At 44.2% G+C, this 72089-nt stretch overlaps 3 protein-coding genes across 3 annotated transcripts in view; 2 read left to right on the top strand and 1 right to left on the bottom strand.

Moving 5' to 3' along the window:
- grpr (gastrin-releasing peptide receptor) overlaps nt 1-5945 on the bottom strand; it is a 15651-nt gene extending 9706 nt beyond the window's left edge. Inside the window, exon 1 of the mRNA XM_014174216.2 lies at nt 5374-5945. Coding sequence (XP_014029691.1) covers nt 5374-5777 — 404 coding nt within the window. The 5' untranslated portion in view covers nt 5778-5945. The remainder of the gene's footprint in view (nt 1-5373) is intronic.
- Nucleotides 5946-26751: 20806 nt separating this feature from the next.
- Nucleotides 26752-37560, top strand: LOC106586670 (lanC-like protein 3). Its single transcript, XM_014174187.1, is given in 6 exon segments — nt 26752-27285; nt 27467-27590; nt 29166-29321; nt 29324-29362; nt 32359-32566; nt 37401-37560. Coding segments are annotated over 6 exon segments (1221 nt in total).
- A 4764-nt stretch (nt 37561-42324) lies between these two features.
- xk (X-linked Kx blood group antigen, Kell and VPS13A binding protein) lies at nt 42325-71602 on the top strand. The gene is made up of 3 exons (XM_045707498.2): nt 42325-42861; nt 55520-55782; nt 64036-71602. The coding sequence occupies exons 1-3, from the start codon at nt 42617-42619 to the stop codon at nt 64959-64961; spliced, it is 1434 nt and encodes a 477-aa protein (XP_045563454.1). The 5' UTR covers nt 42325-42616; the 3' UTR covers nt 64962-71602.
- The last annotated feature ends 487 nt before the right edge of the window (nt 71603-72089 follow it).

The following is a 72089-nucleotide window of genomic DNA, read 5'->3' as shown; positions in this document are numbered from 1 at the left end:
TCTCTGTGTCACGGAGGCTCTCCGCACTGCTAAAGCTAACTCTCTCTCCTCTGCTCTCATCCTTCTAGACCTATCTGCTGCCTTTGATACCGTGAACCATCAGATCCTCCTCTCCACCCTCTCCGAGCTGGGCATCTCTGGCACCGCGCACGCTTGGATTGCGTCCTACCTGACAGGTCGCTCCTACCAGGTGGCGTGGCGAGAATCTGTCTCCGCACCACGTGCTCTCACCACTGGTGTCCCCCAGGGCTCTGTTCTTGGCCCACTCCTATTCTCGCTATACACCAAGTCACTTGGCTCTGTCATATCCTCACATGGTCTCTCATATCATTGCTATGCAGATGACACACAATTAATCTTCTCCTTTCCCCCTTCTGACAACCAGGTGGCGAATCGCATCTCTGCATGTCTGGCAGACATATCAGTGTGGATGACGGATCACCACCTCAAGCTGAACCTCGGCAAGACGGAGCTGCTCTTCCTCCCGGGGAAGGACTGCCCGTTCCATGATCTCGCCATCACGGTTGACAACTCCCTTGTGTCCTCCTCCCAGAGTGCTAAGAGCCTTGGCGTGACCCTGGACAACACCCTGTCGTTCTCCACCAACATCAAGGCGGTGACCCGATCCTGTAGGTTCATGCTCTACAACATTCGCAGAGTACGACCCTGCCTCACACAGGAAGCGGCGCAGGTCCTAATCCAGGCACTTGTCATCTCCCGTCTGGATTACTGCAACTCGCTGTTGGCTGGGCTCCCTGCCTGTGCCATTAAACCCCTACAACTCATCCAGAACGCCGCAGCCCGTCTGGTGTTCAACCTTCCCAAGCTCTCTCACGTCACCCCGCTCCTCCGCTCTCTCCACTGGCTTCCAGTCGAAGCTCGCATCCGCTACAAGACCATGGTGCTTGCCTACGGAGCTGTGAGGGGAACGGCACCTCCGTACCTTCAGGCTCTGATCAGGCCCTACACCCAAACAAGGGCACTCCGTTCATCCACCTCTGGCCTGCTCGCCTCCCTACCTCTGAGGAAGCACAGTTCCCGCTCAGCCCAGTCAAAACTGTTCGCTGCTCTGGCACCCCAATGGTGGAACAAGCTCCCTCACGACGCCAGGACAGCGGAGTCAATCACCACCTTCCGGAGACACTTGAAACCCCACCTCTTCAAGGAATACCTGGGATAGGATAAGGTAATCCTTCTAACCCCCCCCCCCCTTAAAAGATTTAGATGCACTATTGTAAAGTGGTTGTTCCACTGGATATTATAGGTGAATGCACCAATTTGTAAGTCGCTCTGGATAAGAGCGTCTGCTAAATGACTAAAATGTAAATGTAAATGATGGACTGTTGTTTCTCTTTGCTTATATGAGCTGTTCTTGCCATAATATGGACTTCTTCTATATACCACCCCTACCTTGTCACAACACAATTGATTGGCTCAAATGAATTAAGAAGGAAAGAAATTCCACAAATTAACTTTTATCAAGGCCACACCTGTTCATTGAAATGCATTCCAGGTGACTACCTCATGAAGCTGGTTGAGCGAATGCCAAGAATGTGCAAAGCTGTCATCAAGGCAAAGGGTGGCTACTTTGAAGAATCTGAAATATAAAATATATTTTGATTTGTTTAACACTTTTTAGGTTACTACATGATTCCATATGTGTTATTTCATAGTTTTGATATCTTCACTATTATTCTACAATGTAGAACATAGTAAAAATAAAGACAAACCTTTGAGGTGTGTCCAAACTTTGACTGGGACTGTATATATTCACCTGTAATAACGGGTGACGTGTGAGGAATGTAAAAGTAATCCCTATTTATTTGCCTAGATTGGTTACATTATTGATATTTTCCTTAAATTCTGCTGTTTTAAAAGCATGCGTAGGGCAGAGAACTGCAGTGACAGGTAGGGTGTTAATGCATCAGTTTGAATGTGTATGGTATTGAGTGGGTCGTCTGGGCTAGAGGTCGACCGATTAATCGAAATGGCCGATTAATTAGGGCCGATTTCAAGTTTTCATAACAATCTGTAATCGGTATTTTTGGCCACCGATTTGCCTATTTAAAAAAAACAAATGTACACCTTTATTTAACTAGGCAAGTCAGTTAAGAACACATTCTTATTTTCAATGACGACCTAGAAACGGGGGTTAACTGCCTTGTTCAGGGGGGATTCGGGGATTAGTTTTTTCAACCTTCCGGTTACTAGTCCAACGCTCTGACCACCTGCCTTACATTGCACTCCACGAGGAGTGACAACCTGTTATGCGAGGGCAGCAAGAAGCCAAGGTAAGTTGCTAGCTAGCATTAAACTTATCTTATAAAGAACGATCAATCTTAACATAATCACTCGTTAACTACACATGGTTGATGATATTACTAGTTTATCTAATGTGTCCTGCGTTGCATATAATCGATGCGGTGCCTGTTAATTTATCATTGAATCATAGCCTACTTCGCCAAACGGGTGTTGATTTAACAAGCGCATTTGCGAAAAAAGCACTGTCGTTGCACCATTGTACCTAACCATAAATATCAATGCCTTTCTTTAAAATCAATACACAAGAATATATTTTTAAACCTGCATATTTAGTTAATATTGCCTGCTAACATGAAATTGTGTCACATCTCTAGCGTTCATATGCAACAGTTTAGGCCGCCTGGCTCGTTGCAAACTAATTTGCCAGAATTTTATGTAATTATGACATAACATTGAAGGTTGGGCAATGTAACAGTAATATTTTGACTTAGGGATGTCACCCGTTAGATAAAATACGGAACGGTTCCGTATTTCACTGACAGGAAAAACGTTTTGTTTTGATAGTTTCCGGATTCGACCATATTAATGACCTAAGGCTCGTATTTCTGTGTGTTATTATGTTATAATTAAGTCTATGATTTGATAGAGCAGTCTGACTGAGTGATGGTAGGCAGCAGCAGGCTCGTAAGCATTCATTCAAAACAGCACTTTCGTGCGTTTTGCCAGCAGCCCTTCGCAATGCATTGCGCTCTTTATGACTTCAAGCCTGTCAACTCCCAAGATTAGGCTGGTGTAACCGATGTGAAATGGCTAGCTAGTTAGCGGGGTGCGCGCTAATAGCGTTTCAAACGTCACTCGCTCTGAGACTTGGAGTGGTTGTTCCCCTTGCTCTGCATGGGTAACGCTGCTTCGAGGGTGGCTGTTGTCAATGTGTTCCTGGTTCAAGCCCAGGTAGGAGCGAGGAGAAGGACGGAAGCTATACTGTTACACTGGCAATACTAAAGTGCCTATAAGAACATCCAATAGTCAAAGGTATATGAAATACAAATCGTATAGAGAGAAATAGTCCTATAATTCCTATAATAACTACAACCTAAAACTTCTTACCTGGGAATATTGAAGACTCATGTTAAAAGGAACCACCAGCTTTTCATATGTTCTCATGTTCTGAGCAAGGAAATGAAACGTTAGCTTTTTTACATGGCACATATTGCACTTTTACTTTCTTCTCCAACATTTTGTTTTTGCATTATTTAAACCAAATTGATCATGTTTCATTATTTATTTGAGGCTAAATAGATTTTATTGATGATGTATTATATTAAGTTAAAATAAGTGTTCATTCAGTATTGTTGCAATTGTCATTATTACAAATAAATAAATAAATAAAATCGGCCGGCTTGTTTGGTCCTCCAATAATCGGTATCGGCGTTGGAAAATCATAATTGGTCGACCTCTAGTCTGGGCCAGTAAGAAATTAAGACTGAGTGGACAGCTCTCTGGTTGCTCACTAACTGAGATAGGCCAGTCTGCCTGTCTTCACCTCACTAAAGGAACATTCACTCTCTCTTTCAGCTCTGACTAATAGCCTTCTAAGAACTTTTTGAACTCCAGGTTCCAATGATGAAAGAACTTTGATGGACAAAGAACTCTGCACAGTAAGAACAGAGGAGCTGAGAACATAGTGGGATAGAATAATAGAACAGAATAGAACACAGCTCAGGAGCCTGCTGAGCAGTCACGCCTTTCCTGTTCACTTTTCAATATTTGGTATTCAGTTGTGTAAAGCGCTCTGCAGATGTGGCTACCTTGCGCGCTCTGAATAAATATCATTCAAATGCTGAAAACCCTCCCACTTGCTGGCCAAGAGAGAATGGTTCAGAATATTAAGGATCAATGAAAGAACAAAATCTAAATATATGCCTATTGTCTCTGTTTCAGCACTAATTGGTAGATTTTAAAATACTCTGACCATGTAGATTATTTAGGTTTAGGAAAGTATTTATAATTTCCTGCACTAACCATGGAATTGTTTGATAACACAGCCAAGTTTTGCTCCATATGTCAGGTTCAAACTGTTACCGCTTGGTCAGCGCTAACAATTTAATTAGCCTACATGTCTTTTCCTTATATTATCAACTGTTACTAATGATCCTCAGTAACAACCACACAGACTTGACGGCGTTTACAGAGGAAGCAAATGAAGGTAAACGAAACAATGAAATGAAATGGAATGATAAGGTATACCAACTGAAGGGAACTAACAGTAAATTGGCAGTTGAATATGTGTGGTTATTAGGCCTACTGATGGTCGATACTGATAGTGGCTAATATTTAACATGATAGAAATAGGAAACAGAGAAGGTCGGGGTAGCCTATAATTTAGACATTCCAGAGTGCCCATCCCTGGAAATGTATGCACGTCTAAATCGGGTCGGAATCGGCCCCTTGGTGTACTGTCAAATGCAACAGTTTTCTTTGCATCACGAGGGCAATTCTAAAGCCATTATCAACATGTTGAAAATGGCTTTTATGGTGTCTCTGTGTGTCCTGACAAGTGATTTAATGTCCATGGGACTTCAGCACTGTGCCAGTTATACACTCTCACTAAAAGCCAAAAGCGGCCATTTAAGGACAAATTCTGCCATTATTTCTAAAAGTGGCGCCACAAATGCCACAAGGGGTGCCATATCTCTTTTTTTCTATTGATTGAAATAACAGAGTTTTGAGGAGTGAATTGATGAATAGGACAAAATAAAAGATTGGACTTGAATTACATTAGGCCTACACAGAATGAACATGTCATGAATAAACAAGATCCCTCTTTATAGTATGCGAGCTAATCCCCACCAGTTCACTCTCTCTTCTGTCTGCAGTGAACAACATCTGCAACCAGGCTGAAAGTGTAGGCTAGTGTAATAATGTGTCACCTAATTACACGACCTGCCTGTTCGTGCTACCATACCTGCCTGTTCATATTACAATGCCAAAGAATGGTTGGAAAACTTCAATGAAGGCTGTTCTTTTGTTTTTACTTTTACTTGAAAAAGTTAATTTAACTTCCCGTCGGAGGGATTGAGAAAACAACACATTTGATTCTAAAAGCCTTACCTATCTGCAGAGAGCGCAGTGAGTGTGAAAACGGAGACGCCGACGGAGGTTAGTTGGATGAACGGGATGAGTTTGCATCCCACCCGGCCGAAGAGCCATTTGTCCGCGAGGTACCGGCTGGCGTCCACCGGAGCGCACGTGACTAGAAGCAGCAGGTCCCCGAGCGCGAGGCTGGACATGAACAGGTTGGGCACCGTCCGCATGGATTTAACTGTGATAAACGTCCTCATTAGCGTGACGTTACCAATAAATCCAATAATAATTATTAATCCGTAGACGGTGGCGATAGCAATACCGGGCAGCCAAATGTAGTGCGTCTGAACCTCTGTGTTGATACTGGACACCTGCGATACGTTAAAAATCATGTTCTCTGGGTTTAAAATGAACGAGTCCTCCAAAGACATAGTTGGTGTCTTCTTTCTTGAAAGTTTGTAAAAAATATATTCATAAAGTTAAATGAAATGTTGTGACTCATAACTCATAACTCCCAAAACCAATTAAAAATAGTGTAATGAAACAGCAGGCAGGGAGCAGGTCTCGAACCCTCGACCTTCAAGCCCGAAGTCCGGCGCGCTATCGACTGTGCTGCAAAAGCATGCTCAAGCGTCAGAGTCGATTTCCGCGCATATAAACCCAGGGTCGTTACAGTAGCCTAATAGCATCATAAAAAGCTGAAACTAAACCTTTAAATATCTGGGCTCATCTGTAAAAGAGACCTTGGTCTCAGTAAAAATTACATAAAAATATAATAATTTGAATGATGCAAAGAATGTCAAACTATCATATAATATATATATATATATATATATATATGTATATGTAGGGTTCTCTCATCAACCCTCATCGTATATTGAGTCGGCATCTGTGTGGGGGTTATAAACTCACTGACGGCGTACGTCACTCGCGCCCTGCCCTATTCGGTGGAAAAGTTGCGACAAGTGGATGGATGGACTTAACTCAGGAGATCCGGTCCATCACGCAACCAATGTACACTACTGGGATGTTTGTTTGGTGCATAGACGTAGGTTTGGTGCGCCTTATTCACCTTCATATTCCCTTTGCATTAACTCAGTCCCAATCCAGCCTGTGCTCTGTCTGTCTGACCATTAGAAACACCGTTGTCATGTATAACTGTAATTTGCTTGGGTAAAAAATACCCCAAATAACGGTGATTTAAAAAAAACACAACATTCTATCTACTGTCTCAAAAATTCAACTACATCACATTGTCCTCGTTTATTTTGAGCCTGTGGTAAGTGTTAATTCTCTGATAATAACCCAGCCCACTGTAAATTGGTTTTGTCAAGATCCTCACCAGGAGGCCAATAATTGAGCTGGGATAATGATGGAATTGACTGAATATTCATCACACATGGAATGACTAAGACGTTTTCGTGATGGACACACATGAATTTCCCCTTTCACGTTTCTCATTAAATGATAAACACTAAACGTCCAGTGTCCAGTCTGTTATGTGTATACATAACAGTGAAATTAACTATTTTCTGTGATTCACTGACTGATATTACAGCTCAAAAAATGGGTTATATTGTCACATACACCAGATAGGTGCAGTGAAATGAGTTTTTTTACAGGGTTAGTTATAGTAGTACGGCACCCCTATTGAAAATGTAGGTTAAGTGCCTTGCTCGACGTCAAAACGACAGATGTTTAACCTTTTCGGATCGGATATTCAAAACAGCGACCTTTTGATTACTGGCCCAAGGCGCTAACTGCTAGGCTACCTACCGTGACCGGTCTTTTGTTGAAATACACTGCACTCTATGCCACAAAGACAAGGGGACCGTTGAATTATAGACACACAGGATCTGAATAAAAATTCACCTATGGAAATCAAATCAAATCAAATGAGCAGTAGACAACAATTGTGCAAATCAAATATGCTGATTTCTCAAGAGGTCTGCTGAGAAAATGAAGCCTTTAATGGGCAGCTACTTATTTCAATCCTTACATCATCATTCCCTAATGAATCTTTGTTCTTCTCAATTAGATGATTCATGTTATTCCCTGATTAGAAAGTTATTGTTATTCCCTGATTAGAAAGTTATTGTTGTTAAACCAGCTCTGTTCAATGCTCAGGCTGTGCTGACAAAATGAAGCTTTTAATGGGCAGCTACTTACTTCAACCCTTACATCATCATCCCCTAATGAGTATATTAGATCTATGTGTGGCTGCATACCTGAAGGCTGCCCTAACCCATATCAGTGGAGATACTGCATGCCAACCTCGGTAGTCCCCAGTGTTCCTCCCAAGGATTGGAATATCTCTATTGCTTCTGTCTGGTTGTTTGATATTTATTGAGCACCACAATCAACTCATAGCCAAAGGAGGGTCTGTAATAATGAATTACATCATGAATTATCCAACACCCTCAAGAGTCCACTTGCAACTTTGCATGAATATTTGTTCAGAATTCACAGCATTCAAGGATAAAGTTGACATCAGCAGTTGATGTTAGCATTCCAAGGGTACAACTTTGCTCTCAGGAAATTAAGCTGTTAGTTTATATATGTTTATATATGTACATGTAAAATGTAATATATGTACATAGTTTCATATTTCTACCTCATCACTAGTAGCAGCAGTAGTAGTATGATTATTACAGTGTCTAGTATTATTAGGGTCTAGTATGAGAAACAGACGCCTCACAAGTCCTCAACTGGCAGCTTCATTAAATAGTACACGCAAAACACCAGTCTCAACGTCAACAGTGAAGAGGCAACTCCGGGATGCTGGCCTTCTAGGCAGAATTCCTCTTTCCAGTGTCTGTGTTCTTTTGCCCATCTTAATCTTTTCTTTTTATTGGCCAGTCTGAGATATGGCTTTTTCTTTGCAACTCTGCCTAGAAGGCCAGCATCCCCAGGGGCCTCTTCACTGTTGACGTTGAGACTGGTGTTTTGCGGGTACTATTTAATGAAGCTGCCAGTTGAGGACTTGTGAGGTGTTTGTTTCTCAAACTAGACACTCTAATGTACTTGTCCTCTTGTTCAGTTGTGCACCGGGGCCTCCCGCTCCTCTTTCTATTCTGGTTAAAGACAGTTTGCGCTGTTCTGTGAAGGGAGTAGTACACAGCGTTGTACGAGATCTTCAGTTTCTTGGCAATTTCTCACATGGAATATCCTTCATTTCTCAGAACAAGAATAGACTGATGAGTTTCAGAAGAAAGTTATTTGCTTCTGGCCATTTTGAGCCTGTAATTGAAAACACAAATGCTGCTGCTCCAGATACTCAACTAGTCTAAAGAAGGCCAGTTTTATTGCTTCTTTAATCAGGACAACAGTTTTCAGCTGTGTTAACATAATTGCTAAAGGGTTTTCTAATGATCAATTAGCCTTTCAAAATGTAAACTTGGATTAGCTAACTCATCATGCCATTGGAACACATTAGTGATGGTTGCTGTGATGGTCGCTGATAATGGGCCTCTGTACGCCTTTATTTCTGTATTTCTGATCAATTTGATGTTATTTTAGTGGACAATTATTTTTAGCTTTTCTTTCAAAACAAGGACATTTCTAAGTGACCCCAAACTTTTGAACGGTAGTGTATCTCTTGTCCCCCTATTTTAGGTTGGTATAAAATGCTACCATCTGGCTCGTCACATGCATTGTAGTCCACAGGCAGCTCCTGACAACTTATCCTGAATTTAATTCCGCTGCTCTATCGACCGCTACATACGTTCAGTCTGAATTTGCAAGTTGTTTGTGTGACTTCAAAATGAGGGGTGTTGTATAAAACAAATGATTGGATAATGTCTAGCAAATCTGACCAATCAGAGTATCAAAGTTGACAAAAGTCATCATGTAGGCTGGCTCTGGCCCAACACATCGGTTTCTGAGACCAATCAGAAGTCAGAATGTGTTCCTATTCTAGAAATCATAGGAGAGGGAGGCAAATCTAGAGTCATCGTGGAGAAGAAACCTCAGTTTGGCCGTAGCGATGTGGATGGGTAGCCAGGCTTATACAGCTTATTAAAGAGCCTGATAAAGTGAGTCTACCCAGATGCTGGTAAATGTCACACTGCAGATGATAACCTTTTTTACATGTTGTAATTGTATTTCATGTAAGCAATGTTTTGTATTGCTTTCATGATTAGGGAAAACATTTGAAAACAGTACAACTCAAAGGGGAGCAGTGTGACAGTGAGTCCTGTTTTGTTGCTGGTGATTGTGGCTTGATGTTTTTGGGGTTGGGGCGAAGAGGTGACCAGTAGGGGGTGACCAGTTTAGCCACTTCATTGCTCTCAGTCACGACTCCTTAGAAACTGTAAAATAATAACACGTGAACCGAATGACATTCATCCACTCCATAACAGCACACTAATGGTTTCCCCACGGAGAGTGTTATCCACTGATTGAAGGAGGCACAATAGCCCCTCATACTTGATAAATAGATCTCCAAAGGTCCTCATCATTGCTCGGTACCTCGGACTAAAAGCAGCAGATGATGTCTCATGCCGTGCACCACTTCAGAGAGAGCACACTAGTATCTCACTAAAATAGGTGCAATTTTCACAACTAGGCTGTGTTGGAAGATCCAGTACAGTCATGTGTACCAGTCTAGTTTGTAGTATACTTTGGTGTGAAATAGTCTAATATGCTGCAAAGTCCATATTTTATACCTTAACTGGTCGAATATAGGAATATTCTAAAAACTTTAGGTCACAATCTCAAAACATTTAGGATCCAGCATCCCAGAACATCCTCCTATACCCAGCAGGGTATAAACATATTATAGGAGTAGACATGGCACAAAGCATCTGCGCCTGTCCACGGTTCTGCATTGGCTCTCCCGCATGCCACAGAACTGTGTTAGCCTGCTGAAATAACACCTAGATATTAGAATTTGATTAATCAATCACATGGGTTCTAACGTTTAGTAGTTTGATATTACAGGAGTAAAATCGATTGTCTGTTTTTTCAGAGTGCTCTGTGATATCTGATTACCACTGAGATCTTGCTCAAGCATTGCCAGGCTGGAAGTTATTATTATTAATTTTAGATAAGGAAAGGGCACAGGTTTCAGAGCATTGATGGCATTTTATTTTTCTAACTCAATCACAAATGACATTCAGCCTCTCTCCCTGTCTTCACTTCAATGAAAGGGGACAGAATTTACATCATAGTTCAGATTATTATCTGGATTTCCCAGGCAACCAACGCTCCCCTCTATCGCATAGAGAACTGATTATTTGTGTCTAAAATGAACTCCTCTCTATTGTTCAGTTCATTTGTCTGAAATAGACTGTGGATATCCCAGAGAGAAATCAGTTATTTCTAAAAGCCATAGTTTGAATGACTCATTCAAGACTCCTTATGCAATTACTACCTCCCATAGGGTTAGAACCAGCAGGAAACAATTACTACCTCCCATAGGGTTAGAACCAGCAGGAAACAATTACCACCTCCCATAGGGTTAGAACGCAGCAGGAAACAATTACCACCTCCCATAGGGTTAGAACCGCAGCAGGAAACAATTACCACCTCCCATAGGGTTAGAACCAGCAGGAAACAATTACCACCTCCCATAGGGTTAGAACCAGCAGGAAACAATTACCACCTCCCATAGGGTTAGAACCAGCAGGAAACAATTACCACCTCCCATAGGGTTAGAACCAGCAGGAAACAATTACCACCTCCCATAGGGTTAGAACCAGCAGGAAACAATTACTACCTCCCATAGGGTTAGAACCAGCAGGAAACAATTACCACCTCCCATAGGGTTAGAACCAGCAGGAAACAATTACCACCTCCCATAGGGTTAGAACCAGCAGGAAACAATTACCACCTCCCATAGGGTTAGAACCAGCAGGAAACAATTACCACCTCCCATAGGGTTAGAACCAGCAGGAAACAATTACCACCTCCCATAGGGTTAGAACCAGCAGGAAACAATTACCACCTCCCATAGGGTTAGAACCAGCAGGAAACAATTACTACCTCCCATAGGGTTAGAACCAGCAGGAAACAATTACCACCTCCCATAGGGTTAGAACCAGCAGGAAACAATTACCACCTCCCATAGGGTTAGAACCAGCAGGAAACAATTACGACCTCCCATAGGGTTAGAACCAGCAGGAAACAATTACCACCTCCCATAGGGTTAGAACCAGCAGGAAACAATTACGACCTCCCATAGGGTTAGAACCAGCAGGAAACAATTACGACCTCCCATAGGGTTAGAACCAGCAGGAAACAATTACCACCTCCCATAGGGTTAGAACCAGCAGGAAACAATTACCACCTCCCATAGTGTTAGAACCAGCTGGAAACAATTACCACCTCCCATAGGGTTAGAACCAGCAGGAAACAATTACCACCTCCCATAGGGTTAGAACCGCAGCAGGAAACAATTACCACCTCCCATAGGGTTAGAACCAGCAGGAAACAATTACCACCTCCCATAGGGTTAGAACCAGCAGGAAACAATTACTACCTCCCATAGGGTTAGAACCAGCAGGAAACAATTACCACCTCCCATAGGGTTAGAACCAGCAGGAAACAATTACCACCTCCAATAGGGTTAGAACCAGCAGGAAACAATTACTACCTCCCATAGGGTTAGAACCAGCAGGAAACAATTACCTACCTCCCATAGGGTTAGAACCAGCAGGAAACAATTACCACCTCCCATAGGGTTAGAACCAGCAGGAAACAATTACCACCTGCCATAGGGTTAGAACCAGCAGGAAACAATTACCACCTCCCATAGGGTTAGAACCAGTAGGAAACAATTACCACCTCCCATAGGGTTAGAACCAGCAGGAAACAATTACTACCTCCCATAGGGTTAGAACCAGCAGGAAACAATTACCACCTCCCATAGGGTTAGAACCAGCAGGAAACAATTACTACCTCCCATAGGGTTAGAACCAGCAGGAAACAATTACCACCTCCCATATGGTTAGAACCAGCAGGAAACAATTACTACCTCCCATAGGGTTAGAACCAGCATGAAACAATTACCACCTCCCATAGGGTTAGAACCAACAGGAAACAATTACTACCTCCCATAGGGTTAGAACCAGCAGGAAAAAATTACCATCTCCCATAGGGTTAGAACCAGCAGGAAACAATTACCACCTCCCATAGGGTTAGAACCAGAAGGAAACAATTACCACCTCCCATAGTGTTAGAACCGCAGCAGGAAACAATTACCACCTCCCATAGGGTTAGAACCAGCAGGAAACAATTACCACCTCACATAGGGTTAGAACCAGCAGGAAACAATTACCACCTCCCATAGGGTTAGAACCAGAAGGAAACAATTACCACCTCCCATAGTGTTAGAACCGCAGCAGGAAACAATTACCACCTCCCATAGGCTTAGAACCAGCAGGAAACAATTACCACCTCCCATAGGGTTAGAACCACAGCAGGAAACAATTACCACCTCCCATAGGGTTAGAACCAGCAGGAAACAATTACCACCTCCCATAGGGTTAGAACCAGCAGGAAACAATTACTACCTCCCATAGTGTTAGAACCAGCAGGAAACAATTACCACCTCCCATAGGGTTAGAACCGCAGCAGGAAACAATTACCACCTCCAATAGGGTTAGAACCAGCAGGAAACAATTACCACCTCCCATAGGGTTAGAACCAGCAGGAAACAATTACCACCTCCCATAGGGTTAGAACCAACAGGAAACAATTACTACCTCCCATAGGGTTAGAACCAGCAGGAAACAATTACCATCTCCCATAGGGTTAGAACCAGCAGGAAACAATTACCACCTCCCATAGGGTTAGAACCAGCAGGAAACAATTACCACCTCCCATAGTGTTAGAACCGCAGCAGGAAACAATTACCACCTCCCATAGGCTTAGAACCAGCAGGAAAAAATTACCACCTCCCATAGGGTTAGAACCAGCAGGAAACAATTACCACCTCACATAGGGTTAGAACCAGCAGGAAACAATTACCACCTCCCATAGGGTTAGAACCAGAAGGAAACAATTACCACCTCCCATAGTGTTAGAACCGCAGCAGGAAACAATTACCACCTCCCATAGGCTTAGAACCAGCAGGAAACAATTACCACCTCCCATAGGGTTAGAACCACAGCAGGAAACAATTACCACCTCCCATAGGGTTAGAACCAGCAGGAAACAATTACCACCTCCCATAGGGTTAGAACCAGCAGGAAACAATTACTACCTCCCATAGTGTTAGAACCAGCAGGAAACAATTACCACCTCCCATAGGGTTAGAACCGCAGCAGGAAACAATTACCACCTCCAATAGGGTTAGAACCAGCAGGAAACAATTACCACCTCCCATAGGGTTAGAACCAGCAGGAAACAATTACCACCTCCCATAGGGTTAGAACCAGCAGGAAACAATTACCACCTCCCATAGGGTTAGAACCAGCAGGAAACAATTACTACCTCCCATAGGGTTAGAACCAGCAGGAAACAATTACCACCTCCCATAGGGTTAGAACCAGCAGGAAACAATTACCACCTCCCATAGGGTTAGAACCAGCAGGAAACAATTACCCTCTCCCATAGGGTTAGAACCAACAGGAAACAATTACTACCTCCCATAGGGTTAGAACCAGCAGGAAACAATTACCACCTCCCATAGGGTTAGAACCGCAGCAGGAAACAATTACCACCTCTAATAGGGTTAGAACCGCAGCAGGAAACAATTACCACCTCCCATAGGGTTAGAACCAGCAGGAAACAATTGGCACCTCCCATAGGGTTAGAACCGCAGCAGGAAACAATTGCCACCTCCCATAGGGTTAGAACCGCAGCAGGAAACAATTACCACCTCCCATAGGGTTAGAACCGCAGCAGGAAACAATTACCACCTCCCATAGGGTTAGAACCAGCAGGAAACAATTCCACCTCCCATAGGGTTAGAACCGCAGCAGGAAACAATTACCACCTCCCATAGTGTTAGAACCAGCAGGAAACAATTACCACCTCCCATAGGGTTAGAACCAGCAGGAAACAATTACTACCTCCCATAGTGTTAGAACCAGCAGGAAACAATTACCACCTCCCATAGTGTTAGAACCAGCAGGAAACAATTACCACCTCCCATAGTGTTAGAACCAGCAGGAAACAATTACCACCTCCCATAGTGTTAGAACCAGCAGGAAACAATTACCACCTCCCATAGGGTTAGAACCAGCAGGAAACAATTACTACCTCCCATAGGGTTAGAACCAGCATGAAACAATTACCACCTCCCATAGGGTTAGAACCAACAGGAAACAATTACTACCTCCCATAGGGTTAGAACCAGCAGGAAACAATTACCACCTCCCATAGGGTTAGAACCAGAAGGAAACAATTACCACCTCCCATAGGGTTAGAACCGCAGCAGGAAACAATTACCACCTCCCATAGGCTTAGAACCAGCAGGAAACAATTACCACCTCCCATAGGGTTAGAACTGCAGCAGGAAACAATTACCACCTCCCATAGGGTTAGAACCAGCAGGAAACAATTACCACCTCCCATAGGGTTAGAACCAGCAGGAAACAATTACTACCTCCCATAGTGTTAGAACCAGCAGGAAACAATTACCACCTCCCATAGGGTTAGAACCGCAGCAGGAAACAATTACCACCTCCAATAGGGTTAGAACCAGCAGGAAACAATTACCACCTCCCATAGGGTTAGAACCAGCAGGAAACAATTACCACCTCCCATAGGGTTAGAACCAGCAGGAAACAATTACCACCTCCCATAGGGTTAGAACCAGCAGGAAACAATTACTACCTCCCATAGGGTTAGAACCAGCAGGAAACAATTACCACCTCCCATAGGGTTAGAACCAGCAGGAAACAATTACTACCTCCCATAGTGTTAGAACCAGCAGGAAACAATTACCACCTCCCATAGGGTTAGAACCGCAGCAGGAAAAAATTACCACCTCCCATAGGGTTAGAACCGCAGCAGGAAACAATTACCACCTGCCATATGGTTAGAACCAGCAGGAAACAATTGCCACCTCCCATAGGGTTAGAACCGCAGCAGGAAACAATTACCACCTCCCATAGGGTTAGAACCGCAGCAGGAAACAATTACAACCTCCCATAGGGTTAGAACCGCAGCAGGAAACAATTACCACCTCCCATAGGGTTAGAACCAGCAGGAAACAATTACCACCTCCCATAGGGTTAGAACCAGCAGGAAACAATTACCACCTCCCATAGGGTTAGAACCAGCAGGAAACAATTACCACCTCCCATAGGGTTAGAACCAGCAGGAAACAATTACCACCTCCCATAGGGTTAGAACCAGCAGGAAACAATTACCACCTCCCATAGGGTTAGAACCAGCAGGAAACAATTACCACCTCCCATAGGGTTAGAACCAGCAGGAAACAATTACCACCTCCCATAGGGTTAGAACCAGCAGGAAACAATTACCACCTCCCATAGGGTTAGAACCGCAGCAGGAAACAATTACCACCTCTAATAGGGTTAGAACCGCAGCAGGAAACAATTACCCCCTCCCATAGGGTTAGAACCAGCAGGAAACAATTGCCACCTCCCATAGGGTTAGAACCGCAGCAGGAAACAATTACCACCTCCAATAGGGTTAGAACCGCAGCAGGAAACAATTACCACCTCCCATAGGGTTAGAACCGCAGCAGGAAACAATTACTACCTCCCATAGGGTTAGAACCAGCAGGAAACAATTACCACCTCCTATAGGGTTAGAACCGCAGCAGGAAACAATTACCACCTCCCATAGGGTTAGAACCAGCAGGAAACAATTACCACCTCCCATAGGGTTAGAACCAGCAGGAAACAATTACCACCTCCCATAGGGTTAGAACCAGCAGGAAACAATTACCACCTCCCATAGGGTTAGAACCAGCAGGAAACAATTACCACCTCCCATAGGGTTAGAACCAGCAGGAAACAATTACCACCTCCCATAGGGTTAGAACCAGCAGGAAACAATTACCACCTCCCATAGTGTTAGAACCAGCAGGAAACAATTACCACCTCCCATAGGGTTAGAACCGCAGGAGGAAACAATTACCACCTCCCATAGGGTTAGAACCGCAGCAGGAAACAATTACCACCTCCCATAGGGTTAGAACCAGCAGGAAACAATTACCACCTCCCATAGGGTTAGAACCAGCAGGAAACAATTACCACCTCCCATAGGGTTAGAACCAGCAGGAAACAATTACCACCTCCCATAGGGTTAGAACCAGCAGGAAACAATTACCACCTCCCATAGGGTTAGAACCAGCAGGAAACAATTACCACCTCCCATAGGGTTAGAACCAGCAGGAAACAATTACTACCTCCCATAGGGTTAGAACCAGAAGGAAACAATTGCCACCTCCCATAGGGTTAGAACCAGCAGGAAACAATTACTACCTCCCATAGGGTTAGAACCAGCAGGAAACAATTACCACCTCCCATAGGGTTAGAACCAGCAGGAAACAATTACTACCTCCCATAGGGTTAGAACCAGCAGGAAACAATTACCACCTCCCATAGGGTTAGAACCAGCAGGAAACAATTACCACCTCCCATAGTGTTAGAACCAGCAGGAAACAATTACCACCTCCCATAGGGTTACAACCAGCAGGAAACAATTACCACCTCCCATAGGGTTAGAACCAGCAGGAAACAATTACCACCTCCCATAGGGTTAGAACCAGCAGGAAACAATTACCACCTCCCATAGGGTTAGAACCAACAGGAAACAATTACTACCTCCCATAGGGTTAGAACCAGCAGGAAACAATTACTACCTCCCATAGTGTTAGAACCGCAGCAGGAAACAATTACCACCTCCCATAGGGTTAGAACCAGCAGGAAAGAATTACCACCTCCCATAGGGTTAGAACCAGCAGGAAACAATTACCACCTCCCATAGGGTTAGAACCAGCAGGAAACAATTACCACCTCCCATAGTGTTAGAACCAGCAGGAAACAATTACCACCTCCCATAGGGTTAGAACCAGCAGGAAACAATTACCACCTCCCATAGGGTTAGAACCAGCAGGAAACAATTACCACCTCCCATAGGGTTAGAACCAGCAGGAAACAATTACCACCTCCCATAGGGTTAGAACCAACAGGAAACAATTACTACCTCCCATAGGGTTAGAACCAGCAGGAAACAATTACCACCTCCCATAGGGTTAGAACCGCAGCAGGAAACAATTACCACCTCTAATAGGGTTAGAACCGCAGCAGGAAACAATTACCCCCTCCCATAGGGTTAGAACCAGCAGGAAACAATTGCCACCTCCCATAGGGTTAGAACCGCAGCAGGAAACAATTACCACCTCCAATAGGGTTAGAACCGCAGCAGGAAACAATTACCACCTCCCATAGGGTTAGAACCGCAGCAGGAAACAATTACTACCTCCCATAGGGTTAGAACCAGCAGGAAACAATTACCACCTCCCATAGGGTTAGAACCAGCAGGAAACAATTACCACCTCCCATAGTGTTAGAACCGCAGCAGGAAACAATTACTACCTCCCATAGTGTTAGAACCAGCAGGAAACAATTACCACCTCTCATAGTGTTAGAACCGCAGCAGGAAACAATTACCACCTCCCATAGTGTTAGAACCTGCAGGAAACAATTACCACCTCCCATAGGGTTAGAACCGCAGCAGGAAACAATTACCACCTCCCATAGGCTTAGAACCAGCAGGAAACAATTACTACCTCCCATAGGGTTAGAACCAGCAGGAAACAATTACTACCTCCCATAGGGTTAGAACCGCAACAGGAAACAATTACCACCTCACATAGGGTTAGAACCAGCAGGAAACAGTTACCACCTCCCATAGGGTTAGAACCAGCAGGAAACAATTACCACCTCCCATAGTGTTAGAACCAGCAGGAAACAATTACCACCTCCCATAGGGTTAGAACCAGCAGGAAACAATTACCACCTCCCATAGTGTTAGAACCGCAGCAGGAAACAATTACCACCTCCCATAGTGTTAGAACCAGCAGGAAACAATTACCACCTCCCATAGTGTTAGAACCAGCAGTAAACAATTACCACCTCCCATAGGGTTAGAACCAGCAGGAAACAATTACAACCTCCCATAGGGTTAGAACCGCAGCAGGAAACAATTACCACCTCCCATAGGCTTAGAACCAGCAGGAAACAATTACTACCTCCCATAGGGTTAGAACCGCAGCAGGAAACAATTACCACCTCCCATAGGGTTAGAACCAGCAGGAAACAGTTACCACCTCCCATAGGGTTAGAACCAGCAGGAAACAATTACCACCTCCCATAGGGTTAGAACCAGCAGGAAACAATTACTACCTCCCATAGGGTTAGAACCAGCAGGAAACAATTTCCACCTCCCATAGTGTTAGAACCAGCAGAAAACAATTACCACCTCCCATAGTGTTAGAACCAGCAGGAAACAATTACCACCTCCCATAGGGTTAGAACCAGCAGGAAACAATTACCACCTCCCATAGGGTTAGAACCAGCAGGAAACAATTACCACCTCCCATAGGGTTAGAACCAGCAGGAAACAATTACCACCTCCCATAGGGTTAGAACCAGCAGGAAACAATTACCACCTCCCATAGGGTTAGAACCAGCAGGAAACCATTACTACCTCCCATAGGGTTAGAACCAGCAGGAAACAATTACTACCTCCCATAGGGTTAGAACCAGAAGGAAACAATTACCACCTCCCATAGGGTTAGAACCAGCAGAAAACAATTACCACCTCCCATAGTGTTAGAACCAGCAGGAAACAATTACCACCTCCCATAGGGTTAGAACCAGCAGGAAACAATTACCACCTGCCATAGGGTTAGAACCGCAGCAGGAAACAATTACCACCTCCCATAGGGTTAGAACCAGCAGGAAACAATTATCACCTCCCATAGTGTTAGAACCAGCAGGGAACAATTACCACCTCCCATAGTGTTAGAACCAGCAGGAAACAATTACCACCTCCCATAGGGTTAGAACCGCAGCAGGAAACAATTACCACCTCCCATAGGGTTAGAACCAGCAGGAAACAATTACCACCTCCCATAGGGTTAGAACCAGCAGGAAACAATTACCACCTCCCATAGGGTTAGAACCAGCAGGAAACAATTACCACCTCCCATAGGGTTAGAACCAGCAGGAAACAATTACCACCTTCCATAGGGTTAGAACCAGCAGGAAACAATTACCACCTCCCATAGGGTTAGAACCAGCAGGAAACAATTACCACCTTCCATAGGGTTAGAACCAGCAGGAAACAATTACCACCTCCCATAGGGTTAGAACCAGCAGGAAACAATTACCACCTCCCATAGGGTTAGAACCAGCAGGAAACAATTACTACCTCCCATAGGGTTAGAACCGCAGGAAACAATTACTACCTCCCATAGGGTTAGAACCAGCAGGAAACAATTACAACCTCCCATAGGGTTAGAACCAGCAGGAAACAATTACCACCTCCCATAGGGTTAGAACCAGCAGGAAACAATTACCACCTCCCATAGGGTTAGAACCAGCAGGAAACAATTACCACCTCCCATAGTGTTAGAACCAGCAGGAAACAATTACCACCTCCCATAGGGTTAGAACCAGCAGGAAACAATTACCACCTGCCATAGGGTTAGAACCGCAGCAGGAAACAATTACCACCTCCCATAGGGTTAGAACCAGCAGGAAACAATTATCACCTCCCATAGGGTTAGAACCAGCAGGAAACAATTACTACCTCCCATAGGGTTAGAACCAGCAGGAAACAATTACCACCTCCCATAGTGTTAGAACCAGCAGGAAACAATTACTACCTCCCATAGTGTTAGAACCAGCAGGAAACAATTACCACCTCTCATAGTGTTAGAACCAGCAGGAAACAATTACCACCTCCCATAGGGTTAGAACCAGCAGGGAACAATTACCACCTCCCATAGTGTTAGAACCAGCAGGGAACAATTACCACCTCCCATAGTGTTAGAACCAGCAGGAAACAATTATCACCTCCCATAGGGTTAGAACCGCAGCAGGAAACAATTACCACCTCCCATAGGGTTAGAACCAGCAGGAAACAATTACCACCTCCCATAGGGTTAGAACCAGCAGGAAACAATTACCACCTCCCATAGGGTTAGAACCAGCAGGAAACAATTACCACCTCCCATAGGGTTAGAACCAGCAGGAAACAATTACAACCTCCCATAGGGTTAGAACCAGCAGGAAACAATTACCACCTCCCATAGGGTTAGAACCAGCAGGAAACAATTACCACCTTCCATAGTGTTAGAACCAGCAGGAAACAATTACTACCTCCCATAGGGTTAGAACCAGCAGGAAACAATTACCATCTCCCATAGGGTTAGAACCAGCAGGAAACAATTACCATCTCCCATAGGGTTAGAACCAGCAGGAAACAATTACCATCTCCCATAGGGTTAGAACCAGCAGGAAACAATTACCATCTCCCATAGGGTTAGAACCAGCAGGAAACAATTACCACCTCCCATAGGGTTAGAACCAGCAGGAAACAATTACCACCTCCCATAGGGTTAGAACCGCAGGAAACAATTACTACCTCCCATAGGGTTAGAACCAGCAGGAAACAATTACAACCTCCCATAGGGTTAGAACCAGCAGGAAACAATTACTACCTCCCATAGGGTTAGAACCAGCAGGAAACAATTACCACCTCCCATAGGGTTAGAACCAGCAGGAAACAATTACCACCTCCCATAGGGTTAGAACCGCAGCAGGAAACAATTACCACCTCCCATAGTGTTAGAACCAGCAGGAAACAATTACCACCTCCCATAGTGTTAGAACCAGCAGTAAACAATTACCACCTCCCATAGGGTTAGAACCAGCAGGAAACAATTACCACCTCCCATAGGGTTAGAACCAACAGGAAACAATTACCACCTCCCATAGGGTTAGAACCAGCAGGGAACAATTACCACCTCCCATAGTGTTAGAACCAGCAGGGAACAATTACCACCTCCCATAGGGTTAGAACCGCAGCAGGAAACAATTACCACCTCCCATAGGCTTAGAACCAGCAGGAAACAATTACTACCTCCCATAGGGTTAGAACCGCAGCAGGAAACAATTACCACCTCCCATAGTGTTAGAACCAGCAGGAAACAATTACCACCTCCCATAGGGTTAGAACCAGCAGGAAACAATTACCACCTCCCATATGGTTAGAACCAGCAGGAAACAATTACCACCTCCCATAGGGTTAGAACCAGCAGGAAACAATTACCACCTCCCATAGGGTTAGAACCAGCAGGAAACAATTACCACCTTCCATAGGGTTAGAACCAGCAGGAAACAATTACCACCTCCCATAGGGTTAGAACCAGCAGGAAACAATTACCACCTTCCATAGGGTTAGAACCAGCAGGAAACAATTACCACCTCCCATAGGGTTAGAACCAGCAGGAAACAATTACCACCTCCCATAGGGTTAGAACCAGCAGGAAACAATTACCACCTCCCATAGGGTTAGAACCGCAGGAAACAATTACTACCTCCCATAGGGTTAGAACCAGCAGGAAACAATTACAACCTCCCATAGGGTTAGAACCAGCAGGAAACAATTACCACCTCCCATAGGGTTAGAACCAGCAGGAAACAATTACCCCCTCCCATAGGGTTAGAACCAGCAGGAAACAATTACCACCTCCCATAGTGTTAGAACCAGCAGGAAACAATTACCACCTCCCATAGGGTTAGAACCAGCAGGAAACAATTACCACCTGCCATAGGGTTAGAACCGCAGCAGGAAACAATTACCACCTCCCATAGGGTTAGAACCAGCAGGAAACAATTATCACCTCCCATAGGGTTAGAACCAGCAGGAAACAATTACTACCTCCCATAGGGTTAGAACCAGCAGGAAACAATTACCACCTCCCATAGTGTTAGAACCAGCAGGAAACAATTACTACCTCCCATAGTGTTAGAACCAGCAGGAAACAATTACCACCTCTCATAGTGTTAGAACCAGCAGGAAACAATTACCACCTCCCATAGGGTTAGAACCAGCAGGGAACAATTACCACCTCCCATAGTGTTAGAACCAGCAGGGAACAATTACCACCTCCCATAGTGTTAGAACCAGCAGGAAACAATTATCACCTCCCATAGGGTTAGAACCGCAGCAGGAAACAATTACCACCTCCCATAGGGTTAGAACCAGCAGGAAACAATTACCACCTCCCATAGGGTTAGAACCAGCAGGAAACAATTACCACCTCCCATAGGGTTAGAACCAGCAGGAAACAATTACCACCTCCCATAGGGTTAGAACCAGCAGGAAACAATTACAACCTCCCATAGGGTTAGAACCAGCAGGAAACAATTACCACCTCCCATAGGGTTAGAACCGCAGGAAACAATTACTACCTCCCATAGGGTTAGAACCAGCAGGAAACAATTACCACCTCCCATAGGGTTAGAACCAGCAGGAAACAATTACCACCTCCCATAGGGTTAGAACCGCAGGAAACAATTACTACCTCCCATAGGGTTAGAACCAGCAGGAAACAATTACAACCTCCCATAGGGTTAGAACCAGCAGGAAACAATTACCACCTCCCATAGGGTTAGAACCAGCAGGAAACAATTACCACCTCCCATAGGGTTAGAACCAGCAGGAAACAATTACTACCTCCCATAGGGTTAGAACCAGCAGGAAACAATTACTACCTCCCATAGGGTTAGAACCAGCAGGAAACAATTACCACCTCCCATAGGGTTAGAACCAGCAGGAAACAATTACCACCTCCCATAGGGTTAGAACCGCAGCAGGAAACAATTACCACCTCCCATAGTGTTAGAACCAGCAGGAAACAATTACCACCTCCCATAGTGTTAGAACCAGCAGTAAACAATTACCACCTCCCATAGGGTTAGAACCAGCAGGAAACAATTACCACCTCCCATAGGGTTAGAACCAACAGGAAACAATTACCACCTCCCATAGGGTTAGAACCAGCAGGGAACAATTACCACCTCCCATAGTGTTAGAACCAGCAGGGAACAATTACCACCTCCCATAGGGTTAGAACCGCAGCAGGAAACAATTACCACCTCCCATAGGCTTAGAACCAGCAGGAAACAATTACTACCTCCCATAGGGTTAGAACCGCAGCAGGAAACAATTACCACCTCCCATAGTGTTAGAACCAGCAGGAAACAATTACCACCTCCCATAGGGTTAGAACCAACAGGAAACAATTACCACCTCCCATAGGGTTAGAACCAGCAGGAAACAATTACTACCTCCCATAGTGTTAGAACCAGCAGGAAACAATTACCACCTCTCATAGTGTTAGAACCAGCAGGAAACAATTACCACCTCCCATAGGGTTAGAACCAGCAGGAAACAATTACTACCTCCCATAGGGTTAGAACCAGCAGGAAACAATTACCACCTCCCATAGGGTTAGAACCAGCAGGAAACAATTACCACCTCCCATAGGGTTAGAACCAGCAGGAAACAATTACTACCTCCCATAGGGTTAGAACCAGAAGGAAACAATTACCACCTCCCATAGGGTTAGAACCAGCAGGAAACAATTACCACCTCCCATAGTGTTAGAACCAGCAGGAAACAATTACCACCTCCCATAGGTTTAGAACCAGCAGGAAACAATTACCACCTGCCATAGGGTTAGAACCGCAGCAGGAAACAATTACCACCTCCCATAGTGTTAGAACCAGCAGGAAACAATTACCACCTCCCATAGGGTTAGAACCAGCAGGGAACAATTACCACCTCCCATAGTGTTAGAACCAGCAGGGAACAATTACCACCTCCCATAGTGTTAGAACCAGCAGGAAACAATTACCACCTCCCATAGGGTTAGAACCGCAGCAGGAAACAATTACCACCTCCCATAGGGTTAGAACCAGCAGGAAACAATTACCACCTCCCATAGGGTTAGAACCAGCAGGAAACAATTACCACCTCCCATAGGGTTAGAACCAGCAGGAAACCATTACTACCTCCCATAGGGTTAGAACCAGCAGGGAACAATTACCACCTCCCATAGGGTTAGAACCAGCAGGAAACAATTACCACCTCCCATAGTGTTAGAACCAGCAGGAAACAATTACTACCTCCCATAGGGTTAGAACCAGCAGGAAACAATTCCCACCTCCCATAGGGTTAGAACCAGCAGGAAACAATTACCACCTCCCATAGGGTTAGAACCAGCAGGAAACAATTACCACCTCCCATAGGGTTAGAACCAGCAGGAAACAATTACCACCTCCAATAGGGTTAGAACCAGCAGGAAACAATTACCACCTCCCATAGGGTTAGAACCGCAGCAGGAAACAATTACCACCTCCCATAGTGTTAGAACCAGCAGGAAACAATTACCACCTCCCATAGTGTTAGAACCAGCAGTAAACAATTACCACCTCCCATAGGGTTAGAACCAGCAGGAAACAATTACTACCTCCCATAGGGTTAGAACCGCAGCAGGAAACAATTACCACCTCCCATAGGCTTAGAACCAGCAGGAAACAATTACTAACTCCCATAGGGTTAGAACCGCAGCAGGAAACAATTACCTCCTCCCATAGGGTTAGAACCAGCAGGAAACAATTACCACCTCCCATAGGGTTAGAACCAGCAGGAAACAATTACCACCTCCCATAGGGTTAGAACCAGCAGGAAACAATTACCACCTCCCATAGGGTTAGAACCAGCAGGAAACAATTACCACCTCCCATAGGGTTAGAACCAGCAGGAAACAATTACCACCTCCCATAGGGTTAGAACCAGCAGGAAACAATTACACCTCCCATAGGGTTAGAACCAGCAGGAAACAATTACCACCTCCCATAGGGTTAGAACCAGCAGGAAACAATTACCACCTCCCATAGGGTTAGAACCAGCAGGAAACAATTACCACCTCCCATAGGGTTAGAACCAGCAGGAAACAATTACCACCTCCCATAGGGTTAGAACCAGCAGGAAACAATTACTACCTCCCATAGGGTTAGAACCAGCAGGAAACAATTACCACCTCCCATAGGGTTAGAACCAGCAGGAAACAATTACCACCTCCCATAGGGTTAGAACCAGCAGGAAACAATTACCACCTCCCATAGGGTTAGAACCAGCAGGAAACAATTACCACCTCCCATAGGGTTAGAACCAGCAGGAAACAATTACCACCTCCCATAGGGTTAGAACCAGCAGGAAACAATTACTACCTCCCATAGTGTTAGAACCAGCAGGAAACAATTACCACCTCCCATAGGGTTAGAACCAGCAGGAAACAATTACCACCTCCCATAGGGTTAGAACCAGCAGTAAACAATTACCACCTCCAATAGGGTTAGAACCAGCAGGAAACAATTACCTCCTTCCATAGGGTTAGAACCAGCAGGAAACAATTACCACCTCCCATAGGGTTAGAACCGCAGCAGGAAACAATAGGAATAAAAGTAATCATAAGACATATCATTTGAATAATAAATAATCTATTAAAAGCACTTTCCTGAACGTTGTGAACTCTCTGAACTATATTACCATTATTGATATAATGTTGTCTTTGTGCCGCTCATTGTGCCGCTCATTGTGCCGCAATGAGTTTTAGCACCACGGACAGCAACTGGTCCGACGGTCTAGCCGGAACCGCGAGAACATCTGTGCATTCCGCCCTCATCCTCTCCCGTTTGAAAAATATTTCTCAACGGGGGGCTCCGGCCAGCTAAGGCACTCTTGCTTTGATCTGCAACGCAAAAAAACGTGACTACCTTCTGTTTATGGACATCGTGCATCATATATAGCTGAGTCCTGTCTACTCGCATTGCATTCAGTGATCAGAGGGGAATAGAATGTTCCCATAGTCCTTTTTGGTCTATAGGCCTACTAACTATGTCCAACTTTGTTTGGTTTTAAACTAAATGAAAAAAAAGTATACTTTACATTTGACCGTTCATTGCATGATAAACAAACCGTGTGTAAACTTGTGCATATACTACCATCTACTGGTAACACGTCTGTACTTGGAAGGCATGTATGGCTATGAGATAAGACTTTGACTGATTGCTGGTCTGTGATTTTTCTGATCAAAAGTGGTTGGAATAATTTGCTTTAATCGATTGATTAACAAAAATAATTGTCTTCAAACACTAGGCACATGTGATGTTGGAATAATAATAACACATCGGCACTGATTGAGGGGGATAGAGAATGCGGTGTTGAGAATACAAGTCCCATAAATCTTAGGTAGTTTATGGTTGGTAGAATAAGACATTTCCGGGTTCCATGAAGACGCCCGATCATCACCAATATTAGGCTACTAGACATTTTATCCAAGGCGTTTAACAGTCAGTGGTTGGCTATTGGCCAGTGCATTGCTTCTTTCCATTGGTGATGGAAAACACCTGTTGCTTTGCCAACCGTTTCGCCAACTACAAAGGTGCGTTTCTCGTAGGTCAAGGCGTGGAATCGGTGGTACCCACGGTCAATGCCTTTATAGAGAAGATTCTAAACAAGGTGCCACTCGGATCTACCGACTGCGATGGTGGGCTATACGACGGTCCCGCTGGGGTGGCATACATGCTGTACCATGTCTCCGAATGTGCTTTGTTTTCCGACCACAGGGATACTTCTCTCAAAACCTCAAAGCAGATCATTGACGTGTCTGTGGGGTACGTGGATGGGGAGAAGGACACAAACATGCAGGCCTCCTTTCTCCTCGGCGGGGCGGGCATCTATGCCGTCGCCGCGATGGTGTATAAAGCCCTGGGCTTGGCGGACTTTGTCAAGCCGCTTACCAAATTTCGGAACCTGTGGAAGATATGCTCACCCATCAATTTCTTGGAGTGCGGCTCTGACGAGCTGTTCGTGGGGCGGGCAGTGTACCTGTGCGCTGCCCTGGTGCAGAAACAGAAACTGGGGATAGAGGTGAGAGCCTGAGGGAACAGGGAAACTACCAATTACTAAAATCAAAGAATGATTAGGCCTACTGAACAGGAGAAATATGACCTGATAAAATAATGTATCTCTACTGGCTCTCTTGGCTCCATATTCCCTGATCTCAAACATTACTTTAATGAAATAACACTTCTCAAATCTAATTTCACAGATTCTTAGCAAGGATCAGATCCAGGCCATTTGCCAGGCTATCATAGAGTCTGGTAAACAGTATGCCACGCGGAAGAGAAAACCCTTTCCTCTCATGTACTCCTACTATGGGACTGAGTATTTGGGTAAGTAGGCCTACATGGTTGAGTGGCAGGAGGCGGGATGCTAATGAGTTTATATTGTCATGAGGGCCTTAAATGACCTCTTTGTCATTTGTGTGACGCCTTCGCTCTTATCTGAAAGGACTAGATAGGTGAAAGCCCAGTAGCAGCCACAATACCCAGACCCAGACCCACCGCCTTAACAGAACACAGTACCCAGACCCACCGCCTCAATGGAACACAGTACCCAGACCCACCGCCTCAACAGAACACAGTACCCAGACCCACCGCCTCAACAGAACACAGTACCCAGACCCACCGCCTCAACAGAGCACAGCACCCAGACCCACCGCCTCAACAGAGCACAGCACCCAGACCCACTGCCTCAACAGAGCACAGCACCCAGACCCACTGCCTTAACAGAACACAGCACCCAGACCCACTGCCTCAACAGAGCACAGCACCCAGACCCACTGCCTTAACAGAACACAGTACCCAGACCCACCGCCTTAACAGAACACAGTACCCAGACCCACCGCCTTAACAGAACACAGTACCCAGACCCACCGCATCAACAGAACACAGTACCCAGACCCACTGCCTCAACAGAGCACAGCACCCAGACCCACCGCCTCAACAGAACACAGTACCCAGACCCACCGCCTCAACAGAACACAGTACCCAGACCCACCGCCTCAACAGAACACAGTACCCAGTACCACCGCCTCAACAGAACACAGTACCCAGACCCACCGCCTTAACAGAACACAGTACCCAGACCTAGAGCCACTGCCTCAACAGAGCACAGCACCCAGACCCACCACCTCAACAGAGCACAGCACCCAGACCCAGACCCACTGCCTCAACAGAACACAGTACCCAGACCCACCGCCTCAACAGAACACAGTACCCAGACCCACCGCCTCAACAGAACACAGTACCCAGACCCACCGCCTCAACAGAGCACAGCACCCAGACCCACTGTGAACAGAACACAGTACCCAGAACCACTGTCAACAGAACACAGTACCCAGACCCACCGCCTCAACGGAACACAGTACCCAGACCCACCACCTCAACAGAACACAGTACCCAGTCCCACCGCCTCAACGGAACACAGTACCCAGAACCACTGCCTCAACAGAACACAGTACCCAGACCCACCGCCTCAACAGAGCAAGGCACCCAGACCCACCGCCTCAACAGAACACAGTACCCAGACCTAGACCCACCGCCTCAACAGAACACAGTACCCAGACCTAGACCCACCGCCTCAACAGAACACAGTACCCAGAACCACTGCCTCAACAGTACACAGTATCCAGACCCACCGCCTCAACAGAACACAGTTCCCAGAACCACTGCCTCAACAGAACACAGCACCCAGACCCACCGCCTCAACAGAACACAGTACCCAGACCTGGACCTACCACCTTAATAGAACACACGTGTTTCATGTGTCCAGCATTTGACTGCAAGAGTCACATGGAATCAGAGAGGCTGTCTTTTTGAATGGATGCTGGCTATTGAATCGTGCTTTATGTTGGTATGTGCTGCTTGTGTGTGTGTGTGTGTGTGCACCTGTGTTTCTCTCCCCAGGTGCGGCCCATGGCCTGTCGTCGGTGCTGCAGATGCTGCTGTGTTACCAGGAGGTACTGAGTGGAGGTGACAGGGATCTGGTCTGGCAGAGTGTGGACTTCCTCATGAACAAGGAGCAGAACTGTAACTGGCTGGCCGAGCTCGGAGCCATGACAGAGGGGAGAATGAGCTGGTGCACTGGTGCCATGAAGCCCCAGGTACACTTTCAATCTGGCTCTTAAAACCTGTTAGGGACAGACGCCTCACCAATATCCAATGGTATAGAGTGGCGCGATTTACAAATACCTCAAAAATGCAAAAACTTCAATTTCTCAAACATATGACTATTTTACACCATTTTAAAGACAGGACTCTCCTTTATCTAACCACATTGTCCGATTTCAAAAAGGCTTTACAACGAAAGCAAAACATTAGATTATGTCAGGAGAGTACCCTCCCAAAAATAATCACACAGCCATTTTCAAAGCAAGCATATATGTCACAAAAACCAAAACTACAGCTAAATGCAGCACTAACCTTTGATGATCTTCATCAGATGACACTCCTAGGACATTATGTTATACAATACATGCATGTTTTGTTCAATCAAGTTCATATTTATATCAAAAACCAGCTTTTTACATTAGCATGTGTTGTTCAGAACTAGCATACCCACCGCAAACTTCCGGTGAATTTACTAAATTACTCACGATAAACATTCACAAAAAACATAACAATTATTTTAAGAATTATAGATACAGAACTCCTTTATGCAATCGCGGTGTCAGATTTTAAAATAGCTTTTCAGTGAAAGCACATTTTGCAATATTCTGAGTAGATAGCCCGGCCATCACGGCTAGCTAATTTGACACCCACCAAGTTTGGCACTCACCAAACTCAGATTTACTATAAGAAAAATTGGATTACCTTTGCTGTTCTTCGTCAGAATGCACTCCCAGGACTTCTACTTCAACAACAAATGTTGTTTTGGTTCGAAATAATCCATAGTTATATCCAAATAGCTCCGTTTTGTTTGTGCATTCAAGTCACAATCCGAAGGGTGACGCGCCGGCGCATTTCGTGACAAAAAATGTCTAAATATCCCATTACCGTACTTCGAAGCATGTCAAATGCTGTTTAAAATACATTTTTATGCGATTTCTCGTAAAATAGCGATAATATTCCGACCGGGCGACGTTGTATTCGTTCAAACACTGAAAGTAAAACATGGAGTCGTCTTGTGCACGCGCGCTCCAGTGTCATTGTTCTCAGAAGGACCACTCACAAAAACCCCTGCTGTTTTTCGCCCAGAGACTGGAGAGCTATCATTACACTTTCTGGCGCTTTCCTAGAGCCAATGGAAGCCTTAGAAAATGTCACGTTACAGCAGAGATGCTGTATTTTTGATAGAGATGCCCTAGTAGGAGAACAAATTGTCAGACAGGGCACTTCCTGTATAGAATCTTCTCAGGTTTTGGCCTGCCATATGAGTTCTGTTATACTCACAGACACCATTCAAACAGTTTTTTTGAAACTTTAGAGTGTTTTTTATCCAAATCTACTAATTATATGCATATTCTAGTTTCTGGGCAGGAGTAGTAACCAGATTAAATCGGGTACGTTTTTTATCCGGCCGTGAAAATACTGCCCCCTATCCCTAACAGGTTAAAACCTGTTATGGCTAGGGGTTCCGCCTCGACAATATCCGGTGAAATGGCAGAGCGCGAAATAAAAAAGAAATAATTTGAAATATTTAACTTTCATACATGCACAAGTGCAATACACCAAATTAAAGCTTAACTTCTAGTTAATCCAACCACAGTGTCCGATTTCAAAAAGGCTTTACGGTGAAAGCATACCTTGTGATTATGTTAGGTCAGCGCCTAGTCACAAAAAAACATACAGCCATTTTCCAGCCAAAGAGAGGAGTCACAAAAAGCAGAAATAGAGATAAAATTAATCACTAACCTTTGATGATCTTCATCAGATAGCACTCATAGGACTTCATGTTACGCAATACATGTATGTTTTGTTCGATAAAGTTCATATTTATATCCAAAAATCTCAGTTTACATTGGCGCGTTATGTTCAATAATGTTTTGCCTACAAAACAGCCGGTGATTTTGCAAAGAGCCACATCAATATACAGAAATACTCATCATAAACGTTGATGAAAGATACAAGTGTTATGCATAGAATTAAAGATAAACTTCTCCTTAATGCAACCGCTGTGTCAGATTTCAAAAAGCTTTACGGCGAAAGCACACCTTGCAATAATCTGAGTACAGCGCTCAGCCACCAAAACAAGCCATTCAGATACCCTCCATGTTGTGGAGTCAACAAAAGTCAGAAATAGTATTATAAATATTCACTTACCTTTGATGATCTTCATCGGAATGCACTCCCAGGAATCCCAGTTCCACAATAAATGTTATTTTTGTTTCAATAAAGTCCATATTTATGTCCAAATACCTCCTTTTTGTTAGTGCATTCAGTTCACTAATCCAAATGCACAATGCGCGAGCACTAAGTTCAGACAAAAAGTCAAAAAAGTTCCATTACAGTTCATAGAAACATGTCAAACGATGTATAGAATCAATCTTTAGGATGTTTTTATCATAAATCTTCAATAATATTCCAACCAGACAATTCCTTTGTCTTTAGAAAGGAAAGGGAACGCAGCTCGCGCTCACGGCTGCGCACGAGACTTAGCTCATGGCATTCTGCCAGACCCTTGATTCAAACAGCTCTTATTCTCTCCCCTTTCAAAGTAGAAGCCTGAAACAACGTTCTAAAGACTGTTGACATCTAGTGGAAGCCTTAGGACGTGCAAAATGACCCCATAGACACTGTAAATTGGATAGGCAATAACTTGAAAAACTACAAACCTCAGATTTCCCACTTCCTGGTTGGATTTTTCTCAGGTTTTCGCCTGCCATATGAGTTCTGTTATACTCACAGACATCAATCAAACAGTTTTAGAAACTCCAGAGTGTTTTCTATCCAAATCTACTAATAATATGCATATCTTAGCTTCTGGGCCTGAGTAGCAGGCAGTTTACTCTGGGCACGCTTTTCATCCGAACATGAAAATACTGCCCCCTATCCCAAACAGGCTAATTGATTGATGTACTGATTTAGATAATATAGATACGATAAGAGGTAAGTGGTTTCCCAGGTTTCCAATGTAATTGATGCTCATGCCTCTTCCCAGGTGTAGCCTACCTCTTTGCCAAAGCCTATCTGATCAATAGGAAGCCCCAGTACCTGGACACATGCATCCGCAGTGGGGAGCAGGTGTGGCAGAAGGGCCTGCTGAAGAAAGGTCCAGGGATCTGCCATGGGGTGGCAGGCAGCGCCGACGTCTTCAAGTTACTGTATCGCCTCACAGGGAACTTCAAATACATCTACCGTGCTCAGAGGCATGGAGGCTCAGTTGGACAAATCACTGCTGTTCTCTGTTTCCCTCTCTCTCTTTCTCTGTCTGCCGTACTCTTCAAATCAAATCAAATCAAATGTATTTATATAGCCCTTCTTACATCAGCTGATATCTCAAAGTGCTGTACAGAAACCCAGCCTAAAACCACAAACAGCAAGCAATGCAGGTGTAGAAGCACGGTGACTAGGAAAAACTCCCTAGAAAGGCCAAAACCTAGGAAGAAACCTAGAGAGGAACCAGGCTATGAGGGGTGGCCAGTCCTCTTCTGGCTGTGCCGGTGGAGATTATAACAGAACATGGCCAAGATGTTCAAATGTTCATAAATGACCGGCATGGTCAAATAATAATAATCACAGTAGTTGTCGAGAGCGCAACAGGTCAGCACCTCAAGAGTAAATGCCAGTTAGCTTTTCATAGCCGATCATTGAGAGTATCTCTACCGCTCCTGCTGTCTCTAGAGAGTTGAAAACAGCAGGTCTGGGACAGGTAGCACGTCCGGTGAACAGGTCAGGGTTCCATAGCCGCAGGCAGAACAGTTGAAACTGGAGCAGCAGCACGGCCAGGTGGACTGGGGACAGCAAGGAGTCATCATGCCAGGTAGTCCTGAGGCATGGTCCTAGGGCTCAGGTCCTCCGAGAGAGAGAAAGAAATAAAGAGAGAATTAGAGAGAGCATACTTAAATTCACACAGGACACCGGATAAGACAGGAGAAATACTCCAGATATAACAGACTGACCCTAGCCCCGCGACACATAAACTACTGCAGCATAAATACTGGAGGCTGAGACAGGGGGGGTCAGGAGACACTGTGGCCCCATTCGATGATACCCCCGGACAGGGCCAAACAGGCAGGATATAACCCCACCCGCTTTGCCAAAGCACAGCCCCCACACCACTAGAGGGATTACTTCAACCACCAACTTACTATCCTGAGACAAGGCCGAGTATAGCCCACAAAGATCTCCGCCACGGCACAACCCAAGGGGGGGCGCCAACCCCGACAGGAAGACCACGTCAGTGACTCAACCCACTCAAGTGACGCACCCCTCCTAGGAACGGCATGTAAGAACACCAATAAGCCAGTGACTCAGCCCCTGTAATAGGGTTAGAGGCAGAGAATCCCAGTGGAGAGAGGGGAACCGGCCAGGCAGAGACAGGAAGGGCGGTTCGTTGCTCCAGAGCCTTTCCATTCACCTTCACACTCCTGGGCCAGACTACACTCAATCATAGGACATACTGAAGAGATGAGTCTTCAGTAAAGACTTAAAGGTTGAGACCGAGTCTGCGTCTCTCACATGGGTAGGCAGACCATTCCATAAAAATGGAGCTCTATAGGAGAAAGCCCTGCCTCCAGCTGTTTGCTTAGAAATTCTAGGGACAATTAGGAGGCCTGCGTCTTGTGACTGTAGCATACGTGTAGGTATGTACGGCAGGACCAAATCGTAAAGATAGGTAGGAGCAAGCCCATGTAATGCTTTGTAGGTTAGCAGTAAAACCTTGAAATCAGCCCTTGCCTTAACAGGAAGCCAGTGTAGTGAGGCTAGCACTGGAGTAATATGATCAAATTTTTTGGTTCTAGTCAGGATTTTAGCAGCCGCATTTAGCACTAACTGAAGTTTATTTAGTGCTTTATCCGGGTAGCCGGAAAGTAGAGCATTGCAGTAGTCCAACCTATAAGTAACAAAAGCATGGATAAATTTTTCTGCATCATTTTTGGACAGAAAGTTTCTGATTTTTGCAATGTTACAGAGATGGAAAAAAGCTGTCCTTGAAACAGTCTTGATATGTTCTTCAAAAGAGAGATCAGGGTCCAGAGTAACGCCGAGGTCCTTCACAGTTTTATTTGAGACGACTGTACAACCATCGAGATTAATTGTCAGATTCAACAGAAGATCTCTTTGTTTCTTGGGACCTAGGACAAGCATCTCTGTTTTGTCCGAGTTTAAAAGTAGAAAGTTTGTAGCCATCCACTTCCTTATGGCTGAAACACAGGCTTCTGGCGAGGGCAATTTTGGGGCTTCACCATGTTTAATTGAAATGTACAGCTGTGTGTCATCCGCATAGCAGGGAAATTTAACATTATGTTTTCGAATGACATCCCCAAGAGGTAAAATATATAGTGAAAACAATAGTGGTCCTAAAATGGAACCTTGAGGAACACCGAAATTTACAGTTGATTTGTCAGAGGACAAACCATTCACAGAGACAAACTGATATCTTTCCGACATATAAGATCTAAACCAGGCCAGAACTTGTCCGTGTAGACCAATTTGGGTTTCCAATCTCTCCAAAAGAATGTGGTGATCGATAGTATCAAAAGCTGCACTAAGATCTAGGAGCACGAGGACAGATGCAGAGCCTCGGTCTGATGCCATTAAAAGGTAATTTACGACCTTCACAAGTGCAGTCTCAGTGCTATGTTTGGGTCTTAAACCAGACTGAAGCGTTTCGTATACATTGTTTGTCTTCAGGAAGGCAGTGAGTTGCTGTGCAAGAGGAATGGAAGATTCGATATAGGCCGATAGTTTTTTATATTTTCTGGGTTAAGATTTGGCTTTTTCAAGATAGGCTTTATTACTGCCACTTTTAGTGAGTTTGGTACACATCCGGTGGATAGAGAGCCGTTTATTATGTTCAACATAGGAGGGCCAAGCACAGTAAGCAGCTCTTTCAGTAGTTTAGTTGGAATAGGGTCCAGTATGCAGCTTGAAGGTTTAGAGGCCATGATTATTTTCATCATTGTGTCAAGAGATATAGTACTAAAACACTTTAGTGTCTCCCTTGATCCTAGGTCCTGGCAGAGTTGTGCAGACTCAGGACAACGGAGCTTTGGAGGAATACGCAGATTTAAAGAGGAGTCTGTAATTTGCTTTCTAATGATCATGATCTTTTCCTCAAAGAAGTTCATGAATTTATCACTGCTGAAGTGAAAGCCATTCTCTCTTGGGGAATACTGCTTTTTAGTTAGCTTTGCGACAGTATCAAAAATAAATTTCGGATTGTTCTTATTTTCCTCAATGAAGTTGGAAAAATAGGATGATCGAGCAGCAGTAAGGGCTCTTTGATACTGCACGGTACTGTCTTCCCAAGCTAGTCGGAAGACTTCCAGTTTGGTGTGGCGCCATTTCCGTTCCAATTTTCTGGAAGCTTGCTTAAGAGCTCGTGTATTTTATGTATACCAGGGAGCTAGTTTCTTATGACAAATGTTTTTAGTTTTTAGGGGTGCAACTGCATCTAGGGTATTGCGCAAGGTTAAATTGAGTTCCTCGGTTAGCTGGTTAACTGATTTTTGTCCTCTGATGTCCTTGGGTAGGCGGAGGGAGTCTGGAAGGGCATCGAATCTTTGGGTTGTCTGAGAATTTATAGCACGACTTTGATGTTCCTTGGTTGGGGTCTGAGAAGATTATTTGTTGCGATTGCAAACGTAATAAAATAGTGGTCCGATAGTCCAGGATTATGAGGAAAAACATTAAGATCCACAACATTTATTCCACGGGACAAAACTAGGTCCAGAGTATGACTGTGGCAGTGAGTAGGTCCAGAGACATGTTGGACAAAACCCACTGAGTCGATGATGGCTCCGAAAGCCTTTTGGAGTGGGTCTGTGGACTTTTCCATGTGAATATTAAAGTCACCAAAAATGTGAATATTATCTGCCATGACTACAGGGTCCGATAGGAATTCAGGGAACTCAGTGAGGAACACTGTATATGGCCCAGGAGGCCTGTAAACAGTAGCTATAAAAAGTGATTGAGTAGGCTGCATAGATTTCATGACTAGAAGCTCAATAGACGAAAACGTCATTGTTTTGTTTTTGTAAATTGAAATTTGCTATCGTAAATGTTAGCAACACCTCCTCCTTTGAGGGATGCACGGGGGATATGGTCACTAGTGTAACCAGGAGGTGAGGCCTCATTTAACACAGTAAATTCATCAGGCTTAAGCCATGTTTCAGTCAGGCCAATCACATCAAGATTATGATCCGTGATTAGTTCATTGACTATAACTGCCTTTGAAGTGAGGGATCTAACATTAAGTAGCCCTATTTTGAGATGTGAGGTATCACGATCTCTTTCAATAATGGTAGGAATGGAGGAGGTCTTTATTCTAGTGAGATTGCTAAGGCGAACACCGCCATGTTTAGTATTGCCCAACCTAGGTCGAGGCACAGACACGGTCTCAATGGGGATAGCTGAGCTGACTACAATGACTGTGCTAGTGGCAGACTCCACTAAGCTGGCAGCCTGGCCTGCACCCTATTTCATTGTGGGGCTAGGGGAGTTAGAGCCCTGTCTATGTTCTTAGATAAGATGAGAGCACCCCTCCAGCTTCTAATATCTCCTTTCTTCGTTTATCTCACCCTTGATCAAAGTCCATAGCTTCAAGTGGCTTCCTCTCCTTGGTCTGCACTGATCTGAAAACACAGGCTGGGTTAAAGCAACGTAGTGGATTCCTTGCAGCGTTGTGCTTTCACCTGACATGCTCTTTCACATCAGCGCATATGTGGCGATAGGACATGAGAAGAGGAAGCAACTTTTGACTATTGAGATGCAACCCCCTGTCCTGCCCCACCCTCACCAAAGATACTGTATATAATGACGAAATGGTTTTGTCTCCACCCTAACAATGGGAGTCGTTGTCCCAAAGGTGGGAAGACAGGCGATATTCTTATCAGTCTGCTTATTAAGCCCAATGAGCCCATAGAAACACATTGAATAACACTGCGTGGACAGAGGTTGAAGGTAGTGGACCCATCAAGCTTCGCCTCTTCCTCTTCCGCTCTGCCCTGACCCAAGTCTCCTCTTTTCTCCCCACAGGTTTGCAGAGTTCCTGTTTACGGAAGAGTTCAAGGTGGGCTCCTGCTCAGTCACCAGTGTTTATAGTCTGTTTGAGGGCCTGTCTGGAACCGTTTGCTTCCTGGTTGACCTCCTTCAGCCCGACCAATCAGAGTTCCCACTCTTCAGTGTGTTTGTGTGATTAAGGCTACGGTTGAACAATGCATCCTTCCTTCCCAGGGGCGGAAATCCCGGGGGGGAAGGGGGGGACACGACCCCCCCATCCTGGGAAAAATATGATTTGTCCCCCTCAATATATCACTGAAACATAACTATGTAATTTAAATAATATTAATAATATGCAATGAAAGCAATTGTGCTGATTATAGACACTTAATAGCGCGTTTTTAAGTTTCAAAAGATTGCAACCCCCCCCACCCTTTGCCTCACAATGGTTTGATCCACTGCCAGTTCCTTAGCTTGCTAGGTAACAGAGAGGTCGTATCTACTGTCTGAAAGGCACTCAATGCACGTAACTGACGTGAGGTTAATCCAGTCAATCGCGCACACACTAGCTGAATATGCAGAGCTAGCGCGCAAATATGAACTATTAAGCTAGCTAGTACCTATTCCATTTATGTGGCGTCGTCAAAGATGAAATCAGCATGCAGATGATGTAAGTTAGTGCTTCAAAGTCCCTGTGATAAGGTTAGCGATAAACTGAAATCCAAACTGAACAGAACTACACTCTCTTCTACCATTGTCTTAAATATATTTAATGGTCTCGTTGCAAAAGCTAAATTGTCGCAAGTGAACTTTTATTTATTTATTTTATTTCACCTTTATTTAACCCGGGTAGCAAAGATTATAGCAAACACCACTGAAACTGAATTGGTGCTCGCTAGCTTTGCAAATTCAGCTATTGTTGGAAGCCAGCCAATATGAAACAAACTATTAAAATTACAAAAGGTTGCAGCATATGTTGTGTAAATGGTGAACTCATACAGCTGTCAACTCTTGTCATTTTAATCCGTTTCACATTTGCTAGCTACCTTTTAGATCGAAGCCCAAATAGAATGATTGAAGATGATAGAAGCCCATCTCCTACTGTACACTGTGTGTGTAGCCAGCCAGCCAGGTAGAAAAATGGCAGAAAAATAAAAGACGGACATCAGAGTATTTTTCAATACACCAAAACGCATAGTAAGAACCCTAGTAGCCTAATATCTCAAAGACTAGTTGATAAAATGTTCATAAGAAAGAAATGAAATTCTAATGGAAATGTTTCACAATGATGTCATTAGGCAGAGCAGGCAACAGATGGCACACAGACAGCAGAGTTGGGGACAGATATGCAGGGACAGACTGGCAGAGACAGGGCGTCTCAGGTAAGTTTGTTGAGTCTTTGTTTGGCAACATTATGAAAGGTTCTCAATTTTTTTTACTTGTAAAATAGGAACATAATTGGAAAATGCCATGGATACCCCCACTCTCAACTTAAACTGGTGACTGAACTAAGATTTGTTAAAGGCAATGGTATTGCTGTTGTGATTAGTTGTGTAGTTTTGGGTACCGGTAGTTAGGAGTACGGCAAACACCTTATTTCTTTGGTTCCTCAATATACATTTACCATATTACAATGTAGGCTATGTTTTACAGCACTACTTTTGGTGTCCCCCTCAGGAATTGCTCTTGAGAAAATGTCATGTAATTGTCCCCTCCAAAGTTGATATCAGATTTTCGCCAATGTTCCTTCCTAACATTACAAGGATGGCTCTCCACAGAATGAAAACTTAAACTGGTTATGTGATCACTGATTGTTCTTTTATTATTGTGAAGTGTTTATGTGATTCTTAGATGAAATGTGTTGTTAATATCTGAGGGTGTCGCTATCAATGTGGGACATTTCTCCCAGAACAACTATGCTCTGCTGACTTTGACGTTCTGCTTGATTTCCTGTCAGGTAAAAATACGAAGGCCTCATTTCAAATCAAATCAAATCAAATTTTATTGGTCACATACACATGGTTAGCAGATGTTAATGCGAGTGTCGCGAAATGCTTGTGCTTCTAGTTCCAACAGTGCAGTAATATCTAACAAGTAATCTAACAAATTCACAACAAATACCTTATACACACAAATGTAAAGGGATGAATAAGAATATGTACATATAAATATATGGATTAGCAATGGCCGTGTGGCATAGGCAAGATGCAGTAAATGGTATAGAATACAGTATATACAGTTGAAGTGGGAAATTTACATACACCTTAGCCAAATACATTTAAACTCAGTTTTTCACAATTCCTGACATTAAATCCTAGTAAAAAATCCCTGTCTTAAGTCAGTTAGGATCACCACTTTATTTTAAGAATGTGAAATGTCAGAATAATAGTAGAGGGAATTATTTATTTCAGCGTTAATTTCTTTCATCACATTCCCAGTGGGTCAGAAGTTTACATACACTCAATTAGTATTTGGTAGCATTGCCTTTACATTGTTTAACTTGGGTCAAACGTTTTGGGTAGCCTTCCACAAGCTGGGTGAATTTTGGTCCATTCCTCCTGACAGAGCTGGTGTAACTGAGTCAGGTTTGTAGGCCTCCTTGCTCGCAAACGCTTTTTCAGTTCTACCCACAAATTATCTATGGGATTGAGGTCAGGGCTTTGTGATGGCCACTCCAATACCTTGACTTTGTTGTCCTTAAGCCATTTTGGCACAACTTTGGAAGTATGCTTGGGGTCATTGTCAATTTGGAAGACCCATTTGCAACCAAGCTTTAACTTCCTGACTGATGTCTTGAGATGTTGCTTCAATATATCCACATAATGTTCCTTCCTCATGATGCCATCTATTTTCTAAAGTGCACCAGTACCTCCTGTAGCAAAGCACCCCCACAACATGATGCTGCCACCCCTGTGCTTCACAGTTGGGATGGTGTTCTTCGGCTTGCAAGCCTCCTCCTTTTTCCTCCAAACATAACGATGGTCATTATGGCCAAACAGTTCTATTTTTGTTTCATCAGACCAGAGGACATTTCTCCAAAAAGTACGATCTTTGTCCGCATGTGCAGTTGCAAACCGTAGTCTGGCTTTATGTGGTTTTGGGGAAGGGGCTTCTTCCTTGCTGAGCGGCCTTTCAGGTTATGTCGATATAGAACTCATTTTACTGTGGATATCGATACTTTTGTAACTGTTTCCTCCAGCATTTTCACAAGGTCCTTTGCTGTTGTTCTGGGATTGATTTGCACTTTTCGCACCAAAGTATGTTCATCTCTAGGAGACAGAACGCATCTCCTTCCTGAGCGGTATGACGGCTGCGTGGTCCCATGGTGTTTATACTTGCGTACTATTGTTTGTACAGATGAACGTGGTACCTTCAGGCATTTGGAAATTGCTCCCAAGGATGAAGCAGACTTGTGGAGGTCTCCATTTTTTTCTGAGGTCCTGGCTGATTTCTTTTGATTTCCCCATGATGTCAAGCAAAGAGGCACTGAGTTTGAATGTAGGCCTTGAAATACATCCACAGGTACACCTCCAATTGACTCAAATTATGTAAATTAGCCTCAGAAGCTTCTAAAGCCATGACATCATTTTCTGGAATTTTCCAAGCTGTTTAAAGGCACAGTCAACTTAGTGTATGTAAACTTCTGACCCACTGGAATTGTAATACGCGAGTTATAAGTGAAATAATCTGTCTGTAAACAATTGTTGGAAAAATTACTTGTGTCATGCACAAAGTAATGTCCTAACCGACTTCTCAAAACTATAGTTTGTTAACAAGAAATTTGTGGAGTGGTTGAAAAACGAGTTTTAATGAATCCAACCTAAGTGTATGTAAACTTCCGACTTCAAATCTACATATGAGATGAGTAATGTAGGATATGAAAACATTATTAAAGTGGCGTTATTTAAAGTGACTAGTGATACCTTTATTACATCCATTTATTGAAGTGGCCAGAGATTTGAGTCTGTATGTTGGCAGCAGCCTCTCTATGGCTGTTTAACAGTCTGATGGCCTTGAGATAGAAGCTGTTTTACAGTCTCTCGGTCCCAGCTTTGATGCACCTGTACTGACCTCGCCTTCTGGATGATAGCGGGGTGAACAGGCAGCGGCTTGGGTGGTAGTTGTTCTTGATGATATTTTTGGCCTTTCTGTGACATCGGGTGTTGTAGGTGTCCTGGAGGGCAGGTAGTTTGCCCCCGGTGATGCATTCTGCAGACCGCATTACCCTCTGGAAAGCCTTGCGGTTGAGGGTGGTGCAGTTGCCGTACCAGGCGGTGATACAGCCCGACAGGATGCTCTCGATCATCCTTTAGATGATAATGTGCAGTGGCGTAGTGGTCTAAAACACTGCATCTCAGTACAAGAGGTGTCACTGCAGTACTTGGTTCAAATCCAGGCTGCATCACTTCTGGCTGTGATTGGGAGTCCCATAGGGCCCGTCGTTGAGCCCTGTGGACTATGAATCCCATTGTTAGGGCGGAGACACAAGCATCTCGACATTATATCCAGTTTCTCTGTTTACTGTGCTAATGCAAATACGGCATACTTAGCATACTGATAGGTATTAGCCCTACACAGATCAAGACATGGTTCACTTGACGGTGCTGTTAGAATGATGTTAAAATAGGTCCAAATATCATCATTAGTAATCTCGATCAACTCAAACCATTGTTTACCACCTGGGAACTCTTACAACTTTATTGTAACTTTCTTAAGACACATTAAACGGAGGTTTATTGCAACAGGAAATCTGTTGAGGTCAATGTTTCCATGTGTTGCATTGTCAATATGTAGATAGCCTAAAGGCTTCCTGTTCTTTAAAGATAACCTCTTGATAATGTATACTGTATACTATAATATGGGCCTATTGATATTTTCATGTAAAGCCTCCTGTAATATTGTGGCATTTTTTCCTTAAATGTGTAATTCATTGATTTGCAAGATCATTAAAGCCTTCCAAATTGAGGATAATTACTGTTATTTTTGTTGTTGTTGAACAGCGATGAGGGCGCCTCTGAATGTGTATTTATCATTAGTTCTCCGCACACATGAGCGCAATGCGAGCACACCGCGCCACCTACCGGTAATTTCCGGAACAACACCACTAGACGAGAAATAGCCGGTCAAATAGATGAGCCCAAGACACAGCAAGCGCTCGACAGGAGAGCATCTCCCTCTCGGAGTCGGCTCTCGGTTAATGCACGATGGTAGGGAGGAGCGGCCCGCCTTCCCCGATGGCTGAGTGAGTGAGGATGCGACTCCCCAGCTCCATATTTGTGTCGGTGTCTCTGTTCACGGCTGAGACCACGGCAGCCCTCTACCTCAGCTCCACATACCGCTCCGACGGCGACCAGATCTGGCAAGGGCTCACCCTCCTCTTCACCCTAGTAACGTCGGTGCTCGTGCAGCTGACGCTCACCTTCATTCACCGGGACCTTAGCAGGGACCGACCGCTTGTTCTGCTACTTCACATTCTACAGCTCGGACCCATCGTGAGGTAAGTGGCCGGTGGAAGAGGGGAGAGAGCCGTGTTCTCCTACAGTTTCCCGTTATTTATGTGGGCTCTACCATCACCACACCGAGCCACCTCCAGATCCGTAGCATCATGCAGTTGTAAGTAGGCTAGTCCACCACTGCTGATCTCTAAAGTTGCCTGGCTAAGATTGTACAATATCTCGCCTTGAATGAAAAGGTTTGGTAGACAATGACCAAACCGTGGCTGAAATGCGTGACAGCGTCGTGCGTGATTCAATGTTGTTTCAATACAATGGAGATTTAAATTCCCCCACCTGTCGGGGGAATGCTCAATGTGTGATCTCATAAGAAGATTATAGACTGACGATGGAGAATCGGAGCGCAACGTGTCAGTCTTGCTGTCTTTGTTGTTGTGGCCCTTTTGTCTCTTGCTACAGGCCACAATACACACTGCGCCGTGCGCATTAGGGCCTGCAGAGCCAGGGGCGGATTTAGTCATTTGGATGCCCCAGGCAGAGCCCAGGTTTTACAACCTGGACTCAGGGGCAGAGATAACATTGTAAGCGTTTATCTGGGACACCCGAAATAGCCGGGTGTTAAGTTTCGTATGGCATTTATTAAGTTGTGGATGTCCATCATCCATTTTGTATGATATATTATGATCACAATATGACAAATTGCAATTCCTACAATATGTTACAAATTGCAATTCGTACAATATGTTACGAATTTGCTAAACGTATGATATCGTACAAATTCCAATGTTAGCATAGCTAGGTGGCTAATGTTAGCTAGGGGTTATATTTACATTACATTTTAGCAGACGCTCTTATCCAGAGCAACTCACAGTAGTGAATGCATACATTTCATACATTGTTTTGTTGTTTTTGTACTGGCCCCCCGTGGGAATCGAACCCACAACCCTGGCATTGCACACACCATGCTGGCGTTGCAAACACCATGCTCTACCAACTGAGCCACAGGGAAGACAGGTTAGGGGTTAAGGTTAGGGTTAATGTCAGCAGAGGCTCCTCAGAGGAAGAAAGGGAGGACCATCCTACTCAGTGAATTTCCTAAAAATAAAAATAGTGAAACATAACATTTTTTAGCCTTTTTAGATAATACTATATACTAAATATATTCATGTCACCAAACTGATTAAAACACACTGTTTTGGAATTAAGGTTTACTGTAGCCCCAACAGCACTCTTTGGGGTTGCACCATGGTGTAGCCAGAGGACAAGCTATTTTCCATCCGCCTCAGGGTACATTGACTTTAATACAAAACCTATTGAACCCCATCCACAGACTTACACAGTAATTATTAAGACTTACGGAGGATGTCCTCCAACCTATCAGAGCTCATGCAGCATGAACTGACATGTTGTCCACCCAATCAAAGGATCAGAGAATGAATCTAGTACAAAAAGCATAAGCTACAGCTACATAGCACTGCAGTGCATAAAATGTGGTGAGTAGAGAAAGACAATAGTTAAACAGTTTTGAACAAATTAATTTATAAAAAAATTAAGGAGAAGCAGCAGAGAGAGAGAGCTATATTTAGTTATTTTTTTACTTTCACTTCCACTTACATAGCTAGCTAATGCAGCTCGCTAATTTAGCCTACTCAAACACCCAGCTCAAAAAGAGAGAAATCCTATTTATATTCGCTGGCTATCCAACACCGGAACTCTTCCAAGTCAAGGTAAGCTTTCGGTTTTATTAATTTATTGCCACTGGGGCCCGCCGGTGTAACTGCTAAACTGCTTGCTTTACACTGTACTGTGTGATTGTAGTGGGTTTACTAACGCATTAGTTCTAGTAGCTATGTTGACCATGACGTTAGCTAATATGGTGACATTGACAACGATGTAGGCTGTGTGTAGTGGTTAGCGGTTATGGTATTAAGGTTTGGCTTCAAAAGTATTTTTTGCCTGGTCACAGAGAGCTGTTGTGTTGCGCACTGAATTCCACAAGCGAAGGGAAAATGTGAGAGAAGGAGAGCAGGTAGATGCGAGAAGGAATAATACAACGAGCAAAGTGATGTTGCTGTTTGTATGTGGCTGCTATGAAAGTGAACTGTGTGTGCGGGTGATCAGGGGTGTATTCATTCCGCTGATTCTGTTGAAAACGTTTCTTAAACAGAACGAAACGGGGATAATCTACCTGAATTTGTCCAATATAAACTCTCGTTTGCAACTGTTGGACTAATGATTACACCCTACATCAGCTAGATGCAGGCAAGAGTGGGCAAGGCAGTATTGAATGTGTCACTGTCTGTCACCTTGGTTACTCCTATTGTCTCTCGACCTGTGCAACTACATTATAACTTTCATTCTTAGGCTAGGTTGTAGCAACCTCATGATGGGTATAGGGAAAATGATCATGTAGTAGCCTAAACCTATCGATGTTACATTGAGCTGGGTGAATGGAATATGAATGAGGGGGGTGGCCTTGAGTGGAGCATGGGAGGGGGCCTCAAGCGGAGAAATTATACAAAATAAATGATTCCTAGTATTATTTGTTTTAAATTATGCCCAGCTCACAAGACCCCTTGATGATGTGAGGCCTGAGGCAATTGCCTCTTCTGCCTTATGGTAAGTCCGCCACTGTGCAGAGCTGATCAATAGGCCTAGTCCCATGATCAATATAGCACACCGCAAACCACTGCAGCACCGCATGAACAACATACCAACCGTTTTAGCTGCATAGGAAGCCTTGATTTAAAGACCCTGGAATGCGACGACCATTGACCACTCATTACTCTAATCAAATGCCCTAAATAACACATAGGCCTATCAATATACAGTAAATTCATTATGTAGGCCCTAACTGAAAATATATCACATTTGTCCTTGCTATAGCTGTCTGAGTAATAATCCATAGTGCAGGCCTATTGTGAGATATGAACTTGTGTTTTGTTTATATGTCTATTGTCCATGACAGCAGCCCAGTATTCCCATGACTGGTGTTGAATCAGAGGTAATATAACACCCATAGCCATAATCTTCTCCTGCTGAGTCTCTGTTGCTTAATGATTTTCTTGACCTCCCATGGCTCTGCTGTCTTTGTGTGGGAGGGCAAACCTCCAAGAATGCCTCGACAGGTCTGTCCTACTGGAAAAAAGGTATACCCAAACGCGCTTCAGGCCAGCTTAAATGAAAAGAGGGGGGAATCAGGTGCTCGACTGAGGGACTTGAAAATCCAAAGAACGTTCCTTCAACTGGTGACTATCCAGGAGAATAAAGAAAGATTATGGAGGATCACTGTTTCTGTGTCAATCTGATAGATTTATTGACAAGACAAACAGTTCTGTCCTACTGTCATGGTCCCTGACCAATAAATAACTAAGCCGGAATAGCAGTGACTATGCAGTATGTATCCCTGAATAACCCCAATATGTATATAGCCCATATATACCCCATAATAGGCCAGGCCCTATCCTGTCCCAGACACTTAGTTATCAGTTATCAGTAAGCCCAGTGCTGGCCTGGCCATCTGCCCTTCATGGCCAGACTCAGTAGGAATTTATACTAATCCCATCTCTAGAGAGACACACTGACCACAGTTCTTCCTACTGGATGGATGCACCAAATAATCACAGACACGCAGGGTTTTGGAATCTGCAAACCAGAGGACTACAGAATACACCCACCCAATAGCCACAGAGTACACCCACAATGGAACTCACCAGAGCCTTCTGCAATGGAATATGCAAATAGTAGAATCCTTGGGTATTACCCTTGGACTCAAGGTGCTCAGTTGATTTGAGTTTCACTGACCAGGGCCGTAACAACATATGGGGACGCCGAGGTCCGGACCTCAGTAATTTTGTCTAATTTGAAGGAAAAAAAAGAATACAAATATAAATGTTATACACAATAAAGAAAATAATTTACGAATCAACATCTAAATATTGCTCCCAGCGTTGATCAAAGCTCAGAAAGCTTATTTTCTTGATCTGACTGAGTTCTAATCACACAGGTCTGCCTCTTTGCGAATGAGTGGAATCATGAACAGTGGTTTGTTTTTTTATGTTCGCCTGCGTCCGCTCGATTTGCCTTTTTAGCAGCACATTCATCACTCTCTCAAACCGCTTACTCCGCCCTCTCATGGCACAGGCCAAGGGCCTGAGACGTGAAACAAGCCACCCCATCTCGGATCCGACTCAAGTAGGCAACTAGAGACGCTGCTGACATTGCGTTTGCAAGATGCCGGACAAAAGGCCACTTTAAAACCGTCCTGCAACTCATGCCGTGTCAACAGACATCCCCCCCAAACAAACAAAAACCAACTCTCTGAGAATGCACAACTGATAAATAGTCCCTTTTAGATGTCAGTCAGTCAGGGGCCAGTTGCCAGCAGATACTTCTATTGCAATAACGTTGAAGGGCTCTGGCTAGTATTACTTAGCCAGCTAAGCCACTACACCAATGATATTAATACAGAATCGTAAGTCATATTCTAATCATTCATGTGAATGTAATAATACTACAGAGTTTCTAAACCCAGAGGCGCAACATCGCGAGATTTCCGGGAACACTTGCAAAACAGACCAAGTAGACCAGGCCGGGGTTTGGGGTTTATATTTAGTTGGGGTATGACCAGGCCGGGGTTTGGGGGTTTATATTTAGTTGGGGTATGACCAGGCCGGGGTTTGGGGTTTATATTTAGTTGGGGTATGACCAGGCCGGGGTTTGGGGTTTATATTTAGTTGGGGTATGACCAGGCCGGGGTTTGGGGTTTATATTTAGTTGGGGTATGACCAGGCCGGGGTTTGGGGTTTATATTTAGTTGGGGTATGACCAGGCCGGGGTTTGGGGTTTATATTTAGTTGGGGTATGACCAGGCCGGGGTTTGGGGTTTATATTTAGTTGGGGTATGACCAGGCCGGGGTTTGGGGTTTATATTTAGTTGGAGTATGACCAGGCCGGGGTTTGGGGTTCATATTTAGTTGGGGTATGACCAGGCTGGGGTTTGGGGTTTATATTTAGTTAGGGTATGACCAGGCCGGGGTTTGGGGTTTATATTTAGTTGGGGTATGACCAGGCCGGGGTTTGGGGTTTATATTTAGTTGGGGTATGACCAGGCCGGGGTTTGGGGTTTATATTTAGTTAGGGTATGACCAGGCCGGGGTTTGGGGTTTATATTTAGTTGGGGTATGACCAGGCCGGGGTTTGGGGTTTATATTTAGTTGGGGTATGACCAGGCCGGGGTTTGGGGTTTATATTTAGTTGGGGTATGACCAGGCCGGGGTTTGGGGTTTATATTTAGTTGGGGTATGACCAGGCCGGGGTTTGGGGTTTATATTTAGTTGGGGTATGACCAGGCCGGGGTTTGGGGTTTATATTTAGTTGGGGTATGACCAGGCCGGGGTTTGGGGTTTATATTTAGTTGGGGTATGACCAGGCCGGGGTTTGGGGTTTATATTTAGTTGGGGTATGAGAAGTGAAAGATTATTCTTTGGTTGTTCATTTTCTCGAAATCTAAAGACACAACCTAGATTTGAGGCAATGTCTTAAGTAGTTGAACATGTTATTACTCCAACCTCGTTTTCATTTTCGTAAAAAAAACACTTTATGAAATGAAATAATATTTGATTTGTCACATGTGCCGAATACAACAGGTGTAGACCTTACAGTGAAATGCTTGCTTACAAGCCCTTAACCAACAATGCAGTTAAGAAAATACATTAAAAAAAGTAAGCGATAAGAATAACAAATAATTAAAGAGCAGCAGTAAATAACAATAGCGGGACTATATACAGGGGTTACTGGTACAGAGCCATTGTGCGGGAGCCACCGCTGTCGAGGTAATTGAGGTAATATGTACATGTAGGTAGAGTTATTAAAGTGACTATGCATAGATAATAACAGAGAGTAGCAGCAGCGTTCCGGGGGGGGGGGGGGGGGGGGGGGCAATGCAAATAGTTTGGGTAGCCATTTGATTAGATGTTCAGGAGTCTTATGGCTTGGGGGTAGAAGCTGTTTAGAAGCCCCTTGGACCTAGACTTGGCGCTCCGGTATCGCTTTCCGTGCGGTAGCAGGGAGAACAGTCTGTGATTAGGGTGGCTGGAGTCTTTGACCATTTTTAGGGCCTTCCTCTGACACCGCCTGGTATAGAGGTCCTGGATGGCAGGAAGCTTGGCCCAGTGATGTACTGGGCCGTACGCACTACCCTCTGTAGTGACTTGCGGTCGGAAGCCGAGCAGTTGCCATACCAGGCAGTGATGCAACCAGTCAGGATGCTCTCAATGGTGCAGCTGTATAACCTTTTGAGTATCTGAGGACCCATGCCAAATCTTTTCAGTCTCCTGAGGGGGAATAAGAACAAATTCTTATTTACAATGACAGCCTACCCCAGCCAAACCATAACCTGGACGACTCTGGGCCAATTGTGCGCCGCCCTACGGGATTCCCAATCACGTCTGGTTGTGATACAGCCTGGAATCAAACCAGGGTCTGTAGTGACGCCTCCAGCACTGAGATGCAGTGCCTTAGACCGCTGCGCCACTTGGGAACCCCTATCTATAACAGTGGACGCTCACTGACACTATGGCTAGCCTGGGGGTATGTGTGATGTTGTGTTTCCTAGTTGAACAGATGGATGGATATGTGATGTCATACATCACTCAAAGCTGATGGGGTGTTGTTGAATAATGCTTGGCAGTAATGGCCTCTGGATATATGGCCTGCATCTCTTGAGTCTAAAATGTAATGATGGGACTAAAAGCATGTATCTCTGACTCACGCCCTTGCTCCTCCATTGCACAGGCAGTTCTAAGAATAGCACATGTTGCTGCTTCCTGGTTCTTATCTGTGATAACACAAGTGGAGAAGGGAGGGTATCAGTCTGCACAGAAGCAGAAAGCCACATCCTGAAAACATACAGCATACACTAGACTGTGAAGTGAGGCCAAATGACCAAAGTGTACATTTCTGCTTCTGGAATGTTTGGAGATGTTTAATTGAATAGTTTTAATTACATTTATTTGAAAGGGGCAGTACACAGGAAACAAGTGCCACCATGTGCCAGATTTATCCAAGAGGGCAATTCCCATCGACTTCCTGGGCAGGTGGTTAAAAGCAGCTTCATCTAAATTGCTTTGTTGATGTCTTTCTCCATTAACATAATTGAGTTACCCATTTTGACTTATTAATTTATATTTTATTCACTCTCACCCTAGCTGCTCCAGTCCTCCATTACAAGTCTGTGATCACTTTCCTACTGTTGTAATTATGTTCTAAAGCCAGCCCCTTGCCTGCAGTCTCTAGTTACCACACACACACACACACACACACACACACACACACACACACACACACACACACACACACACACACACACCCACACACACACACACCACACACACACACACACACACACACACACACACACACACACACACACACACACACACACACACACACACACACACACACACACACACACACACACACACACACCACACCACACACACACACACAAACTAATTCATCATACAGGTCTAATTGGAAATGCTTTGCGACGCTGGGACACTAGATCGCTTAATTGCAATTTCAATAATGCTTCACCATCAAGGTAGCTAGATGACGGACTGTATGTAGTATGTAGGGCCCAAAGATGTTTCTTCCCATGTGACCTGAACTATTCTGAGATCTATAGCCTCAGGCCCAGTGTCCTTGTCAGGGCATATGGTCAAGTAAAATGCCTGGGCTTAGACTACTACTGTATAGCATACTGATACGTGTGGGCTCTGATATTTAGCAAGTGTGTTGCTAAAGCTGTTAGGATAGGATAGGGTTAGCAGTAGAGTTAGCAGCGCAGCCTTTTAGCTGATGCATACTATTACCACTTTGCGTGTCACTGGGATGCTGTTTAGCCTGATAAACAGCCTGTCCCTCACTGGCCCTGTGACCGTAAAGCTCCCTGCCTAGTCTTTTATTGGCGCTGTGAACCAGAGCTGCTTTACCCAGACAGAGTGAATGAGTTATACTGCCCTGGCCCACAGCCCAGTCCCACACCCGCCCACCCGGGCCTTTAGTCTTTAGCCGCATTGGAAGTTGACTGCCTGGAGTCTACTGCTCTACTGAGAAGCCTGGGTAGGTCATGCTGACTAATGAGTGGAGCTGCAACTGGTCAACTCACGGATAGAGTTTGGGGTGTTACTATGGGACGTAGTAGATCCAGCTGGCTGTTGATAGTGGTGTTTATGTTGATAGTGATGCAGGTGGTGTTTATGTTGATCGTGTTGCAGGAGGTGTTTATGTTGATAGTGATGCAGGTGGTGTTTATGTTGATAGTGTTGCAGGTGGTGTTTATGTTGATAGTGTTGCAGGTGGTGTTTATGTTGATAGTGTTGCAGGAGGTGTTTATGTTGATAGTGTTGAAGGTGGTGTTTATGTTGATAGTGTTGCAGGTGGTGTTTATGTTGATAGTGTTGAAAGTGGTGTTTATGTTGATAGTGTTGAAGGTAGTGTTTATGTTGATAGTGATGCAGGTGGTGTTTATGTTGATAGTGTTGCAGGTGGTGTTTATGTTGATAGTGATGCAGGTGGTGTTTATGTTGATAGTGTTGCAGGTGGTGTTTATGTTGATAGTGTTGAAGGTGGTGTTTATGTTGATAGTGTTGAAGGTGGTGTTTATGTTGATAGTGTTGCAGGTGGTGTTTATGTTGATAGTGTTGCAGGTGGTGTTTATGTTGATAGTGTTGAAGGTGGTGTTTATGTTGGTAGTGTTGCAGGTGGTGTTTATGTTGATAGTGATGCAGGTGGTGTTTATGTTGATAGTGATGCAGGTGGTGTTTATGTTGATAGTGTTGCAGGTGGTGTTTATGTTGATAGTGTTGAAGGTGGTGTTTATGTTGATAGTGTTGCAGGTGGTGTTTATGTTGATAGTGTTGAAGGTGGTGTTTATGTTGATAGTGATGCAGGTGGTGTTTATGTTGATAGTGATGCAGGTGGTGTTTATGTTGATAGTGTTGCAGGTGGTGTTTATGTTGATAGTGTTGAAGGTGGTGTTTATGTTGATAGTGATGCAGGTGGTGTTTATGTTGATAGTGATGCAGGTGGTGTTTATGTTGATAGTGTTGCAGGTGGTGTTTATGTTGATAGTGTTGAAGGTGGTGTTTATGTTGATAGTGATGCAGGTGGTGTTTATGTTGATAGTGATGCAGGTGGTGTTTATGTTGATAGTGTTGAAGGTGGTGTTTATGTTGATAGTGATGCAGGTGGTGTTTATGTTGATAGTGTTGCAGGAGGTGTTTATGTTGATAGTGTTGAAGGTGGTGTTTATGTTGATAGTGTTGAAGGTGGTGTTTATGTTGATAGTGATGCAGGTGGTGTTTATGTTGATAGTGTTGCAGGTGGTGTTTATGTTGATAGTGTTGCAGGTGGTGTTTATGTTGATAGTGTTGAAGGTAGGGTTTATGTTGATAGTGATGCAGGTGGTGTTTATGTTGATAGTGATGCAGGTGGTGTTTATGTTGATAGTGATGCAGGTGGTGTTTATGTTGATAGTGTTGCAGGTGGTGTTTATGTTGATAGTGTTGCAGGTGGTGTTTATGTTGATAGTGATGCAGGTGGTGTTTATGTTGATAGTGTTGCAGGTGGTGTTTATGTTGATAGTGTTGCAGGTGGTGTTTATGTTGATAGTGTTGCAGGTAGTGTTTATGTTGATAGTGTTGCAGGTGGTGTTTATGTTGATAGTGTTGCAGGTAGTGTTTATGTTGATAGTGATGCAGGTGGTGTTTATGTTGATAGTGTTGCAGGTGGTGTTTATGTTGATAGTGTTGCAGATGGTGTTTGTTGATAGTGATGCAGGTGGTGTTTATGTTGATAGTGATGCAGGTGGTGTTTATGTTGATAGTGTTGCAGGTGGTGTTTATGTTGATAGTGTTGAAGGTGGTGTTTATGTTGATAGTGTTGAAGGTGGTGTTTATGTTGATAGTGATGCAGGTGGTGTTTATGTTGATAGTGTTGAAGGTGGTGTTTATGTTGATAGTGATGCAGGTGGTGTTTATGTTGATAGTGTTGAAGGTGGTGTTTATGTTGATAGTGATGCAGGTGGTGTTTATGTTGATAGTGTTGAAGGTGGTGTTTATGTTGATAGTGTTGAAGGTGGTGTTTATGTTGATAGTGTTGCAGGTGGTGTTTATGTTGATAGTGTTGCAGGTGGTGTTTATGTTGATAGTGTTGCAGGTGGTGTTTATGTTGATAGTGATGCAGGTGGTGTTTATGTTGATAGTAATGCAGGTGGTGTTTATGTTGATAGTGTTGCAGGTGGTGTTTATGTTGATAGTGTTGAAGTTGGTGTTTATGTTGATAGTGTTGAAGGTGGTGTTTATGTTGATAGTGTTGCAGGTGGTGTTTATGTTGATAGTGTTGCAGGTGGTGTTTATGTTGATAGTGTTGAAGGTGGTGTTTATGTTGATAGTGTTGCAGGTGGTGTTTATGTTGATAGTGTTGAAGGTGGTGTTTATGTTGATAGTGTTGCAGGTGGTGTTTGTGTTGATAGTGTTGCAGGTGGTGTTTATGTTGATAGTGTTGCAGGTGGTGTTTATGTTGATAGTGATGCAGGTGGTGTTTATGTTGATAGTGATGCAGGTGGTGTTTATGTTGATAGTGTTGCAGGTGATGTTTATGTTGATAGTGTTGCAGGTGATGTTTATGTTGATAGTGATGCAGGTGGTGTTTATGTTGATAGTGTTGCAGGTGGTGTTTATGTTGATAGTGTTGAAGGTGGTGTTTATGTTGATAGTGATGCAGGTGGTGTTTATGTTGATAGTGTTGAAGGTGGTGTTTATGTTGATAGTGTTGAAGGTAGGGTTTATGTTGATAGTGTTGAAGGTGGTGTTTATGTTGATAGTGTTGAAGGTGGTGTTTATGTTGATAGTGTTGCAGGTGGTGTTTATGTTGATAGTGTTGAAGGTGGTGTTTATGTTGATAGTGTTGCAGGTGGTGTTTATGTTGATAGTGATGCAGGTGGTGTTTATGTTGATAGTGTTGCAGGTGGTGTTTATGTTGATAGTGTTGAAGGTGGTGTTTATGTTGATAGTGTTGCAGGTGGTGTTTGTGTTGATAGTGTTGCAGGTGGTGTTTATGTTGATAGTGTTGCAGGTGGTGTTTATGTTGATAGTGATGCAGGTGGTGTTTATGTTGATAGTGATGCAGGTGGTGTTTATGTTGATAGTGTTGCAGGTGATGTTTATGTTGATAGTGTTGCAGGTGGTGTTTATGTTGATAGTGATGCAGGTGGTGTTTATGTTGATAGTGTTGCAGGTGGTGTTTATGTTGATAGTGTTGAAGGTGGTGTTTATGTTGATAGTGATGCAGGTGGTGTTTATGTTGATAGTGTTGCAGGTGGTGTTTATGTTGATAGTGTTGAAGGTGGTGTTTATGTTGATAGTGTTGCAGGTGGTGTTTATGTTGATGGTGTTGCAGGAGGTGTTTATGTTGATAGTGTTGAAGGTGGTGTTTATGTTGATAGTGATGCAGGTGGTGTTTATGTTGATAGTGTTGCAGGTGGTGTTTATGTTGATAGTGTTGCAGGTGGTGTTTATGTTGATAGTGTTGCAGGTGGTGTTTATGTTGATAGTGTTGAAGGTGGTGTTTATGTTGATAGTGATGCAGGTGGTGTTTATGTTGATAGTGTTGAAGGTGGTGTTTATGTTGATAGTGTTGAAGGTAGTGTTTATGTTGATAGTGTTGCAGGTGGTGTTTATGTTGATGGTGTTGCAGGAGGTGTTTATGTTGATAGTGTTGAAGGTGGTGTTTATGTTGATAGTGATGCAGGTGGTGTTTATGTTGATAGTGATGCAGGTGGTGTTTATGTTGATAGTGTTGCAGGTGGTGTTTATGTTGATAGTGTTGCAGGTGGTGTTTATGTTGATAGTGTTGAAGGTGGTGTTTATGTTGATAGTGTTGCAGGTGGTGTTTATGTTGATAGTGATGATAGAGATGTGTGTTTTTCTAGTAGTGCCATATGTGTGATGATGCTGTTGGTAAGGGAGCTCCGTATCTATGGCTGTTCATTGATGTTTGTTTTTGTTTCTATTGTTGTATGTTATCATCACAGGATTCTAGAGGCTGTATTTCCCAGCGATTGCAGGATAAGATATTGTGTGAAAATACAGAAAAGTTCTTGCACACTGTTAAGAGTTTGAGACACTCCCATGGGTTTGGTATCCACAGCAGTGTTCATAATGTCTTCCACATCTTCCCTCTCGTTATTTTAGTATTTTTGTGCTGCTGTAGGTGTGTGGAGGCCTTGGGTACACTACTGTATTAATCATGTTTTATGTGTGTGTGTTCCTCTGCTGTTGTAGGTGTGTGGAGGCCTTGGGTACACTACTGTATTAATCATGTTTTATGTGTGTGTGTTCCTCTGCTGCTGTAGGTGTGTGGAGGCCTTGGGTACACTACTGTATTAATCATGTTTTATGTGTGTGTGTTCCTCTGCTGTTGTAGGTGTGTGGAGGCCTTGGGTACACTACTGTATTAATCATGTTTTATGTGTGTGTGTTCCTCTGCTGTTGTAGGTGTGTGGAGGCCTTGGGTACACTACTGTATTAATCATGTTTTATGTGTGTGTGTTCCTCTGCTGTTGTAGGTGTGTGGAGGCCTTGGGTACACTACTGTATTAATCATGTTTTATGTGTGTGTGTTCCTCTGCTGCTGTAGGTGTCTGGAGGCGTTCTGTATCTACGGCAGTGTGGGGCGGGTAGAGGAGCCGTATGTCAGCATCACGCGGAAGCGCCAGATGCCCAGGGGGGGCCAGTCTGAGGAGGTGGAGAGACAGGTGGGGCAGGCAGAGGGCAAGCTGTTCACCCACCGTGCCGCCTTTGCCCGCACCTCTGTCATCCAGGCCTTCCTGGGCTCCGCCCCCCAGCTCACCCTGCAGCTCTACATCTGTGTCCTGCAGCAGGGGGTGTCCATCGGCAGAGGTGAGTGGTGTGTGCGTGTGTGTGACTCTGTGTGTGTGAGGTGGAGAAGTGTGACTTTTAGTTGTATGTTTCAATGTCAGTGTCTGTATATGTATATGTATGTGTTTCTATGTGTGTGTGTGTGTGTGTATGTGTGTGTATGTGTGTGTGTGTGTGTGTGTGTGTGTATGTATGTGTGTGTGTGTGTGTGTGTGTGTGTGTGTGTGTGTGTGTGTGTGTGTGTGTGTGTGTGTGTGTGTGTGTGTGTGTGTGTGTGTGTGTGTGTGTGTGTGTGTGTGTGTGTTTTCTCTCTGTTTGATCACACTTGAGTCATCTTGAGTTCCATGCGTTGAGGGACAGAGGAGGCCCCCAGCTTTCTCAGTATATAGGAACCTCTTTGAGCCTGCACATGCATATAGTTGTTATATCTGCTGGTTACCCCCTATAGAGGCTCACTACAGAGACACAGTCCTTCCCCCAAATCCCTCCCCTGAGGGAGCAGGCCGGTCCACCCCCCTCAGAGCAGTTTCACTGTGGCGTGGGCTGATTAGCTAAGTGCCATGTTGGAAATAAGCGGATGGTGTTTTCATGACTCAAAGTGGTATTACGCAACACTCTCTAGCACTCTGCTATCAAGGTATTTTATTTAGATCACAGTCTTCAAACTCACTGTTTGAAATAACTGTTTTCATCCACCATCTGAGTCATGATTATGCATAATATAGCAACTAGTATCACAGACACATTTGAGTTATGTCACACAGTCTGCTAATACTTCCCTGTTTTATTTTCTGTTATTGAGAATGTCATTCCAGACTGAGGAACTGCTTTGCTGTGTGAGACTGAGTGTGACCAGAGGAAAAGCTTCAAGCTGTTTTGGTGGTCAGGCAGAATCTATGCTATGCTATCAAAACAAAAGTGTCATGTGTTGACGACGTGAACTATGGCACTTGATATTGCAAATGCTAATCTGTAAATTGATCCAGTGGATCTTGTTGCGATTGTAATGTGTGTACACATTCAAATTTCTCTCAGCCTATCACACAATGTTATGCAAATGAGTTGCTGTATGTGATGTATCACTCTGCCTCCAGCTGGAGACAATGTCAGCATTCCAAAAGAGATGTTTGATTCATTGTGCGAGAGCTTTGCACAGTTGTGGTCCGAGGTACAACATCTGGCAGAGAAGGAGCCACATCAGAGGGAGGCGTATTAGAGCAGAAGATTGTTTCCAGGGTCTTCTACAGCAGCAATGGGAGATCTAGGTTCCCCGGGAGCGACAGAGGACGACCTGCTGGATGAAAAAAGATTGTCCTGACGTGGAAAAGGACAGCACGGCACTTAAACTACACTCACAGCTGACCAGTCCACAGCAAGTGTTGTGGGGAGTGGGGTTTACCTTGAGTGCAAAATGGCTGACTTCGAGTGTGAGGTCATGGTGGACTCAGGGGCCCAGGTTTCCATGGTACACGAACAGGTATGGAGAAACGCTACTGGAGGTAAGAGTGGTACACTGCAACCATACCACAGCACGGTTAAAGTAGCAAATGGACAGTTTCTCTCAGTCCTGGGAAGCTGGTCCACAGTCATGAACATTAACGGTCTGAAACTGACCGGGGACTTTGTCGTTGCTAGTGACGCAGACCAGTGTGCACTGATAGCGACAGACTTCCTGGTAAAATACGGGGCTGTACTTGATTTACAAAAGAAAACATGCTGTGTTTTGGGGAAGTGGATTACACAGATTTTCAGGGAAGAGGCATGGAGAGTGTATAAAGTGATGACTGACACGATTATACCCTCCAGAAGTTACATGTATATAAGTTGAGGGTACAGTAAACAATGACAAAATTGAGGATCTTCTTGAGCCGTGTGCTGAAGTCACTGATACACGTTGGCAGCTCAGTGAAGGGGAATATTCCAGTGCGTGTGAATGTAACCCCTGAATGACAGTTACTGAGGAAGGGCACTGAACTGGGGTTTCTCTATCTGGGAGAAGGGCAGTGAAGACACTATCGCTGCTAGCCTACAGGATTCTAAACCTCCACCGTACTCTCCCACCACAGCAAAGTGGGACGTAGAACAGTTAATGCAAGAGCTGGACATAGATTGCAGCCAGCTAACTGAGGTGCAGCTGAAAGCTGTAAAGGAATAGGTGACACCGTCATAGGATGCCACCTTTCCAACAAGTCAGTTCATCAAATTTCTGCCCTGCTGAAGCTGCCCCAGTTAACTGTAATTGCTATTATTATGAAGTGGAAGCGTCTAGGAGCAACAACGGCTCAGCAGCAAAGTGGTAGGCCACACAATCTCACAGAACGGGACCGCCGAGTGCTGAAGCGCGTAACAATCATATGTCCTCAGTTGCAACACCCACTACTGAGTTCCAAACTGCCTCTGGAAGCAACGTCAGCACAAGAACTGTTCGTCGGGAGCTTCATGAAATGGGTTTCCATAGCCGAGAACCCACACACAAGCCTAAGATCACCATCTGCAATACCAAGCATCGCCTGGAGTGGTGTAAAGCACGCCAGCATTGGACTCTGGAGCAGTGGAAACGTGTTCTCTGGAGTGATGAATCACGCTTCACCATCTGGCATTCCAACGGACGAATCTGAGTTTGGTGAATGCCAGGAGAACGCTACCTGCCCGAATGCATAGTGCTAACTGTAAAGTTTGGTGGAGGAGGAATAATGGTCTGGGGCTTTTTCATGGTTCGGACTAGGCCCCTTAGTTCCACTGAAGGGGAATCTTAAAGCTACAGCATACAACAGCTCCCAACTTTGTGGAAACAGTTTTGGGAAGGCTCTTTCCTGTTTCAGCATGACAATGCCTCCGTGCACAAAGCGAGCTCCATACAGAAATTGTTTGTCGAGATCGGTGTGGAAGAACTTAACTGGCCTGCAGAAGAGCCCTGACCTCAACCCCACTGAACACCTATGGGATGAATTGGAACGCCGACTGCAAGCCAGGCCTAATCGCCCTGTTGTGGCTGAATGGAAGCATGTCCCCGCAGCAATGTTCCAACATCTAGAGGAAAGCCTTCCAAGAAGAGAGGAGGCTGTTATAGCAGCAAAGGGGGGGTGCAACTCAATATTAATGCCCATGATTTTGGAATGAGATGTTCGACGAGCAGGTGTCCACATACCTTTGGTCATGTAGTGTATGTGCGAGAGTGTAGCACTGGTGATTTTAAATTGGGCGGCACAAAACTAGTCCAGCATAATATTAACACATCTGACACCAGGCCTATCAAAATCAGGTTCTGTGTGAATTACAGAAGGTTAAATGAGAACACTGTAAAATATGCATATCCACTTCCTATGATAGATGAGACCTTGAACTCTCTTGCCGGTGCTCAGCAGTTTTCCACTTTAGACTTAGCCAGTGGGTACTGGGAAGTCGAGATGCACCCTTCGAGATGCACCCTGAGGGTCGTAGCAAAACTGCTTTTGTGACAAAGAGAGGGCTTTTTGAAATCCAGGTCATGGGGTTTTGGTTGACAAATTCTCCAATCAGCTTCCAGCGTCTCATGGACCTGGTGTTGGCTGACTTATAGTGGACTGGTGTCTGGTGTACTTAGACGACATCATAGTGTTTGGTTGTACATTCCAAGAGCATGTGAAGCGCTTATAGGAGATTTTCAGTAGATTGGAACAGTCAGGATTGAAGGTGAAACCATCTAAGTGCCATTTGTTCAGGTGACAGGTGAGCTACCTGCGACACATCATCTCGGCTGAGGGAGTATCCCCTGACCCCACGGAAACGAGACGGTCAGGTCATGGCCTAGCCCCAAGTCACAGACAGAGGCAAGACGCTTTTTAGGCCTGGCGTCATACTACAGGAGGTTCATACCAGATTTTGCAGCTATGGCTAAGCCTTTGTACAGAATGACAGATAAGGGGAAAACGTTTGAGTGGAACGCAGCGTGTGAAGTGGCCTTTAATGAACTAAAGTCCAAGCTTACCACATCCCCCATATGTGCTTTCTCTGACCTAAATCTAGATTTCATAATGGATACTGACACATGTGACACAGGCATAGGGGCAGTCCTCTCCCAGAAACATGAGGGTAGGGAGAGAGTAGTAGCATATGCCAGTCGGCCATTGTCAAAACAGGAGAGGATGTACTCCACTACCAAGAAGGAGCTTCTTGCTGTGGTAGTGTTTCTTAAACATTTCAAACACTTTGTGCTGGGGAGGAAATGTCTACTGAGAACTGATCACAGCTCACTGAGGTGGCTGAGTAACTTCAAACAACTTGAGGTACAGTTAGCTCGGTGCCTAGAGAAACTGGAGCAGTAGGACTATGATATTGTCCACAGGCCACTGCACAGTAATGCAGATGGTGTGTCATGCCGACACACTGACAGAGAGTGTAGGCTCAGCCGAATCACTGGAGGCCACTGGCAATCTGAGAGCCATCGTAAACAAGCCTCAGGATGTCACTATTAAGCCTGCAGTCAGAGCTCAAACAAGCCAGACAGCTCCCACAAATGCAGCTTTCCTGTTGGAAGCACAGGATAGAGACCCGGTGGTCTCCCAGCTAAAGAAATTGAAAAAAGATGGTAGAGCAGAGCTGGAATCTGAGCCAACGTCCAAGCATTTCAAACAAGTGTGGGGGGCATTACATGTGAAGAATGGAGTGTTATGCCTTTAGAGTCAAAACTATGAGACAGATGACACCATCTGGAGAGGGATTGTACCAGATGAGCTCGTACATGAGATACTTACCTTTTATCCACAATGATAGAACAGCAGGCCATTTAGGAGTTAATACACTCACCAGTAAAATCAGAGCAAGATGTTATTGGCCAGGCTGGCAGAGAGCCATAAAGCAGTGGTGTAAGGGCAGTGGGGCATGCGCTGAATACAAATTACAGGGTCCAGCCCCCAGAGCGCCCATGACGTTCTGTCACAGCTTGCTCTTTCTAGAGGATATCTATAGAGTTAATGGGATCATTTACAGAGACTGGACGAGGTAACATGCCCATTATGGTAGTGTCAGAGGCATATGCCATACCCAATCAGGAAGCAGTAAAAGCAGACAAGAAACTGGTAGAGGAATTTGTGTTGAAGCTAGGTGTTCCTTGCTCAATCTATAGCAATCCCAATTGGCTGTTACAGTCTGTCTTGTCCCATCACTGAAACTCCCGTATGGACTCGGGAGAGGCGAAGGTCAAGAGCCGTGCATTCTCTGAAACACAACCCCACAATGTGTCAGATGAAACACTGTACAACTGGCAACCGTGTCAGCGTGAAGGCGCCCAGCCCACCACAGGAGTCGCTAGAGCACAGTGGGACACAGACATCCCGGCCGGCCAAACCCTCCCCTAACACAGACGACGCTGGGCCAATTGTGCGACGCCTCGTGGGACTCCCGGTCACAGCCGGATGCAACACAGCCCAGTATCGAACCAGGATCTGTAGTAATACAGCTAGCACTGCGATGCAGTGCCTTAGACCGCTGCACCACTCAGAAGGCCCAGGGTTTTAGAGAGATGTGCAATCTTTTGCAAATTAACAAAACAATAACTACTTAGTACTAGAGGTCGACCGATTAAACGTAATGGCCGATTAATTAGGGCCGATTTCAGGTTTTCATAACAATCGGTAATCGGTATTTTTGGGCACCGATTTGCCCCAAAAAAAAATTATATATTTTTTTTTTTACACCTTTATTTAACTAGGCAAGTCAGTTAAGAACACATTCTTATTTTCAATGACGGCCTAGGAACGGTGGGTTAACTGCCTTGTTCAGGGGCAGAACGACAGATTTTTACCTTGTCAGCTTGGGGATTCAATCTTGCAACCTTATGGTTAACTAGTCCAACGCTCTAACCACCTGCTTTACATTGCACTCCACGAGGAGCCTGCCTGTTACGCGAATGCAGTAAGAAGCCAAGGTAAGTTGCTAGCTAGCATTAAACTTATCTTATAAAAAACAATCAATCAATCAATCATAATCACTAATTAACTACACATGGTTGATGATATTACTAGTTTATCTAGCCTGTCCTGCGTTGCATATAATCGATGCGGTGCGCATTCGCGACAAAGGACTGTCATTGTTCCAACGTCTACCTAACCATAAACATCAATGTCTTTCTTAAAATCAATACACAAGTATATATTTTTAAACCTGCATATTTAGCTAAAAGAAATTCATGTTAGCAGGCAATATTAACCAGGTGAAATTGTGTCACTTCTCTTGTGTTCATTGCACGCAGAGTCAGGGTATATGCAACAGTTTGGACCGCCTGGCTCGTTGCGAACTAATTTGCCAGACTTTTACGTAATTATGACATAACATTGAAGGTTATTCAATGTAACAGGAATATTTAGACTTAGGGATGCCACCCATTAGATAAAATACGGAACGGTCCCGTATTTCACTGAAAGAAAAAACGTTTTTGTTTTCGAGATGATAGTTTCTGGATTCGACCATATTAATGACCTAAGGCTCGTATTTCTGTGTGTTTATTATATTATAATTAAGTCTATGATTTGATAGAGCAGTCTGACTGAGCGGTGGTAGGCACCAGCAGGCTCGTAAGCATTCATTCAAACAGCACTTTCGTGCGTTTTGCCAGCAGCTCTTCGCAATGCTTCAAGCATTGCGCTGTTTATGACTTCAAGCCTATCAACTCCCAAGATTAAGGCTGGTGTAACCGATGTGAAATGGCTAGCTAGTTAGCCGGGTGCACGCTAATAGCGTTTCAAACGTCACTCGCTCTGAGACTTGGAGTAGTTGTTCCCCTTGCTCTACATGGGTCACGCTGGTTCGAGGGTGGCTGTCATACAGGAGTAGTGTTCAATCTTCCACAGAGTTCACACCGTACAAGGTGCTGCTCGGTACTCAAATGACTACATGTTGATGTGGTTATGGGAACACAACAAAATGAAGGGAAACAATATGTTTCTCAGTATGTGCAAAAGGTACAAGGGTATTTAAGCACTGTAAGGGCCACAGGTAAACAAAAGCAATACTTTGGTCTAAAGGTGACACCACAGAGGTATGAGAAAAATGAGTGTGTGTGGCTAAGAGACTACCAGAGGAAAATGGAGTTGTCACCCAAACTAAGAAAGAAATTCAAGTCAAACTGTCAGATGTACCATATGAAGTAGTACAGTGTAATGGACCATATCATGCCGTGGTAAACTACAAAATGCTAAAACAACTGAAATGTGTCTTCTGCATTTCACCCAACCCCTCTGAATCAGAGAGGTGCAGGGGGCTTCCTTAATCAATATCCGGGGAGCAGTTGTTGTTGGGTGTTAAGTGCCTTGCTCACAGGAAGAACAGCAGATTATTCCACCTTGCCGGCTCAGAGATTCAAACCAGCGACCTTTTGTTTACTGGGCCAATACTCTTAACCGCTAGGCTACCTGCCACCCTGCCATTGGGGTAGCAGGTAGCCTAGTGGTTAGAGCATTGAGCCAGTAACTGAAAGGTTGCTATATTGATTCCCTGAGCTGACAAGGTAAAAATCTGACGTTCTGCCCCTGAACAAGGCAGTTAACCCACTGTTCCTAGGCCATCATTATAAAAAAGAATTTGTTCTTAACTGACTTGCCTAGTTAAAAGAAGGTTAAATAAAAAAATATAGAGGAGGCTGTTAATGTGTCAGCTGAAAAGTAACTAGACACTGTCAGGACCGAAAGCTCAGTCAAAGACACAGTGACTCATGTAAACACTGAAATTCCCTGTGCACCTGCAGGAGAAAGTGTTTTGGGAGACGGGTCAAGCACCTGAGTCAGCAAAAGGTCACATGGGTCAGGGAGGTATTACTATTAGGAAGCCTGTTTGGCAAGAGGGCTTTGTGTTGAACACGGTTATTCAACACAGGGTGTGTTTTAGTCTGAGAAGGGGGTAATGTAATGTGTGTACACATTTGAATGTCTCTCAGCCTATTTCACAATGTTATGCAAATGAGTTGCTGCATGTGATGATGCTGGGGGCATGCTGAGTCACAGTGAGTTTGGAGAGGCACTTGTGTTCGTTGGGTTGGTGCTGGGGTGTACTGTGTTCATCCAAATAAACGACAACTTCATTATTTCATGGGAAATCATGGTCCTAGACTGTTTATGCTTGTTAACAAACTGTGAGTTTTGGTGGCTTTACAGGCTGTTTACACTATGTAGAGTTAGTGAATGAATGAACAGTCATATTAATTAAGAGCTCAGCCTCAAATGACAAAACAATATTGAATGGAATATTCTGAATGGTCTCTCTCTCTCTCTGTTTCTCTCTCACTCTTTCTCTCACTCCCAGGCACCCTCATGGTGATCTCCCTGCTGTCCATCGTATATGGTGCCCTGCGTTGCAACATCCTGGCCATCAAGATCAAGTATGACGACTACGAGGTGGACGTGCGTCCCGCCGCCTACCTCTGCATATTCCTGTGGCGCAGCTTCGAGATCGCCACGCGCGTCACCGTCCTGGTCCTCTTCAGCTCCGTACTGCAGCTCTGGATCCTTCCTGTGGTTCTGCTCAACTTCTTCCTCTTCTTCCTCTACCCGTGGGTGCTGTTTTGGCAGAGCCACTCGCCCTTCCCGGAGAACATCGAGAAGACCCTAACCCGGGTGGGCACCACCATCGTCCTCTGTCTCCTCACGTTCCTCTACGCAGGCATCAACATGTTCTGCTGGTCGGCGGTGCAGCTGAAGCTCAACGATCCAGACCTGATCAACAAGTCTCAGAACTGGTACCGCATGGCCGTGTACTACATGCTGAGGTTCGTGGAGAACGCCTCTCTGCTTCTGCTGTGGTACATCTACAAGACAGACTTCTATAGGTTCATCTGTGCTCCGTTGTTAGTGCTGCAGCTGCTGGTGGCCTACGCTATGGCCATCTTCTTCATGCTGGTGTTCTATCAGTTCTGCCACCCGTGTAGGAAGCTCTTCTCCTCCAATATGACCCAAGGCCTGTGGGACTGCTCCGCCCTGCTCTGTCTAGTCTGCTACGCTCCTGACAGGGACGCCATCAGGCCAATAGAGAAGGCTGGTCTGGACCCTCTGACCCCCGATCCCACCCCCCACACGGAGACAGCCAATGACACGTCATATGATGTGGTCAATGACACGGCATACACCATGCCCAATGACACAATGACCTATGACATGCCCAATGACACGACTCATGAAGTGTTGAGCGAGATGAACGGTGACGTAAGCCACAGTCTGTCCAGCAACACTTAAGGAGCCGTGATTGATTGTGTGTAGGGTAGGGCTGCACGATATGGGCAAAAACTCGAATTGCGATTTTTGGACCGAACATTGTGATTGTGATTTGACTTGCGATATAGATACAAAACCCTTGGCTGAACTGTTGGAATCATTGAAATAGAATGACTTATATTAAGAAACAAAGTGGAAAGTAGCGTTGGCCTTGTTTGGAACTGTTGACTGCGTTTGACCTAACAGAACAGCATGCAAATGTATAGTGAATCTAACAGCAAGGAGGAGGAACTGCACTGCTTGATTGACCAGGGCTGGAGCTTGGTGTGTGTGTGGGAAGCAGTCGCAATAGAAGAGGGAGAGAGACGACAGAGTCAACTATAAAAATGGACGATACACACAGCTTAGTGCCGTTTCAAAATATTGCATGCGATATGGATCTCTTGCGATATGGCTTTTGCAAATGACAATATTGTGATTTGATGTGAATTCTATTAATTCTGCAGCCCTAGTATAGGGTCAGGAGTATTCCTAAACTTGTGACTGAACCAGGTAGAGGCTTTCCTGTTCAGGTCATGTGGTCTGGAAATCCTCCTGGTCCTAGTTATGTGCCATTCAGAGGAAGGTGGATACACAGAGCAACATTTGCTGTACTGTCTCATTCTGTAATCCTTTAAGTGCCATATGAACCCCTCTGCCCTGTCAGTTAAGTTTACACTGAACTAGGGTTGCAAAATTCCGGTAACTTTTCAAATATTCCTTGGTGTTCCAGGAATCCTGGTTGGAGGATTCCCCTATTTCCGGTTTATTCCCTCGTAATTCCAGGAATCTTCCAACTAGTATTTCTGGAAAACCTGGAATTTTGGGAAAGTTACTGGAATTTTGCAACCCTACTCTGAACCGTAATCTGAACTATACTCTGAACCATACTCTGAACCGTAATCAGATCTATACACTTAACCATACACCAAACCATAATCTGAACCGTAATCTGAACCATACACTGAACCATACTCTGAACCGTAATCTGAACCATACTCTGAACCGTAATCTGAACCATATACTGAACCATACACTGAACCGTAATCTGAACCGTAATCTGAACTATACACTGAACCATACTCTGAACCGTAATCTGAACTATACACTGAACCATACACTGAACCATACACTGAACCATACTCTAAACCATACACTGAAACATACTCTGAACCATACACTGAACCATAACCATAATCTGAACCATACTCTGAACCATACACTGAACCGTAATCTGAACCGTACTCTGAATCGTAATCTGAACCATACTCTGAACCATACACTGAACCATACACTGAACCATACTCTGAACCATACTCTAAACCATACACTGAACCATAATCTGAACCATACACTGAACCCTACGATCTTAACCCCATACCCATAACCTTATTCTACTGTGTGTCTCTAACCAAATAACTTGAATGCTATCATTCTGTTTAACCCTTAACCCCCGTTCTGTTACCAAACCCCCAAACTGTAACCCCTTACTCCCCTAACCAATGCTGCGACGGCAGTATCCCCTTGCCATGGAGAGAGACTACAGTTGAACATTGCTGTGTTGACAGCTTCACTGTTAGTGTATAATGGAAGAACAGGCAATGTATGATATTGTCCACCAGCCGGCTCTCTCTGAATTTAGCCAGGGGATGAGGTTAGGCAATGTACAGTGATGCTGACGAAGTAGTTCTTGTGAGAATGTCCTCACGCAGTCCGTGATGTTTATTCTACCTAAGCCAGTATTACCGACCAACTACAGACAAATCATTGGATGTAGGGATTCTTCAGCAACGAACTCAACTACTGACATAGTATCAGTGTTTAACAGACTTTCGTACAACCAGAATGTAACTTGTCTGCAGCCTTTTCTATGGAAGTCAAGTCCTGGCGATATGGACAGAATGCTACACAGACAGATTCAAGTGGTCCGAAGTGAGTCTGCCACAATAGCTTTTCTAATGAGGTTTCTTCATTTGGTTACGCATTTCATAGAACTAAATACTTGTCTATACAGTCACTCACATTAATCAATCAATCAAATATATTTATAAAGCCCTTTTTACATCAGCAGATGTACAGAAACCCAGCCTAAAACCCCAAACAGCAAGCAATGCAGATGTAGAAGTACGGTGGCTAGGGAAAAACTCCCTAGAAAGGCAGGAACCTAGGAAGAAACCTAGAGAGGAACCAGGCTCTGAGGGGTGGCCAGTCCTCTTCCAAAGGACTTATACATTGCATTACTACATTACTCATCAAAACTTACCAAGTATTTGGGAATTAGTGTATATACAGTGTTTCACATTGGCATGGGGGTGTGCATGTACTGAACTGGACCCATCACATACAAATTTGAAAGCTTTGTGTGGTGTAATGTAAATATTAGGTTGGGTTTACAGTTTTTTTCCTTTGTACACTCTACTCTTACGGCTGTGACCAATGCTGCTTTTATACTTCCTTGAAAAAGAGCTTAATCATTGATGTGCACGCTGCTTCTGTGGTGTTTCTAAGTGCTTGTGACATGGGTGACAGTGATTTCTAAGCCAGCACTAGAGTACATGTAAAGAGACCCATCTCTCATCAAACAGACAAACACATAACTGTATTTCAGACAGGAAACACCACGTGTTTGTTTAACCATTTATTATAAAAGATTACAATACATGCAATACGTTAGTCTTGGCATTAGAAGGTCTGCTCCTTCGGGGTAGCTCACTGCCAGAGCATGCATAATGTTAAGATAATAATAATTACAGGCAGAGAGAAAGGTATTCTGTACCATTCCCCCTGCAGGAAGGGAACAGAACCAAGCAGGTGGACATGGGTGGGAAAGCAGAAAACAGACATGCATGGTGATTAACGCAGGTCATAGCAATAGCATGTCAGCAAGAACACCAGTGCATAGTTTGCGTCCGGCAGCCATCAGAGAAAGTGTGTGTAGAGCCTGGTGGACTAAATAGACTGCCATATTAATGTAGAGTGATGAATCTAATTGCTGCAATATCAGCTGCGGTTGATGTACTGAACCCACCGCATGACCATGGCCACCAACACACTATCTGGGCGCGTTCGAGCGGATCACATTTGTCAAGTCGGTGACCATCGTCACCACCTTTCAAAGTGTGTTGCATTATAGAGGTAAAAATTGTCCGACTTGCATGAACTTTGTGATCAACCATGTGAACAAAGGTCGACTGCTTGAACTTTACAACAACCATGTGATCAGAGGTCGACTGCTTGAACTTTACAACAACCATGTGATCAGAGGTCGACTGCTTGAACTTTACAACAACCATGTGATCAGAGGTCGACTGCTTGAACTTTACAACAACCATGTGATCAGAGGTCGACTGCTTGAACTTTACAACAACCATGTGATCAGAGGTCGACTGCTTGAACTTTACAACAACCATGTGATCAAATGTCATGAAGTTTCAACTGCAGTCGACTTCGATTTTCTGCAGTTGCTCCTCACCAGCTGCAACTTGCAGCCATCGCCTGCATTGTGGGAGTCACTATTTGTCAACCAATCATGACAGTATTTTTGTTTGACCCATGCAAACAGGACCACAGATGTGAACAAACAGGAAGCAACTTTGCTACGATTCATATGTACAGTGCATTTGGAAAGTATTCAGACCCCTTGACTTTTCCCACATTTTGCTACGTTACAGCCTTATTATAAAATAGATTTTTTTCCCTCATCAATCTACACCCAATACCCCATATTGACAAAGCAAAAACTGGGTTTTAGAAATGTTTGCAAATGTATAAAATAAAAAATATATATATATATAATTTACATAATTATTCAGACCCTTTACTCAGTATTTTGTTGAAGCACCTTTGGCAGCGATTACAGCCTCGAGTCTTCTTGGGTATGACGCTACAAGCTTGGCACACCTGTATTTGGGGAGTTTCTCCCAATCTTCTGTGCAGATCCTCTTCGAGATCTGTCAGGTTGGATGGGGAGCGTCGCTGCACAGCTATTTTCAGGTCTCTCCAGAGATGTTAGATCGGGTTCAAGTCCGGGCTCTGTCTGGGTCACTCAAGGACATTCAGAGACTTGTCCCGAAGCCACTCCTGCGTTGTATTGGCTGTGTGCTTAGTGTCGTTGTTCTGTTGGAAGGTGAACCTTGTCCCCAGTCTGAGGTCCTGAGCGCTCTGGAGCAGGTTTTCATCAAGGATCTTTCTGTACTTGGCTCCGTTCATCTTTCCCTTGATCCTGACTAGTCTTCCAGTCCCTGCCTCTGAAAAACATCCCCACAGCATGATGCTGCCACCACCATGGTTCACCATAGGGTTGGTACCAGGTTTCCTCAAGACGTGACACTTGGCATTCAGGCCAAAGAGTTCAATCTTGGTTTCATCAGACCAGAGAATCTTGTCTTTAGGTGCCTTTTGGCAAACTCCAAGTGGGCTGTCATGTGCCTTTTACTGATAAGTGGCTTCCGTCTGGTCACTCTACCATAAAGGCCTGTTTGGTGGAGTGCTGCAGAGATGGTTAACCTTCTGGAAGGTTCTCCCATCTCCACAGAGGAACTCTGGAGCTCTGTCAGAGTGACCATCGGGTTCTTGGTCACCTCCCTGACCAAGGCCCTTCTCCCCCGTTTGCTCAGTTTGACCGGGCGGCCAACTCTAGGAAGAGTCTTGGTGGTTCCAAACTTCTTCCATTTAATAATTATGGAGGCCACTGTGTTATTGGGGACCTTCAATGATGCAGAATTCTTTTGGCACCCTTCCCCAGATCTGTGTCTCAACACAATCCTGTCTCTGCGCTCTACGGACAATTCCTTCGACCACATGGCTTGGTTTTTGCTCTGACAACTGTGGAACCTTATATAGACAGGTGTGTGTCTCTCCAAATCATGTCCAATCAATTGAATTTACCACAGGTGGACACCAATCAGGTTGTAGAAACATCTCAAGGATGATCAATGGATACAGGATGCACCTGAGCTCAATTTCGAGTCTCATAACAAAGGGTCTGAATTTTTTATTTTTTTCACCTTTATTTAACCAGGTAGGCCAGTTGAGAACAAGTTCTCATTTACAACTGCGACCTGGCCAAGATAAAGCAAAGCAGTGCGACAAAAACAACAACACAGAGTTACACATAAACAAACGTACAGTCAATAACACAATAGAAAAGTCAATGTACAGTGTGTGCAAATGTAGAAGAGTAGTGAGGTAAGGCAATAAATATGCCATAGAGGCAAAATAATTACATTTTAGCATTAACACTGGAGTGATAGATGTGCAGATGATGATGTGCAAGTAGAGATACTGGGGTGCAAAGGAGCAAGATAAATAAATAACAATATGGGGATGAGCTAGTTGGGTGTGCTATTTACAGATTGGCTGTGTACAGGTACAGTGATCGGTAAGCTGCTCTTAAAGCTGATGCTTAAAGTTTGAGAGGGAGATATAAGACTCCAGCTTCAGTGATTTTTGCAATTCGTTCCAGTCATTGGCAGCAGAGAACTGGAAGGAAAGGCGGCCAAAGGAAGTGTTGTCTTTGGGGATGACCAGTGATGGGTGTTGCTATGGTGACCAGAGAGCTAAGATAAGGCGGGGCTTTACCTAGCAAAGACTTATAGATTACTTATATAGATGACTTATGGAAATAAGGTATTTCTGTTTTTGCTAAAATTTCTGAAACTGTTTTTGCTTTGTCATTATGGGGTATTGGCTGTAGATTAATTAGAATCATTTTTTTTAAATCCGTTTTAGAATAAGTCTGTAATGTAACAAAATGTGGAAAAAGTCAAGGGGTCTGAATACTTTCCGAATGCACTGTATACAGTAGATATGTACAAATGAATGTGCTATTTGAGGCTCTCTCATCAATTGATATTACATGCATATATTTACAGTTTGTGAGTGTGTGATATGGGGGTTGGAGACGTGTTTATTTTGATATTACAAAGAACAACTTTTATAAATGATGGCAACACTGCCATGTTGTGCTGAGCCTTGCTGTTGGAAAACCACATCAGTGTCCCGACTTTCGGCTGTAGCAGATGCACCTCCCCCGACTTCACTTCTTGACTTTTGTCTGCAGTCGGTTGCTTCAGCCGTACCACTCACTCTCTGTCTCACACTTTTGCACGTTTCCAGCACGCTTTGATTCAGCTTTGTAAGGGCAATAGTCAGCAGCAGCTGTTGTTGATGTGGCGCCAGTGAGATGCTTTGATTGGATGTCTATGGGTTTTGCTCATTCATGATGTGCTATTGTATGTCTCTGAGTCTGTCTGGTGTTTCATTATGTATTGTAATATACACACAGACTTGCACAATATCTATTTGAAATGTGTTTAATATTTGTAATGGTAAAAAGTGTCTTTGCATAGCTTTAATCTTACATGTATTAATGTGTGTGTTGTATATTTATTTTATATGTGTCTTTATTTGCACTAGCTCTTCTTTTGCAATGCAGTTGCACAGGGCTTGACGACATTTAGTATCATATGAATGCTTCATATAGTTTGTATTAAAAAAGACAATCTTTGAAGCCAAACAGAATTTTTGATATCTAGAAAAATCTAATGAACACACAGTATTGTGAATCAATTTCAGAGAGAATAGGATTATTAAAAGTTGAAATTCAAACAATATGTGAAGTACATTTATATTTATGTGACTTATTGAGTGATTGTTTTGTCATCATCGGACCCCATATACGGACTTATACTGACCCCTAGTGGAACAGTACAGAAACACGACTGACTGTGTAAATCCATCCATCAAGACCAGAAAGGATGACAGGGGTGGAAAAAGTACCCAATTATCATACCAGTAAAATACTACTTGAATAAAAGTCTAAAAGTATTTGGTTTTAAATATACTTAAGTATCAAAAGTAAATGCAATTGCAAAAATATACTTAAGTATCAAAAGTAAAAGTATAAATCATTTCAAATTGTTCATATTAAGCAAACCAGACAGCACAATTTTCTTATTTATTTTATGGATAGCCAGGGACACATTCCAACATTCAGACATAATTTAAAAACAAAGCTTTTGTGTTTAGTAAGTACTCCAGATCAGAGGCAGTAGGGATGGCCAGGCATGTTCTCTTGAAGTGTGTGAATTGGACCATTTTCCTGTCCTG

This window comes from Salmo salar, chromosome 25, assembly GCF_965601325.2.
Source record: "Salmo salar chromosome 25, fSalSal1, whole genome shotgun sequence".
Lineage (NCBI taxonomy): Eukaryota > Metazoa > Chordata > Actinopteri > Salmoniformes > Salmonidae > Salmo > Salmo salar.
Note: the sequence above shows the minus strand (reverse complement) of the source record. Positions and strands in the feature narration are given on the sequence as shown.

Excerpts from the sequence above, each read along its gene's own strand:
- xk (XM_045707498.2), top strand. The coding sequence starts at position 42,617 with ATGCGACTCCCCAGCTCCATATTTGTGTCGGTGTCTCTGTTCACGGCT. Across the intron at positions 42,862-55,519 it reads CAGCTCGGACCCATCGTGAG|GTGTCTGGAGGCGTTCTGTA; the intron begins GTAAGTGGCCGG and ends CTGCTGCTGTAG. Across the intron at positions 55,783-64,035 it reads GGGGGTGTCCATCGGCAGAG|GCACCCTCATGGTGATCTCC; the intron begins GTGAGTGGTGTG and ends TCTCACTCCCAG.